The 70,221-nt window shown below is 36.3% G+C and overlaps 9 protein-coding genes and 2 long non-coding RNA genes across 15 annotated transcripts in view; 5 read left to right on the top strand and 6 right to left on the bottom strand.

Annotated features, from left to right (window-relative positions):
* LOC103337393 (transcription factor bHLH14-like) overlaps positions 1-628 on the top strand; it is a 2,620-nt gene extending 1,992 nt beyond the window's left edge. Inside the window, exon 2 of the mRNA XM_008240547.2 lies at positions 1-628. This exon is cut by the window's left edge and continues 232 nt beyond it. Coding sequence (XP_008238769.2) covers positions 1-478 — 478 coding nt within the window. The 3' untranslated portion in view covers positions 479-628.
* Positions 629-16,589: 15,961 nt separating this feature from the next.
* On the bottom strand, positions 16,590-17,739 carry LOC148915172 (uncharacterized). The gene is made up of 2 exons (XR_016122114.1): positions 17,341-17,739; positions 16,590-16,714 (listed from the first exon to the last, which is right to left on the bottom strand). It is a non-coding gene; the product is annotated as an uncharacterized LOC148915172 (long non-coding RNA).
* A 9,687-nt stretch (positions 17,740-27,426) lies between these two features.
* Positions 27,427-29,101, bottom strand: LOC148915171 (uncharacterized). The gene is made up of 3 exons (XM_089041203.1): positions 29,084-29,101; positions 28,473-28,859; positions 27,427-28,317 (listed from the first exon to the last, which is right to left on the bottom strand). The coding sequence occupies exons 1-3, from the start codon at positions 29,099-29,101 to the stop codon at positions 27,427-27,429; spliced, it is 1,296 nt and encodes a 431-aa protein (XP_088897329.1).
* Positions 29,102-30,592: 1,491 nt separating this feature from the next.
* Positions 30,593-32,495, top strand: LOC103337378 (transcription factor bHLH14-like). 2 transcript variants are annotated; one of them, XM_008240533.2, is made up of 2 exons: positions 30,593-31,541; positions 31,651-32,495. In XM_008240533.2, the coding sequence occupies exons 1-2, from the start codon at positions 30,782-30,784 to the stop codon at positions 32,340-32,342; spliced, it is 1,452 nt and encodes a 483-aa protein (XP_008238755.2). In that variant the 5' UTR covers positions 30,593-30,781; the 3' UTR covers positions 32,343-32,495. The 2 variants fall into 2 exon arrangements, with proteins under 2 accessions (XP_008238755.2, XP_008238754.2); XM_008240532.2 differs by having other exon boundaries at positions 31,648-32,495.
* Positions 32,496-36,270: 3,775 nt separating this feature from the next.
* On the top strand, positions 36,271-41,728 carry LOC103337377 (agamous-like MADS-box protein AGL19). Of its 2 annotated transcripts, NM_001319802.1 has the most exon segments (7): positions 36,635-36,816; positions 38,419-38,500; positions 39,643-39,704; positions 39,967-40,066; positions 40,708-40,749; positions 40,850-40,891; positions 41,271-41,420. In NM_001319802.1, coding segments are annotated over 7 exon segments (660 nt in total).
* On the bottom strand, positions 40,893-41,388 carry LOC148915170 (uncharacterized). The gene is made up of 2 exons (XR_016122140.1): positions 41,247-41,388; positions 40,893-41,078 (listed from the first exon to the last, which is right to left on the bottom strand). It is a non-coding gene; the product is annotated as an uncharacterized LOC148915170 (long non-coding RNA).
* Positions 41,729-44,440: 2,712 nt separating the features above from the next.
* Positions 44,441-46,285, top strand: LOC103337376 (protein STAY-GREEN homolog, chloroplastic-like). Its single transcript, XM_089041418.1, is given in 6 exon segments — positions 44,441-44,583; positions 44,696-44,882; positions 45,035-45,106; positions 45,108-45,209; positions 45,371-45,538; positions 45,632-46,285. Coding segments are annotated over 5 exon segments (834 nt in total). The 5' UTR covers positions 44,441-44,583; positions 44,696-44,750; the 3' UTR covers positions 45,992-46,285.
* A 3,730-nt stretch (positions 46,286-50,015) lies between these two features.
* LOC148915169 (B-type cell cycle switch protein ccs52A-like) lies at positions 50,016-54,684 on the bottom strand. The gene is made up of 10 exons (XM_089041661.1): positions 53,953-54,684; positions 53,734-53,856; positions 53,380-53,484; positions 52,299-52,478; positions 52,001-52,063; positions 51,707-51,901; positions 51,108-51,209; positions 50,955-51,017; positions 50,775-50,843; positions 50,016-50,494 (listed from the first exon to the last, which is right to left on the bottom strand). Exons 1-10 carry the CDS (start codon positions 54,481-54,483, stop codon positions 50,441-50,443), a joined length of 1,485 nt encoding a protein of 494 aa, XP_088897787.1. The 5' UTR covers positions 54,484-54,684; the 3' UTR covers positions 50,016-50,440.
* Positions 54,685-56,516: 1,832 nt separating this feature from the next.
* Positions 56,517-58,264, bottom strand: LOC103337390 (uncharacterized). 2 transcript variants are annotated; one of them, XR_016122149.1, is made up of 3 exons: positions 57,180-58,264; positions 56,762-56,894; positions 56,517-56,656 (listed from the first exon to the last, which is right to left on the bottom strand). XR_016122149.1 is itself a non-coding variant. In XM_008240545.2 (2 exons), the coding sequence occupies exons 1-2, from the start codon at positions 58,133-58,135 to the stop codon at positions 56,876-56,878; spliced, it is 975 nt and encodes a 324-aa protein (XP_008238767.2). In that variant the 5' UTR covers positions 58,136-58,264; the 3' UTR covers positions 56,761-56,875. The 2 variants fall into 2 exon arrangements, 1 of the variants encoding a protein (XP_008238767.2); XM_008240545.2 differs by lacking the exon at positions 56,517-56,656 and having other exon boundaries at positions 56,761-56,894.
* Positions 58,265-59,756: 1,492 nt separating this feature from the next.
* Positions 59,757-60,943, bottom strand: LOC148915168 (expansin-A7-like). The gene is made up of 3 exons (XM_089041202.1): positions 60,781-60,943; positions 60,327-60,642; positions 59,757-60,069 (listed from the first exon to the last, which is right to left on the bottom strand). The coding sequence occupies exons 1-3, from the start codon at positions 60,941-60,943 to the stop codon at positions 59,757-59,759; spliced, it is 792 nt and encodes a 263-aa protein (XP_088897328.1).
* Positions 60,944-62,843: 1,900 nt separating this feature from the next.
* Positions 62,844-67,463, top strand: LOC148915167 (uncharacterized). 2 transcript variants are annotated; one of them, XR_016128467.1, is made up of 2 exons: positions 62,844-63,329; positions 66,896-67,463. XR_016128467.1 is itself a non-coding variant. In XM_089055653.1 (2 exons), the coding sequence occupies exon 2, from the start codon at positions 65,471-65,473 to the stop codon at positions 66,404-66,406; it is 936 nt and encodes a 311-aa protein (XP_088911779.1). In that variant the 5' UTR covers positions 62,844-63,329; positions 64,590-65,470; the 3' UTR covers positions 66,407-66,870. The 2 variants fall into 2 exon arrangements, 1 of the variants encoding a protein (XP_088911779.1); XM_089055653.1 differs by lacking the exon at positions 66,896-67,463 and adding an exon at positions 64,590-66,870.
* The last annotated feature ends 2,758 nt before the right edge of the window (positions 67,464-70,221 follow it).

The following is a 70,221-nucleotide window of genomic DNA, read 5'->3' as shown; positions in this document are numbered from 1 at the left end:
TGTTCCCAATGTCTCCAAAATGGACAAGTCCTCTTTGCTTGCTGATGCTGTGTCATACATCAATCAGCTCAAAGCAAAGGTTGAGGAATTGGAGGCCAAAATCCAAGAGCAACCTGCAACTCCCAAAACGGGTAGTGTTAGCCATCTTGATCATCACCTTAGCCAAAGCAGCAGCTCCATAGTTGATAGTCATCATCATCATCATTCAAGTTATAATAATAGAACAGTTGTGCCAGTGGAAGTGGATGTGAAGATCATGGGATCAGAAGCGATAATACGAGTTCAGTGTCCGGATCAAGACTACCCGTATGCTCGATTGATGAACGCACTCAAAGGGCTAGGGTTACAAGTTTATCATGCAAGCATATCAAGTGTGAAAGAGTTGATGATTCAAGATGTTGTGGCAAGAGTGCCTTATGGGTTCAATAGTGATCAGGAGGCCATGAGAACCGCCATTATGAAAAGATGGCACAGCTAGAAATCATCAAATCAGTACATAGCTTCCCTCCCTAGCTAATGAGGAAAATGATTTCCCATTGATTTTCTCATTCTTCTTCTTTGGTAGTGCTTGTTGTAATTCAAAATGGGTGAATGTTAATTATCAAGTGAGTTTTTTTCTTTTTCCCTATCTCTATTTTATTTTCAAAATCTATCATCTATATCTCTAGGGTTTTTAAATCAGAATAAAATTTCACGATAGACCCCAGCAGCACCTTGCTGAAACATATATTCTCTCAAGCATGTTTGCGATTAGGTTGCCCCTCCTCCAACCAACATAATGTCCCTATACTCTAAAATGCATAAAGAAAATGATTTCTAGGTAAATAATTGTCACATTGCATTATTGTCTGGATTTTTCACTCTTTCCTTTACCAGGTCCTGTATGTCAGTTTGAGGCTGTGTGGCTATACATCCCAAGATTTTGAACCCTAGCCACTTAAAAAGTGTCAAGCCCATCTCACAATTGGCCTAGATGCTCATTTGTAATTAGAATGCCTTTTAAAGTTAAATAACTAGTTTCTTTTGTGTATTGTTACATTTTTTTTTTCTCAAGCTACAATGGAATTATCCTCAATCGCACATCAAAACACAACATAATTGCAACCATGGGTTTAGTAAAGTTGGCTAGAGCCGTGCTCCCCACTCTGCACCTTAGTTTGAATCCCCCTTCCCCGTAGTTTAGATTAAATTACTATAATTTACTCTCTCTTTTTTTCTCATTTTCATCAAATTACTATGATTTATTTAAAAAATAATAGGGCATAGGGTTTTTTTTTTTAAAAGAAAATATTAAAAAAAATTAACTAATTGAATAATGAAGTTGGAGAAACACTATGCTTATCAATCTCTTGAAACTAGAATGATGAATACTTGAACAAACACATTATCAAGTTCAAGAGCCTTGGCCCATGTAAGGTGACAGCCTAGGACCCAAAGGATCATGCCACTAAATTTTGAAAATTGGTGCATACATATATAGGAAAAAAAAAATTAAAAATACTATTAAAAAAACAATTCTTAGAGTCCAATTATTTTTCCTTTAAAAGGCCTAATTCATTTTTTGCTCTTCTCACTACCTTCTCTGCTCCCGAAACACAGCCCACACACTGGAAAACTTCTGAACCACTTCCTTGTACTAAATTGTCCAGTGCCGTAGAAATTGTCTAATGAATGGAGGGAGGAAAACTTGAGCTACACAATGCAGGCCTAGCCCAGATCCCTCGTTTGGTGGCTGTCATAGACGCGAGTCCAACTACATCGAAGGGGTTTGAACCCCTGTCTCTTCCAAATTCTAAAGCAACTTAACCACCATGTTAGTCATTATTTTGTGATTATTATACATGGAAACTCGAATTCATAACTCTTACGAGCTAGTTCTCAAAATAGAAATTAACATAATTACTTATTATTCTATATTGTTGATCAATTAACTAATTACTTAATCTCATTTACTTCTTTCTTATTTAATCCATTTAATGTTAGTGATGATTTTATTATTCATAATAAGTACTTACATTACTCAATTCCCCTTCAAATTATTGCTTAATTACTTAAATCTCTATATGTTATGGATTTAAGTAACAGCCAATGGCAGATCCATGAATTTTTATAGGGGTAGGCTAAATTTTATTTTTTACAGGAGATATATTATAAGCCTTTTTTCTTTTGAAACAAAAATATAAATTAAATTTTTATAAATCAAACAAGGCCACATTACGAGAAAATATAACACAAAGAAGTACAAAATATAAATAAATATCAAATCAAACAAATTGTTCAACTACTTGAGATCTGAGTTGAGTAAGTTCCTCAGGAATTGAAGTATCAACATCAGATGCAGAAGATGTATCATTGTTATCGTTACCACTTGTGTTTGAAGAATGAATAAATAATTTTTTCTCTCTTTGCCGGTCTATTATCATTATGTGACATGATATCCTAACAAGAAATACTAAACAAGAAAAATCATATATACTAATTAATAATTCAAGTTGCAAAAATAAAACATACATGCTATTTCTTCTAGGCTATGAAGTTCCACCCTTGGTAACAGCTAGTTTACACTAATTAAATGCAATGAAAAAATTAAAAATTAAAAAGTAATGTTGTCCATGTGTCAATAAGAGAGAGGTTGTAGAGTTATTATGGTGGATCAACTTATTGAAATAAATTTCATTTCAGAGTTCATTTTATTGACCTATGAAATAAACTATTAATCCCTAAAATGAAATATTAATATTTGAAATAAACTGTCCAATAAATATGATATAAATATTGTTAAATAAATATGACTAGAAGTTAGTTTTATGCAGCATATCTATTTTGATGAATTAGTTTATTTACATGTGCAACAACATACAACATAAGCATTTAATACCTTGAGGACCACGAATGACACAAAAAAAAACAATAAAAATGCAATCTGATAGTTTCGTAAATCTTAAGAATGTTTTGTGATATTAAGCCTTCTACAAAAATCCCTTAGTTTATTTTATATATGCAACAACAACATACAACATAAACATTTAATACTTTGTAATTTTCTTTATACTTCCAAAAAAAACATTTAATACTGGCACGCATGTTACCAAATCTTGACAATATGTCCTCCCTGTCATCCCCACTCAAATTATTAGCTCTCAAATAAAAATATCTGAGGGCAGAGCGAAAGGCATCTCTTTGTAATTTTGAGGGCATGTTCATATGTATTGCGACGAGTACTTTTTCAGTGGGAAGGTCATACCGTTAAAATATGTGTATTTATTCATTAATACTATACATTAATCAATAATATATCAAATATGTAGTCATTCATATTATAATTTTTGAATTAGTAAAACTACATGACAATATGATCGTCACACTCACACTCAAAAATCTTAACGTGACTTGGCTAATTAAAAATTTGTGAAATGTTGTTAAAGATCTGTGTCGACGTTTTATTTTTCCGGTGGCATACATGATAAACAAGATCATGTCAAAGCATGTGATTGTTATGCTTACTATATTCTGCAAACTTTTTCCAGTTAACAAGGTGGTGGCTGACTCCTTGCATGATTGCTCCTATCCTAATATGGCGTCTCTTCAATAATTTATTGATTCTTCTTTTGCTACTTCTTAATCGCTTTGCTCGTATATCGCTGTCATATTTTCTGTTGCTATTGCTCCTATCCTAATATATCGCTGTCATATTTTCTGTTGCTATTGCTTTAGCTGAAGGAAGATTAGAGATAGCAATAGGCCCTTCAGAAAAAGGATTGAAAGATGGTTGTCCTCTCTATAAAGAATTCAACACATTGAATTACAATATATTTTTTTAAGATCAAAAAGACAGAAGTGATCAAGTAATTAAGTAATAAAAAATTACGCATCAAACTGTGATTGGTACGACGTGAAAGAATAAGTGATCTTACATGCAAGGAGCCAACTTTTGTTATAAAAAATCTGCCTTAAGACTTGGCCCTCACAATTTGGTACGTCCTTTTCTGGTTGTCATCTGTTCTTTGTATCTGGTTTGGGTTGGATAAACAATAATGAACCAACATATGTGGAGGTGGTGATCTCAAAGGTTGATATGTTTCCTCTTTCAGAAATGTACATAATCTAAGATCACTATTCAAAGCCAAAAAAGATCATATGTCAAATGAAATGATGACGGCGGGAATCAAATTCAGGAGACATATATATCCTCTAAAGATTTGTTGAAGGTAACTTCGCTTAAAAAATGCCATGAGATCAATAATTCTTGGCTGTGACACACACACACATATATATATGACAAATAATTAGCCCCTAAAGTCTCAAAACCAGTCTTGATGCCATTTCTGCAAGTCTCTTTCTTGCCTAACTTTCAAAATCAGTGGGACGTATACAACTTTAAATCCATTTGTTGACGCTCGGCACATACCGAGCTCATCCGCCCAATAAAAATATGACACGTGGGCCTCATACACTGGGCCGGGAAAAATGAACAAATCGCCTCGGCCTCAAACTCTGAGCTGCCTTAGGAAACTCAAGAGGATGCGCATCATCCACGTCGATGACAAGACCTCCCCGCCCACAGGTTCCTCACACTTTGTAAGATGTGCCCACGTCCCTTCAAAAGCTAGGTGTAAACCGCTCGAATCACCACCTGGCCAAATGGGACTGCCGCTGCACGCAACAGGTTAGTCTACCCACGCCCGCCTCCTAGTAGAAATGTAGAGGTCATCATAGGCAGAGGACGTGGACAAACCTTGACCACCCATCATCTGACGGATCTAATGTGACATAAATGGCTCTGCTCTGAGCCGAGGTGACCGGCTTGTAAATTAATCCATTTTGTTCCCCCTATAAATAGTACATAGGTTTTGGAAGGAGAGGAGGATTTTGAGACCCCTTCCACACTAAGAGGAATAAAAGAGAAAACCCTTGTCCCTTCTTTCTGGTCCATGCCTTTTTTCTCATCAAGCTTCTCCTATCTTGAAATCATATTAGAATATATGTTAACCATTAGAATATCTGTGGGTCAAATACCATTAATCTATGAGGAAACAATCAAACGGGTCTTGATCCCATAACTGCATATTTTGTTAGGTGAGACGGTTATAACAAACGAGGTTAATGGAAGGAGCATCGGACGCGGATGAGGCAAGGGCGGAACCAAGGCAAGGGCTGCCCTTGACTGTAGTCCAGAGAAGATTTGGGAAAAAACCAATTAAATATACATATAGTCTAAGATTTTATCTACAAATAAATAATAAAAATATACAATTTCAACAACAATAGGCACTGGCAAAGCCAGTGCATGCCCAGGGTGGGCACTGGCCCCCTCTCAACTATTGTTGTACATACAATTTTATGTTAGTATATTGTACAAATATTATAAAATTCCGCACAAATTCTTAAATGGCCTCTATTTTCTTTGTTTCTCTTTCATTTTTATGTCTAAATTTCTTTTGGATTGCATGTATTTTGTTATCATAAAAGAGTGATAGGTTATTCATACAAAAAGTAAAGAAAAAAAAAAAGAGAAAAGTGATAAAATTAAGGATTTCTTAAAAACTAGGTTGATTTGTCATAAAAGAAAGTGTTTGAATTTTTAAAGGTGCCCCCTCTTACTTAAATTTCTGGCTCCGCCAAATAGGCATAGTCAGAGGTCTTCCACATTTGTATTTAGTGTCAAAGTTTGTCCCAACATCAATTTTAAAAACTTTCTATTAATTAATTTGTCTCCAAAAGAGAAGTATTTTTCTAAATGAAATTCACCCTTTCGTGAATAATATAGCTCTATTAGATCTTTGGCGTGCTCCCAAGTGGTCCTGGATTTAAACCCTCATGGTCCTTGTGTGTGAGAGAGTTTCCCCTTCCTCCCCGTTCCTAACTTTGGCAAACCAAAAACAAAAAGGTTTTTTTTTTCTCTTCAACATGTTAGATTTCTTAGCAAGAGCGCAAATCATGATTGAATTTCAGGCCGTATTGGGCCCATTAAACCCCTTCAATTGAGTTTGAGTGCCATGAGTGACAAAAATGAAAGCGAAAGCAATTATCAAAGAGATCTCTCATGCATCATTATGCTTATTTCATGAGAACAGTTTTGTCCCTTGGTACACCTTTCTTCCTTTAGAAAAGTTATTCACTTCCCACTCAACAAGTTAAGGGGTTTTTTTTTCAAAGCATGGAATGACTAAAAATGCTTTTAAATAATCAAAAGGGTTTTGACGCGGCATTTAAAATTTAAAAGTTCTTGCACTTAAATTTTTTAATTGTTTATAACAAGAACGCTTTTATAAGAAGGATTTATGAGCGTAAGTGCTTCTTATAAAAACCTATTCACAAACGAGAGGGGCTCATTTGAGAGTGATTTTGGATAGACAATCATCACTTCTCTAGATAATCAGTTTAAGTGATTTCAAGTGATTTTATGAAGAATCACATTAAAGTAATTATGTGGAAAACCACATTAAAATGATTATCCTCTCCATAAATGATGAGTTTTTCTATTTAAACTCCACTATCTTCCCCTACCCTTAAATACACCACAATTGAAAAAATAAAAAATAAAAGAGTTTTTCTATTTAAATCCCACAGTTTTCTTTGTTCACTCCAATACCTAAATCATTAAACAATATTTGTAGTATACATGAGATTTTGTCGTTTTCACAAGGTTTTTTTGGTTTTTTGTTTTTGCTTATCTTGTATGGGAAATTATAGTTTGTTTGGTTTTGTTTTTTGATGACAGTGAACTAATGACCACAACATCTTATTTTATGTTTTACCCAACAGAAAAAGGTCAATTATCTGACATTATTAAACCAACCCTTGTATCAAATACTCAACGTACAATATCAAATTATCTTCTTTGCATAACGTGGCTTATTTTAATTGCTTGTTAAAAAGGTTAACTAATCAGACAAAGAGGTATGTGGTTAGGGTTCGAACCTCAGACCACTGACATGCAAGTTAAAACCTTTTTTTACAGGACTAGAGTCCATTAGCAAAGGATACTTCATGTTTAAAACTTTATAAAAGTTTACAAAACCCAATAGGTCGGATGAAAATAAAACTACTGTGACAAAACATCTAATAGTAAGGGATCAATATACATCAAGATGTACATCAAATGAATTGATAAGCTCTTTCCCATTGTCAATGCAACAACTGAAAAGTTGGATATATGAAACAAAGGGAATAGAATAAGATTATTACAGCCAAGCAATCAACAATCCTTTCCATCAACTCTCACACAGCTTTTAAAGAGGTAGGCTCCTCAATGTTCTACGTTTTTAAACAAAAACGGTAATATGGCAATAGGATGTAGAGGAGTTTGTATTTTTCTAAAACTTAATATAAAGAGTGATGAGGTGTGTGTATAGATGTACTAGGGTTAAGTATTAAGTTGGATAACCTTTGTTGTCTTTTACAAGTAATAAAACTTAAAAGTTTAATGATTTAAGTATTGGGGTGAACAAAGAAAAGTGCGAGGTTTAAATAAAAAATCTCTAAATGATTCTCATCCTCCCATAATCACTTCCAAATCAGCCCTAAGTCATTTACTCTTCTGTAGATCTAAATATTCCTTTAGGTGCCCAATCTTGCCTCATAAAATGCAAAAGAATAAAAAAAAAAAAAAAAAAAAAAAGTATGTACCAAGCCATGTGAATATGGTGAAATCATAAAAAGGCCTAGCAATATAATAACAAGCCACATGTATTGCATGTAGTAGTAGCAAGCCACATGTATTGCATGTAGTGTCACATGTTTATTTATTGAATTTGTTCGTTAAATGCCAATTTAGGGAGGTTTCATGTTGATTCACCATGAGGCCCCTGACAAGGAGATGATTTTTGGGTGTTTCAAGGGGCTTTCGTGAAGTGGCAATCAAGTTGCTTATTAGCTCATAAGAGCATCTACTACCATAATTTTTATTCTTTAGTTGAAATTTATTTAAAAAAATTTATAAAGCTATTCTATAAGTTTTCTTTAAAATTTCAACTTCAATCACACTTTCTAATTTAGCAAATTATAAAGGTTTTAATTCTCTTTTTAGATACGTGATATTGAGAGAGGAGGAAACAAGGGCAGAGTTATGAATTTTTCAATGAGTGGGCTAGCTAAAAGATTTAGGGTTAAATCAATTTTGTTTTTTGTTTTTTGTTTTTATACTCACAACTTTCTTTAGTCTTTTTAGAAATAAAAGTATACATTAAATAATATAAATAAGCTAATTCATAGCTCCATTAATGAATTTCCATTAAGCTTTAACATAAAATAAATACATACATATCGTACTTACATATTAGATGCAACCAAAAAAAAAAACAGATATTATCAAAATGAAAATATGTTCAACAACAAAATTGAAAGTGTACCTATTTTAATATGTATTTTTATTGTTGTTATGCAACTATATTCATAAAGAATTGGAATTTGTTGGACTTAATAAATTAATACATATTGGACTATATTTAAACACACCAAATATATAGGTTTGAATTTTTTTTTTCCACCCAAAAACATCATTGGGCTACAACCCACTATAGTCATTAACTTAGTTCTAGTGGGAGGGAATTGGACATAGAAGCTCGAATGTATGGGTAAATGCTCTTAACCACTTGAGTTACAAGCCACTTGTACTTTAATTCTCATTTAGTTCAGTTGTTGATTTTACAATAAATGTAAAAACATAAAGTCATGCAAAATAAATAATAATAAACATTCTCAACATGCCACCACATGTGGCAAACTTTCAAGTCTAATATGTGGACAATACATATATGTGTGACGTGGGAGTATGTGTGACCATTGGCCTCAACACGTGGAAAGCCTTGTTTTGATACCATGAATGAAATTGAGGTTCCATCCTAAAATCAATTGGCAATACCAACTTGACTAAGCCAATGTTTGCATTCTCAACTTGGCTAAACCCTAGGTTCCTTATTTTTTAAATGTGAGACAACACTCTCAATAATGTCTCTATAAAAAGGTATTTATAGTGAGGAATCATGTAGCAATGTTTATCACGTGGCAGCACAAGTTCTACGACTTCAACAACAATTCCAAACGGAACTGCAGGGCATAGATCCCAATGATACAGGAGGTGACCCTTATGATCAAAAGACAAAAAAGAAAACAAAAATTAAAAACCGCTCTAAACAGTGGAGGCAAAGGTCTCCCTTTATTAACACCCATTTCCCATCGCAATTCACAGGTCACAGCACTGAAAGCCTCTCTCACTTAATCTCTTCTTCCATTGCTTCTCATCCTCTGTCTCTCCTTCTACTTCTTGATTCTTACTTGCTTTGTTACACTTGTTACGTAAACTCTTACATAAAACTCATTTTGTAGCAACAAAAAGAAAAAGCCATGGAAGAAGTTATATGGTCATATTCTTGACCCGATTTTGGTGAAGAAACCTCAGCTATGTTTCAACTACTGTTTTTGAGCTCCTGAAAACATCCCTTTTCTAGGAGAGGAACAAGTACTACGTTGCCCTCACGGCTGCCCTGCTGCGAGATCCTGTTGTTGTCTGATCCAAAGAGTGATTTTGATAGCTGCACAAGACCCCAATCTTCTTTGGAAATTTCCAAATAAGGTGACTAGCAGAGAAGCTCAAGAAGCTCTTTTCCATGGAGACATATGGTGGACTTGGAGATGAGGCTGGTGGATCATGGAGATGTATTTTACTTTTACAGCGTTTCTTTGACCTAGTCATTTGCTGCAAGCCATGCCACCAATAATATATATTCGGGGCCGTGCATTCTGTTTGTGGTTTTGTTTGGCTTGCAGGTGCTCATGAGCTTCAGATTTATGAGTGTGAGAGAGTAAAAGAAACCAGGATGCATGGAATTCAAAATTTGGTTTGCGTTGCAACTTCATGTGCGGTGCTTGAACTGGCTTCTTTGGATGTCATCAAAGAAGATTGGGGTCTTGTGTACCTATCAAAATCACTCTTTGGATCAGACAACAAGAGGGTCTCGCAACAGGGCAGACGTGAGGGCGATGCAGTACTTGTTCCTCTTCTCGAAAATGGGATGTTTTCCGGAGCTCAAAAAGAGTTGTTGAAATATGGCTCAGTTTTCTTGACCAAAATTGGGTCAAGAATATGACCATACATAACTTCTTCCCTGACTTTTTCTTTTTGTTGCTACAAAATCAGTTTTATGTAATTGTGTATGTAACAAGTGTAAGGAAACAAGTAAGAATTAACAAGTAGAAAGAGAGACAGAGGTTGAGAAGCAGTGGAAGAAGAAATTAAGTGAGTGAGAGGCCTTCAGTGTTGTGACTTAAGTATGCACCTATGCCTCTAATTCTTAGAGCAGCTATATATATAATAGAAAAAAAATTGTAATTCTTTGGTTGAGAAGTTAATAAGGGACACCTATCTACCTACGCATGCATCTATGCCTGCAGTGTTTTACTTTCTTAGATCTGTTGTTGCAAGCCTAGGAGTAGTACTGCCATGTCATAAACGTAGGGCATTGCAGAGACTCGCCGTCTTAGCTCTTGTCAATATTTCACCTCCGAGAATACAACGAACACTCCGATCAAAAAGAAAGGGAGATCATCAACCAATGGAAGAGATTTGGCATTGTTAAACCATGCTGAGGCAGAAAGCCTGAGGAGAGACAAACTTAATCATCGATTCTATGTCTTCTATCGTGTATGTCGTTCCCAATATGTTCAAAAAGAGCAGGTGGCTTGCTAATGTTGTGGTATACATCAATCAGCTCATAACAAGATTGACGAATTGAATGCCAAAATTCCAAAATCCAAACAAATATGGTTTAGTTGGAAATGTTCTCAGTTGTGTTAAAAGTGCCTTAATGAGGCAATAAAAATGGAGAGCACACTTTCATTGGGAAAAGTCTCGATAGTCTGGCAAGATCCTCCAGCTTAGTGATGTGAATCATGCTCTTGAGAGTAGGAGAAATTTCAATTGCTAGTCCTTGGTTAATATCGTGATATCACCTTTATAGATCGAATGGATTGTTTTGTTTGCCTTAATTTGGAAAAATTGTTGTAACTAATCATAGTGAGTTTGCAGTTAGCTTACACAAATCCATTAGCTGAGTTTTTAGGGAAGATGATTATGTATGTCCCTCTCTTAATCTCTCAACTAAATCTCTCAAAATGTCTTCTACTTTCTCAAGAAGCATATATACCACCGTGATTAAGTTGTTATTCTTCTCTCTTAATGACAATACCATGTAAAAAACACAATGATGTAATATGTGGTTTATCCGTAGCCAACCCATGGCTGCAAATACATTGTCTAGCCCTTGCTATACTAGTCTCAGATCCTCCGCGTGTTTTCTAGTAGTGAGCATTAAAAGATTTTTGTATTGACAATTATACTGTTTCTTTGATGTCTATGACATTAGTGGAATGAGTAACCAGTCATTTGTCCTTTTGCGTTCTTTTTCTGTTTGTATATATATGTATAAAAACGAGTGCGAGTGTTCGTGTGGAATTAATACAGGGTGAGTTAGGTGGTTGTGTGGTATGAGGAATCATTGCAGCAACTGCTCTTTGCTTTTTCAGGTCTGTTTTGTCTCCCAATCATGCAGAGGTGCTTGCCCTAGTTGCAGGCCCGCTCTTCGCTGTTCAGCAGAGTGTTGGGTATTTGGTCGTGGAGGGAGATGCAAGGTATATATATATCAGCTGTTCTGGACTCGCGTGGTGCAGATACCTCTGATTTGCTGTGCTTAGTAGAGGATTTGCCGGCTCCTTTTTCTCTCATGCCAAGGGTGCCTGTCGATTTGTATTTAGAGAAGCCAACTGTGGCTCATAAATTAGCTCGTTTTGCTCTCGCTGCAGCATGAAGTCGAAAACGGGAAGAACAAAGTCAGAGATTTCAATTTAGTTAAAGCAAAAGTAATGTGACATTTGGTGACATCCTTCACGCACCCGTACATGGAAGAAATAGGAAGCAACAAAAAAGAAAAGAAAAAAAGCCTTTGTATCCAGAATACAACGGCAAGAAAGTTATAGACGGAGAGAGGTCCTTTGCCCCAATCCTTTGCCCCCACAAGAAGACAAAAGAAGGACATAGTCAAGAAATTAATTCAACCAATAAGTCCAAATCCTTGGGTTTCATCAAGGCAAATAAAAACAAAACCTTGGGCTTGGCAAAACAAGTAAGGTAGATGAAAAATCCAAAAGCTGCTACCCTTTCATTCAACACAAGGATTAGGCCATGAAAGAAAGCCCATTGCAGATTTCAATTAGCAACTAATTTGTGTCGAAGTCTAATATGGACTTGTCCATTACAAAATCCACATAATTTCGGATTGTTGGGCTCAAATATGAAAATAGCAACCTGATTCTCAAATCTCCTACTCAAAAACTCAGCAGAACAAAAACCACCCACATAAGTGATCTACTCGGTTTGGTCGAGTACATAGGCAATTTAACCTCCCACTATATGTAATTGCAACTAAATTTGAATTAATGGTTCCGACCAACCAAATTCAACACTAAGATAATCTCCGTTTCATCATCTCAACCAAATTCGCCCCAAACACTACAAATTTTTATATCCATATCACTCTAAATTTATATCACCAAAATCCCAAATAAATCCAATGAACCATGAGTTCCCTTAATATTCACTCAAAATAGAACAAACACACTTTTCTCGCAAACAGTTTTCTTACTAATTTTAATCAAAGAATCTTTCCTTAAAACTTGTATAAAGTAGATATTTTAGGAATAGTGTTATTAAAAATAAAATCAACGGAGTCCTTCCTTCTTCGAGTAAAATGCAGCAAACATGAGATGTGATGTGATCCCCATCAAATTATTAGCAAGACCGACAAAATTCAACCTAAATATTTAATATACTGACATGCACATGTTACCAAACCTAATGTCCTCCCTGTGATCCCCCATCAAATTATTAGCTCTCTGCAAATAAAAAATTTGTGCTGTGGCTTTATAGACACTTGGAATTTGGAAAAAGGGTTGTCAAAGATCTGTCAAAGATTTCTTCTTAGTTTTTGGTTGAAGGGTCGTTTCCTGGTATCTGTCTCATGGTGGTTGAAGGGGGGAGATCTCAAGTTCGACTCACATAGATAACGAGAACAATATAAATTTATGATGAGTTCGATACTTAATTGTGATGCAGTTTTATTGTGGACAATATATATTTGTGATGACTTCCTATCACTTATCAACAACAACAAAAATCAAGGATTAATAAATAATATCATGTCGAAGCGGTAGCATGTGACTGTTGTACTTACTATATCCTGCACAATTTTCTCATTAAATTAACAAGCTGGTCCTGACCCCACTTAAATTATCCATGGTTGCTGTATGTTTAAGAATCACATGGGAAATGCTTGCTATATAAGAACAACATCTATATGAAAAAAAAGGGGTATATAGATATGGATCCGGATACCTGTTTGGAATATTCTATTAGAATCATTTAGATTTTAGAACACATTGGTGTCTTTACTAATTTCTTGATTATTTTTTTGCCACTTCTCTCTGTATTGAACTAAACATGTTTCAATTACTTTTCACTATAATAGCAAAAAAAAGAATATACACATAATAATTTTCGTACATAATTCTTTTTTTATTTACTTACTTGCGACATAAGTACATAGTATTCTTTAATTAGACTAAATTACATTTTATAATCCGAAACTACATGTCATGTTGTTCGACTATTAAATGTTACAATGTGCACCATCACCTTTACATCAAATTGCAATTTTAGTCCTCCTCCGTTGCCTACATTTCAACATAACAAATGTCTCCACCTGCAACTCCTTGCTCTCTCTCACCGTTCCTCCTTCCCCTTCCCCTCCATACATCATGACAGATCTTGCTTCTCTTCTCACCCAGCGAGAGTATGGGCTCCATTTATGACGTCCATCGCCTCTGGCGGAATTTCTAATGGGGGACCAAAGTGCAAAGAGGCAAAGACGAGGTGCACATTGTAAGATTTTGATAGTCGGGTACCAAATTGAAATATAATAACCTATGTTTCGAGGGTGTAAAATGTAATTTACTCTGAACAAAACCGCCGGTCGCCGCATCTTCATTAGTTTCCTCCACAGTGCCCCCACCAAGTCTAAATTCAAGCTAGAATCTCAGCGTGCAGCACGGGAACAAATAATAGCAGTTGAGAGATAGGTTCAACTAGAAATTTTGTTAGGTGGGACGGTCATACTCATAGGAAAAGAGGGGTTATGATTTTTTATGACAGCACAGCTGGGCATATGTCGTTTTCCAATAAGTAAACCATTTTTTATAAAAACATTTCATGATTGGATTTGTTAGCAAATAAAACGATGACTAGATTTCTTAGGTGAAAACATATCATAATTAGATTACAGGCGATATTGGACCCATGAATTACAAAAATAAAAGAGAAAATAATTATCAAACAGATATTTTATAAATTATTATGTTTATTTCATTAAAATAGTTGTCACTTTAGTCACCCACTGTCCATATCTTTTATGAAAATATGAAAGCAATACGATTATATATTTTTTCATATAAGAAAAAAGGCAATACAATTATGGGTGTTTTGTTTTATTTTTATTTTTTTGTATTTGAACTTTTTCATTTTCATGTGGTTTCAATTTCGGGATTTGAAGTCCTGTGGTTTTCTGACCCCAAAAAAAAGTCATGTGGTTTACTTAAATTTCATTTGTCGTCAAGTTTAATATAATCAAACACTTTAATGGGTTTTTTGCAGCAATGGTCCCTCAACTATACCCGTAGTTGCATTTGGGTCACTAAACTTAATTATTAGTTGCAAAGGTCACTCAACTGTGTGTTTTATTGCACCAGTAGTCCTTCCGTCAAGTCCGTTAGTTTTTTCCGTTTAAAATGATGACGTAGCAAGCATCTGTGAGAATCTCATAAATTCATGAGGGGCAAATATGACTTTTCAGTTAATTAAAACGAATCTTTTGGTTTTGAAGAGAACGATAGTTGCACAGAAATGGCAGTCTGAGCAAAAGGGGAAAATCGCGTCTAGGGTTTTCAAATCGAGAGGCATTGGACTTTCAATTTTTGGGGGATTTTGGAACATTATCTCAGCATTATACGTTAATGGACTAAGTAGTGAAGTATTTTGAGTTAAAAAAGTGATAAAGTACAAATATAGGATTTCAGTTTCATGGAAATCACATAGAAAAGTGTCAGGTCTACAGTGTGTGGAGGCTTCTTCAAATGGAGACAATTTTTCGGTGGTCTAGAGAACCCCCCAAGTATGGTAAGTTACTATAACCTAAATATTCCTTCTGCATTTTATATTGCAATATATTATGTTTGCAAATGTGTGGTCCTGTTGTTGACAATGAAGTTTTGGCTTTAAGGTGGGAAAAAATGTAGTTGGAGTCTTTATTATTGTATGTGGTCCCATTTCTGTCGGTTTGTCATGGAAGTGATTTCACACTTGCACATGCCTGCACTTACTTTGTCTTCCTTGTTTACTTTGTCCTCATTATCATTGAAATTGTTTGTAAGCATACCTTTGTGTAATGTGGTAGATAAAGAAGAGTTGTGTACTCTTAAACTCCACCACTTTGGTATGTTGGAGAATGGCGTGTATAAGGGAGGCAAAGTATGCTATGTTGACAACTGTATTCATGACTCTCTGTCATTATTGGATTTAAAGAAAATTGGGATAGATCTTGGATACAAACTTGATATAACACAAAGGGTTACAAGCTTAAAAGTTTACTATAAGGGGCCTGCAAAAAGATTGATATAACACAAAGGGTTACAAGCTTAAAAGTTTACTATAAGGGGCCTGCAAAAAGTGGTCAGCATGTTGTGAATGAGGTTGTGAATGAGGTTGTAAATGATAGTAGTATTCCAGGGTTGGTTGGGAGCACTTCATCAGATCACTTTCCAAAACCATTCTAAGGATTTGTTTAATTATGAAAGGACCTTCTCATGTAGGTGACCACTTTCCATAACCAGCTATGTGTGTTCCAAGGGGCAGAACTGCTTTCCAGACTATTTCTCCCTTTTCAAAACTCTTGTTTTTAACTCTTTTGTTGTAGGCCATTGACACAGCTTGTTTTCCTGCTAAAAGTTTGTTGAGGGTGTCAATTTTACTTGTATCCAATCCTTCTAGCTTTAGCAGCATGGCTTGAGAGTAGTCTTCTCCAGTAAGATTGTCCTAGTGAGCAATTCTGAGAGATTGGATTGCTATTTCCATAGGTAGAATTGCATCATGACCATAAGTTAGAGCATATGGGGTCATGTTAGTTGCCTCTCTCTTTGAAGTCATATATGCCCATAGGGTTGATGATCACATTGTTACTGGATTCTGCCTGTCCATTAGTTTGAGCGTAGTAAGGGGTGGATTGAAGTAGCTTAAATTTGAATGCTTCTGCCATATCTAGCATTTCTCCAGATATGAAAGAAGATCCTATGTCTATTGTGATTGATTCTGGAATGCCAAACCTTTGTATAATCTGTTCTTCTATGAAGGTGATGATTTCTTGAGATGTAGTGGATTTAATGGGCTTGGTGTCACGCCTGGACCCGGGGGTAGGTGGAAATCCCGTGCCCGGTGCGTGAGAAAATAAAATAAAAAGAAATAAAATAAAAAGATGTCGAAACATGAGTTTAAAATAAACTTCTCTTATAAAAATACATCCAAAATCTTACAACTTTACAATAAATAAAGCTCTAACACTCTCATCTAATTCAGCCTCAACTGGTTTATTCCTTTTCTTGCCCACTAATTCATCTGAAAATTTAAACAGGGTGAGGGATGAGCAACCACAGCTCAGTAGGGACATGAGACCTTACCACAGTAGATTGATATAACTAAATTAAGTGACAAGCAATCACACAGCCAAATATCACATTAATAATAATAATAATAATAATAATACATGAATGCTCTTCAATTCTAATCCCGTTAATTCATATAATTGGACAAGCAGACCTGCACGTCCCATACCATGCTTATACCACTTGGTCCCGAATGCCCATTTATATGAACTAACACCCATTTCAATCATCCCATAATTCCCCTTTTGTTAGTCATCTTGTCTAACTCCCTTTCGCCAGTCCCGAATCACCCAATAAAAACCATGTGCACTGTGGGATCCCTGAGACCTGGTACCTGCCAAGAGTTAGACTCAACTACACAAAAGACTATATCCATTACCCTCTTTTCCATTATTATCTTCTCCACCCAACAACTCCAACCAATTACCATGACATGATATAATTATGCCAACATTATTCAAATAGTTCACTATACATAAATATCTCATATCAAGAACATTATACAATATCACACATAATATAGAGCTCACGAAATTTAATTAAATCAATCTTATGTAAAAGCTCCCAAGAAATCCCTACCTCGATTCCAAAGCATTGCTCCAATTTAAGAAAATACAAGCTAAGCCTGATATCTCTTCCAAGAATTTCACCATCTCTCTCTCTCTCTCTCTCTCTCTATTCTTCTCTTCATACAAACTTACAAATGCTGAAATGAGAATGAAAAACAAAGGAATGGAATGGTCTATATATAGTGTGGTGAAGACGGTAGCTACAGTACATGATAATATCAAATTTATGTAAGAACTTAATCTCCAAGTAATATATCAATAAGGCCTTGCATTCCAAGTCAACAATAGATAAGAAAGAATTGCTAGGAAGACACGTTGTGGTGATTAAATCCTATTCTAATTTCTTCATGGTGAGTTGACAAGGCTACTAGCATGCCTTGTTGACACCTAACTACCCATTCAAGAATCCATTTACTAATGAAGCCACCTATTAGCAAAAGATATATATAATATACATATATATATATATATAAGTTATACACATATATATAATAGAATAGGATATTTATGTAATACACACATATACAATATAATATAATATATAAATTAAATGGCAAAATATTAATTCTTCAAATTATATATACTATTATAAATACGGGGTTTCACACTTGGCTTCCACCCATTTGGTGAAATAGTCTGTAGCTACAATGATAAAACAATGCTGCTTACTACTGGCTAGATAAATCTTGCCAATGAGATCCATTGCCCATCCTCTGAATGGCCATGACTTTACTACTAGATTCATGGGAACCGAAGGAGCCTGCTAGATTAGGCCATGCCTTTGACAAGCCTCACATCCCTTGGAATACTCAATGCAATCTTTCATCATGGTTGGCCAGAATTAGCCATACCTTATAATTAACCAGCACATTTTTCTTCCTCCTTAATGAGCTCTACAGATTCCTTCATGGGTTTCTCCCATGACCTTCATGCATTCTTTCTTCCCCAGGCACCTCAGAAGTACCTCATCTTTGCTTTTTCAGACCAAATCTCCATTCCACATAAGGTAGTTCAAAGCCATGATTCTGACTCTCTTCTTATAAGGCAAGATTGGATATTGCAAGTAATTTATGATGGGACTTCTCTAATCATCTTCAATGATTATGGCAGAATTGACATCTATCTCCATTTCTCTGGTTAGAACAGATGGTAGACTTTTCTTTCCTACCTTGATAATCTTTTGTACACAGTCCTCAGGCATTTGTATTCATGTTGCTACATGAGCCAATTCATTGGCTACAAAGTTTTCTTCTCTTGGGATGTGTTCCCAAGTAGCTTCTCAGAATTCTATTAGAAGGTTTCTGGCTGCCACTAGATAGACAGCTAAAGAAAGACTTAAACACTTGTATTCTCCAAAGCAATCTGTTTTAACACAAGCATAGAACTTCCAGAATTTCCACAGATTGGATTCCTAATTCCACCAGCATTTCTAGGCTAATGATTAAAGCCTCATATTCAGCCTTGTTGTTGGTGCACTGGAAATCTAGCTGGAAAGAATAATGTCTGATCCCTAGTGGATCTTCTAAAACAATCCCTGCCCCAGAAGCTATATCAGTCTTTGATCCATCAAAGTACAGTTTCCAATGTGTAAGGTGAACTAAATAGATGGGATTGTTAAGGCATGTATGAGCTCTAGTCAACAAATCTGCATTTAATATGTCCAAAGAGTCCATATTTTCAATTTCTTCTCCTGGATGATCTGCTAGGAAATCTGCTATGGCTTGTCATTTAACAGCTTTCTGAGAAACATATCTAAAAGCAAATTCTGTCAAAGCCAGAGTCCATTTTCCAATTCTGCCTCTCAACATTAGCCTTGTTAGCATGTATTTGATTAGGTCTGTCTTGACAATGATGTAGGTGGTGAATGGCAGCATGTAGTGTTTGAGTTTCACATCAGTGAAGTATAAGACTAGACAGTGCCTTTCAATTGCAGAATATTTCCTTTCTACTTCTGTTAGAGTTCTGCTCAGATAGTAGACTGCATGTTCCTTCCATTTCTTGTTATCTTGAACCAACAAACTCCCAATGGACACTTCTGATGCCGAAACATAGAGTTTGAGTGGTTTGCCTCTCTTTGGTGGGGACAGAACTGGTGGCTTTGAGAGGTAATGTTTGATTTCCTCAAAAACTTGTTGATGTTGTTCCTCCCATTTAAACGTATGTTCCTGTTTTAACCTTAGCAAGGAGGAGAAGGGCTGGATTTTTCCTACAGAATTGGATATGAACCTCCTTAGAAAATTAATTTTTCCTAGGAGACTCTGCAGTTCCTTCTTGTTCCAGGGTGGTAGAGCTTCTATGATGGATTTTGCTTTATTTTTGTCAATCTCTATGCCCATTTGGTGGACCAAGAAATCCAAGAAATTTCCTGCTTGAACTCCAAAAACACATTTTTGGGATTCATTTTCAACTTATGTTGTCTCATTCTTAGGAATGCTTTTATCAGGTTTGATACATGATCTCCCTCTTCTGGGATTTAATCAGCACATCATCTATGTATACTTCTAAAGAATGACCTATCATGTCATGAAAAACAGAATTCATTGCTCTTTGATAAGTGGCTCCTGCATTTCTTAAGCCAAAAGACATTACAATGTATTCAAAAGCGCCTATATGTCCTGGACACATGAAGGCCATTTTATGGATGTCTCCTTCGGCTACCATAATTTGATTATATCCTGCATTGCCATCCCTAAAAGATAACATTTGGTTATGAGCAGCTCCATTTACTAACATATCTGCCATTGGCATAGGATATTCGTCCTTGGGAAATGCTTCATTCAAATTCCTGTAATCCACACATCCTAATCCCTGTTTTCTCTTCAGCGCACAATATTGGCTAGCTTAGCATAAATGGCTGGTATGATGAATCCTGCCTTGAGCAATCTTTCTATTTCTTCCTTGACTTTCGGTTCTGTTTCCACAGACATTCTTCTTCTGGCCTGATTGACTGGAAGGTAGCCTTCTTTGATTGGCAGCTTGTGTTCTACCAGTTTTCTGTCTAATCCAGGCATCTCATGATAATGCCAAGCAAAACAGTCTCTAAAATCATTCAAAAGTGCAATGATTTCACTTTTGAGTGGTTCTTTCAACAGTGCACTAATGAAAGTAGGTCTTGGATCCTCTTCTGTCCTTAAGTTTATCTCCTATAATGGATCTTTCACTTCTGGCAAAAGGTCATCCAGTGTTGTTGGTGCAAAATCTAATACTTCCTCTTGTAAACTTTCTTCATGTTCTTCAGTGCTCTCGTGAGTGAATTTTGCCATATTAATGGCTGGATTCTACATGAAGAGCTTCATTTCTTCCCAATATATCAACAATCTTTTTGTAATGGATCGGATTGTTGCAACTCGATCCTTTTCTTATTGATTGACACTAAACATAAGAGTTCTGGAGGTTTAGAACAAAAGGTCTATTCCAGTCTTCTAGAGAACTGGCTAAATCCATCTTCAATGAGTCTTTGGGTCGTGACACCATGGGGGCGGCCGTTCTGGTTGACTCCAAGGAAGGTGAAAGGACCAAGGCCATTATGATAATACCTTGTCTCAAAACACATGGCAGAGGGCAGAAATGGCCGTGGATCGGCCTCTACTATCTCCATGAAACCTTTCTCATTCCAAAGGGCTAATTGCTGATGCAAAGTGGAAGGAACACATATTTTAAACATATTTTAATCCTTTGATTGTATTTTATTGAGGAAGTAATTTTATATTAAAAGTCAATGAAATTCTAGCAAGGGGGGATGAGAGAAACTCACACACACAGTTATTTCATAAATGGTAGTATTATTTTCTTAATCTCTTTAGGAGAGTCAAGCCAATAATGTTATGAAATAGTTCGAATAGGAGCACTCAAGCACTAATTTGTTAATAAGTTAATACAATACTAACTACTTAGTTTAGCCCGCTTCATAATATTATTTCACATTGATTAATAATTTATCCATTCATTATAATCATAATTGTCGTTAATTTCGTATTATAAAATGGTTGAATATTAATATCATCACCTACAGTATTAAAGACTCAAAAGTTAATAATTTATATTCCAACAGAGAGAAGAAATACCCCAAAAAAAAAAGTTCATAAATCCCAATATTAAAGTACCTTACTCAGACATGTGAAAAAGGAGGGGAAAAAATCACAAAGTTTAAGCTGAAGTTAAACAAAAGAGGAAGAGAAAGAGAAGGAAAAAAAGAGGAGTTTTTAGTGTAAATATCATAACCAAACCTAGTAGATTTAATTGAAAGTAGAAGAGTGATTAGGAAGTTTAATGGTCAATTTGTAGACAAAAAGAACCTAATATATTATTTATTTTAGAGTAAATATCCCAAAAATAATATATTATAATATCATATTTATATCATATATAATATATAAATGCAAGGGGTAAACAGATTGAGGGGGCCTAGGACCACACAGATCCCTACATGGCTCGGCCCTTGATGTCGATTAGTGGCTAGTTTTTGTCATTGATGTCATTGAGAAAAATTCGGGGAAATTATGGTGGTTGAAAGAGGTTATAGAAAAGTTATTTTTGACAGTGATTATATTCAGATTGTTTTAGCTTTTCGGTTGGCCAAAGTCACTAGGTAGGTTTTACCCATGTCTGCCATTATCTCCATTTACCATATGTGTCTTTTGCACTCTTTATTCCTATTGATCTAATAAAATTATATCACGTTTTTATTAAAAAAAAAATAACAGTATTATTAATGTTAAATATTTTGGATTCTAATGTCCAACAACTTACCTAATACCCACTACCGTTACTTGCGATTATCTTAAAGTAGTAATATCTTTTGAATAGAAATGTGATCTTATTTTGAATATTTTGAATGTTGATGCTTAGTTTATGCAAATTGATTAATGCATTATTGTCCCTTGCGTGGAGGACCATGAATAAAATATATCTCTTTTTGGAAAATAAAAAAAATGGTGCCATGTTAACATCTGAAATGACAAATTGTCCATATTATATTGACAATAACATATCAATAACAAAATGTATCTATATATTATCAACTTTTAATCATGCACACATTAAATTTGTGGACTATTGATTTTTTTTTTTTTTACTTTAAAAAGACAAAAAAAAAATCCTATACAGCTAGCAATATAGTAACAACCTACTCTAGCTAGGTGAATGGCGAAATCTTAAAAAGACCTAACAATATATTCCTCTCTCTGGTTCGGAAATTTTTGAAAGGTTTGCTGATGCTGTAGGTTTACTTGGGGCCGTGGTTAATCAAAACAAGCTGAGGTATGGCTAACTTAAGCTAGTTTATTAATTAACTAACATGGTTAATTAGGTTAATCAAAACTAGCTAAAATGCCTTTAGGTCTCAATTAGGAAAAATGTTTCATAATATTTTTCAAACATGTTTTCAAATGATGACGTGGTATGGTCACAACATATCTAAGGAAAAAAGGTTTAAAAAATTAGCAAAGATTATATCACCATGAAAGATGGCCTTAATTTGGTACTATTGGAGCAGGAGGTGTGATTCGCGACTCTGGAGGTGGATGGCTTGGCGGGTTTACTGTTAATTTGGGCATAGGCCAAATTTTGGATCTGAATTTTGGGGTCTGTTCTTTGGCATCGGACTTGCAATTGACAAAAGGGTCTCTAAACTCATTATTGAGACGGATTCTGCTAGTGTGGTGCAACTTATCCAAATGATTGAAGCTCTTTACTCTAATCCTCTTGCTGGGATGATCTCTAGTTGTCGAGAACTCATGAATCGGTTTGATTATTGTGTCTTGCGTCACATTTACAGAGAGACGAATGGGGTGGCTGACTGTCTCACCAAATGGAGTTACAACATGGATTTGGGTCTATATACTTTTGATCATGTGCCTACTTGAGTGGGATCCTTTCTGATGGATGATTTGTTAAGGGTGCTCAAAACCCGTTGTTCTAATTCTGTTTAGCTTTTCTTTTTTGGGCTCGGCCCCCCCATTTTACTGAAAAAAATAAAGAAAAATGGCCTTAATTTGCAAGTCAATGGTCTTATGTTCGAACCTTTATGACAACTTGACAACACACCCCCCTCCCCTTATTTCTAATTTTGGCGAAAAAACAAGAAAATAAGAAAGGAAACATAAATAAGCAAAAAAGTGTGGTGACAAATCCGAGTGTTATTCTCACGAAAGACATGAGAGGAGATACCCAAGAAGTCATCACTTACTACAAATTATAACTCGACACATACGTATGTCGTGTCACTTTAAAAACACAAAACTCATTTGGTCCTAACCCAAATTTCCCCCCTCCAAAAAATAACTATTTGGGTTTTGCCCGAATTCAAACAGTTTTTTCCCCAACCCTTGATACTCAAATTTTAAGTTCGCAATTTTATTAAATTGTTTAAGAATGTTTACGTCATTTTTTTATGGATACTTTTATTTATTTAATATTTTTAAATAACTTCATAATTTTATTTTTTGAACAATTTGACCTTAAAAAAAATTTTGAAATTCCACAAATATAATTTTATTTGAGAAATTAGTGGGTATTTCTAGAGTTTAGAGTGAGTTTTGGGGTTGGATTTGATTTTAGATTAATTTAAAAAATTAATTTGACCGTTGGTTTTAAATTTCAGGCATTGATTTTATTTTATTTTACCATTAAAATAGCTTGAATTTAATATGGATTGTTCATTTGGGTTACTATTGGAATAAAAAAATAATAATAAAAAAACCGCGACACTGGACATGACACTCGTCTACATCACAGCAGCCGCGAGGCCCAAGTTTTCGAGAAATTATACAATGGTACGGATGTACCACGTTAGCATGTGATACTTCCATTCAATTATTGCCATGTGTATTTTAAAACGGAAATTAAATATTTGTTTACAGCTGGACTTATGTTATGAAATAAAATTTTAAATTTGAAAAAAAAAATAAATAAATTTCCCCATCACGCCCCTCCCCTAAAACCCCACTGCGTTCCAAATGCCATCCTCTATGTTCCTCTTCCTCCCCGTCTCTTTTCCCCTTCACCATTGTCACCGGAGTCCAAACCCTCATCTTCCTTAATTCCCCTTTCTTTGAAATTGATCATGACAACCTTTTGTTGAATCTGTGTCTAATGTTTGAGGATTTTAGTTTTGTTATATGAGCAAGGAAAGAATCGTTTATGAAAAACGATATATGGAGAAGAGAAAAAGCAGAGGGAATGAAGAATGTTCAGTATATTTCTCTTGATGCAAATGAGCACAAACACACACTCAAATACATGACACATACTGCTAAAATAGCTCAAAGCCTAAATTTTAGGTAGCAAGGACTCATCTCCAGCCATACATAATCATTGGAGGCTACGATCCTTACACCTAGGCTAGAATTGGTTATCAAGGTACAGCTGAAAAAGATAGGAATTACAGCTGTAGGAATTTTCCCAAAAAGGAAATAAAACTAGCCATTAGACAGCTAAGCTAACAGCTAATACTAAAACTAGGAAGTTCCCAAGTTCTTCGATTTCTTCATTCTCTTCATTATCAATCTGTAGGATTGTCATCTGCAGCTTGATTTAAGCTTAATATGCAACTTAATTCTCAACAGCTCTCCTAAGCTGCTTACTGGCTTAACTCCAAGCTTCAACCTTAGTTGATTAAATTGACTTTAGGCAATGCTTTTGTAAAAATATTTGCAAGTTGTTCTTCACTTCTGCAGAATTTCATGTCAACCACCCCTTCTTGTAGAGCCTCCCTTATTAAATGATACCTTCTGTTTATGTGTCTAGTCCTTTGATGAAAAACTGGATTCTTAGCCATAGAAATTGCTGACATATTGTCACAAAATAGGGGTGTTGCCTCAGTTTGCATTTCACCAAAGTCATTAAGAACAAACCTTAACCAAATAGCATGTGTTGTTGCCTCACATGCTGAGACATACTCAGCTTTAGCTGTTGATAATGCCACTATATTTTGTTTCACAGAGGGTCAAGAGAATGCTCCACTTCCAAAGCTAAATGCATAGCCAGAAGTGCTTCTACTATCATCCTCACTATCTACCCAATCTGCATCACAGAATCCAATGAGAATTGCATACTTATCCTTCACATACTCAATGCCATGTTTAAGAGTTCCTTGCAAATATCTTAGAACCCTTCTTGCAACTCCCATATGCTTCTTTGTAGGACTAGTCATAAACATTGATAGCAAACTTGCAGCATACATTAGATCAGGTCTAGTTGCTGTTAAGTATAGTAGACTTCCTACTATTTTCCTGTAGAGTCCTTCATCAGCTAACTCACTCCCATCCACTTTCTTGAGTCTCTCACCAGTAGGCAATGGAATAGATACTGATTTGCAGTCTTCAAGCCCAAACTTCACAAGCAAGGATTTGGCATACTTACTTTGATGAATGAAAACCCTTTGATCAGTTTGTTGTATTCCCATGCCCAAGAAGTGATGAAGGAGTCCAAGATCTGACATTTGATATCTCTGCATCATCTCCCTTTTAAACTCAGTAAGCATGCTCTCACTGTTTCTAGTATAAACAATGTCATCAACATAAATTGAGACAATGATCAAACCTCCTTCATTATCAGATCTAGTGTACAGAGTAGCTTCACTAATGCTTCTTTTGAACTTGCACATAGATAAATATGCATCAATCTCACTGTACCAAGCTCTAGGAGCCTGCTTAAGTCCATACAAGGCTTTTCTCAACTTGTAAACCTTGTGACTTTCATTTTTCAGTTCAAAACCTTTAGGCTGTTCTACATATACTTCCTCATCGAGCACACCATTTAGGAATGCTGAGTTGACGTCCAGCTAAAATAGTTTCCAACCTTTCTGTGCTGCAAATGCAATAAGAGTTCGAATTGTATCTAACATTGCCACTGGTGCAAAGGTTTCGTTGTAGTCAATCCCGGGTTTCTGTGAATACCCTTTTGCTATAAGCCTAGCTTTGTGTTTCTGAATAGTTCCATCCAAGTTAAGCTTAGCCTTAAACACCCATTTCACACCTATAACAGGTTTATCAGCCGGTCTCTCAACTAATTCCCAAGTATTATTCTTCTCTATAATTTCCAACTCAGCATTCATGGCTTCTTGCCAAGCTAAATCACCAGCTGCTTCTTGATAATTCTCTGGTTCTATGATGCACATGTGACACCTTGCATATATATCTTCCAGAGTTTTTAATTTGACTGGAGTGGAACTAGGTGTGGTGTTTGGACTGCAATTACCACTAACATTCTTAACTAAATCACCAACTGTGGGGTTTAGATGAGAACTTCCACCATTATCAAATTGAGTTCCATCAGGTTGTATTTCATTGTTTTCATCTTCAATTTCATCTCCTTCAAGATTGAAAGGTATTGGAACAGATTCCCCTTGATCACTCTTCCAATTCCATGACTTGTCCTCACTGAAAATTACACTCCTTGAGAGTACAATCTTCTTAGATTGCAGATCATACACCCTATAACCCCTTTCACAGCTTCCATACCCCATAAACACTCCCTTTCTAGCCTTGTCATCAAATTTCTGCCTCAAAGGTGATGGAACATGTGTGTAACAGATTCAACCAAACACTCTCAGATGCTTGATTCCTGGCTTTCTTCCTGTGAATGCTTCAAATGGTGTTTTGCTTGACACAGACGTTGTAAAACATCTATTTTGGAGATATACTGTTGTACTTACAGCTTCTGCCCAAAAATAACAAGGATACCTTTCTCAGTCATCATGGATCTTGCCATTTCTCCAATTGTTCTATTTCTTTTCTTAGCAACTCCATTTTGCTGAGGAGACTAGGCAATGGTTAGTTGCCTCTCCATTCCCATGCTTGCACAATAATCTAGGAACTTATGTGAGGTGTGTTCACCACCTCTATCACTCCTTAGTCTTTTCAAATTGTAACCACTTTGCAGTTCGACAAACGCTTTGAATTTCTTGAACACATTGAAGGTGTCAGATTTATTTCTGAGGAAATATAACTAACACATCCTCGAGAAATCATCAATAAATGTGATGAAGTACCTATTTCCACCAATTGACTCATTTTGCATTGGTCCACATAGGTCTGTGTGCACCAACTCTAATGGACAGCTTGCTCTCCATGCTCCCTCTTTGTCAGATTTTTCTCTATGGCTTCCCTGAGACACAACCTTCACACACATCTCTTATTTCTGTTAGCTCAGGTAGTACAACCACCGTTTCCTTCTGCTGCATTTTTTTCATACTAGCAAAGTTCAAATGCCCAAGTCTTCTATGCCAGACCCAAGAGTCTTCAACCACATATGCTTTTCTTGCTGCAGGGGTCATTGACTCTAATGAAAAGGGAAAACATCTATTTCCTGCCATAGGCACTTTTGCTACCACATTGTTAAGACTGCTATCATCAAATACCACTACTTTGTTTTCTCCAAAAAGAACATAGTAACCATGCTCCATCATTTGACCTACACTCAATAAATTATCATCCAAGCCTGGCACTAGCAATACTTCATTTATGTATCTTTTCCCACATTGAGTTTCAACTACAAGAGTGCCTTTTCCAGTTGCTTGCACAAGATCTCTAGTGCCCATTTTAACTTTACAAGTCACGATTCTGTCTATATTTATCAATGCAGACTCTTGAGAAGTCATGTGATTGCTGCAGGCACTGTCCACAAACCAAACACTTCCATTTTTCACACTTGCAGAGTGACAAGCATAGAACATGGTGCCTGTGGTTACCTCTTCCTCATTTGCACAGTTGGCCACTTGCTTGTTACCTTCACAATCTTTTGCAGTATGACCAAAACGATTACATTTTCCACACTTAGGTTTCTCTTTGTATCTGCACACACCAAAGTGGTATTTCTGGCACACTTGGCACTGTGGTTTCACACCACCTTGAATGCTACTTCCATAGTTGTTTTGTGAATTGAAACTGTTGTTCCAGTTCCCCCTAGCGCCATTACTCCATTTTGAGCCGTTGTTGTTGTTAAAGTTTCCACGTTGAGGCCAATTTGAGCCCTTTTTATTTTGTCCCTACCATTTTTGATTTGGTCTACTATGTGAAATTTTATTAGTACTAGTGGCTTGGTTATTCCCAAATCTCTAGTTTCTTCAATAATAGTCACAATGGACTTGTATCTTCTACTTAGACTCATTAAAATCTTTTGCACAATTCTGTTTTTAGTCACATCTTCACCAAGTGATTTCAAGTTATTCACAGTTCCAAAAAACCTAGCCAAATAAGCATCTAGACTTTCACCATCTGTCATTCTCATATATTCAAAATCAGCTCTCATTGCCTGAAGTTTTACAGCTCTTACCTTTTTATCTCCTCTGAACTCTCTTATCAGAATATCCGAAGCTCCTTTTGCAATCTTCTCATTTCTAATGCGAGGAAAGAGCTCATCTGTTAGTGCTCCTTGAATAAGACTCAATGCCTTGGCATTTTTGATCTTATCTTCTTTGGAGATAGTAGGTGGTTCCACTGGAACTTGCTTAGCCTCACTTTCTTTATCCCCAAAGCCTTCTTCCTCCTCAAGAATCGGTTGTGGTTGTACTCCAACCTCTACTACATCCTATAGATCATATGCTATGAGAATAGTTTCCATTTTGACTGGCCAAAAATCATAGTTTGCACCATCAAACTGTGGAGTTCGTAAATCTCCACCTAAAGAACCTGACCCCACCATTTTTATGTAAGTCTCAGTGAACCACACAATAAAAGAGAAACCTTTACCCCTTTTAGGAATTTCAGGAAAGCCCTCTTTCTCACAAGTCACACCCCTTTCTGGAATCAGACCAGGAGCTCTGATACCATGTTGAATTTGTGTCTAATGTTTGAGGATTTTAGTTTTGTTATATGAGCAAGGAAAGCATCGTTTATGAAAAATGGTATATGGAGAAGAGAAAGAGCAGAGGGAATGAAGAATGTTCAGTATATTTCTCTTGATGCAAATGAGCACAAACACACACTCAAATACATGACACATACTGCCAAAATAGCTCAGAGCCTAAATTTTAGGTAGCAAGGACTCATCTCCAGCCATACATAATCATTGGAGGCTACAATCCTTACACCTAGGCTAGAATTGGTTATCAAGGTACAGATTAAAAAGATAGGAATTATAGCTGTAGGAATTTTCCCAAAAAGGAAATAAAACTAGTTGTTAGACAGCTAAGCTAACAGCTAATACTAAAACTAGGAAGTTCCCAAGTTCTTCGATTTCTTCATTCTCTTCATTATCAATCTGCAGGATTGTCATCTGCAGCTTGATTTAAGCTTAGTATGCAGCTTAATTCTCAACACCTTTGCCATCATCATACTATTTCCAAACCTAGATCCAATACTGTAACTCCTTGGTAACAATTATTTCAGTCAATACAATACAACAATTCTCTCAAAGGGTCTCTCTGTTTTGTATTCACTCTAACATTTCCCAACCATTAACACAGACACCAACGCTTCCACTATTCCATTTCATCATCGTCATCATCATAATCATCAATACTAGTTTTCTCTACCTCTCTTTAAACTCCATTACCTACAATAATTAAAGGGTTGAAAAGGAAAAGGAAAAAGGAAGAGGAAGGGAGATGGGTGGCAGTCATGGCAGGTAGTGTGGAGATGGGTGGCGATCATGGCATGTTTTTGGGATTAGAGGTGTTGGGTTTGGGAGAGGTTGCTATTGGGAATTCTCTTTTTCTTTTTCCTTTTTCTTAAGTTTTTCAATTTTCTAATTTTATTTCATAAGATAAAAATTAAGAAGTAAATCCAGCTGTAAAAAAAGTTTAATTTCTATTTTAAAATGGACACATGACAATATTTGAATGGGAATATCACATGCTGACGTGGTACATCCGTACTATTCTATAATTTCTCCAGGTTTTCCACCTTGCATATGTGTGTTTTTTTGGTTCAATTGATTGCACAAACAAAATTCCAGTCTATGCAATAATTGGACTAGTATTTCGTCCTAGATTTGGGTTTTCGAAAATTTTATCCCTAACTGTTTTTCAGTTGAAAGAGAAATTTGGTTGAAATTTAAGACTTTTTGAGTTTGACCTGCTAGGTTAGAGATGACTCACATACAAATAATAGCAAAGTATTTTCCCAAAAAATTGAGCCACGTTCATAGTCTCTACAGTATGCCAAAAAATTGTTACTATATTGCTAGCTAGTAGTCTCTATAATAGCAATGTTTATTTGTCACGTGGCAGCACTATATATAATTGCAAAAACAATTCTAAACAAAACTGATAGATCCAGGCACACGTTAGTGTTCCATTATTAACTTTTGACTGACCAAAAAGGAAAGGGAAAAAAAACAGAGTGCAGGCATAAGGTGTCCCCATTAATACCCACCCATTTCCGATCTCCGATCACAGTGCACTCAAAGCCTCACAACTTTAGTTTCTTCTTCCACTGCTTCTCATCCTCTGTCTCACTTGCTGCTAAATTTTTACATAAAAATTCATTTTGTAGCAAGAGAAGTAAGCCATGGAAGCAATTATATCCTCTTGTTCTTCACCCAATTTTTGCCAAGAAAACCTAGGCACATTTCAACAACGACTCCAATTCATATTTCAGAACAGGCCTGAATGGTGGGTGTATTCGATTTTCTGGCAACCCTCCAAAGACAGTAATGACCAAGTTTCTTTGTCATGGGCTGCTGGCGATTTCCGAGTTAATAGTGACTTGGCATCCAAGAGAAACAACAAGGTGACCAACAATCACCAACCCAAATTTGGGTTCAACAAGAAGGTGACTAGCATAGAAGCTGAAGAAGCTCTTCTCGATGAAGACATGGTGGACTTGGAGATGAGGCTGGTGGATCATGGAGATGTCACTGGCTCTGAGTGGTTTTACTTTTACAGTGTTTCTTTAACCCAGTCGTTTGCTGCAGGCCATGCCACCAATAATATTCTGGGCCGAGCATTCTGTTCTGGTGGTTTTGTTTGGCTTGCAGGTGCTCATGAGCTTCAATTCTATGAGTGTGAGAGAGTGAAAGAAGCTAGAATGCATGGAATTCAAACTTTGGTTTGCATTGCAACTCCGTATGGGGTGCTTGAATTGGCTTCTTTGGATGTGATCAAAGAAGATTGGGGCTTTGTGCATCTATCAAAATCACTCTTTGTATCAGATAACGACAACAACAACAGGGTCTCGCAGCAGAACGGCAGCCGTAAGGGCAATGTGCTTGCTCCTCTTCTAGAAAATCGGATCTTCTCAGGATCTCAGAAGAAACTGACCAGACAAGGTAAACAGGAAACTTGTTAATTAGTCCTTTATATCGGACATTCTTTGCGAAATTTTTTGATTGAGTTTGTCCTTGACATTGATACTTTTGTCTATATTTTTACCAGCAGCTGGTACAAAGGAAGCTGCACCATTCAATATAGGTGGATCATCACCAGAATCACTCTCTGGCTCTGTTGGAAACTTCACATGTGAGAATACAGAAAACACTCGATCGAAGAAGAGAAGCAGATCATCGAACAATGGAGCTAGTAGAGAATCATCATTGTTAAACCATGTTGAGGCAGAGAGACAGAGGAGGGAGAAGCTTAACCATCGATTCTATCTCCTCCGGTCTGTTGTTCCCAATGTCTCCAAAATGGACAGGTCCTCTTTACTTGCTGATGCTGTGGCATACATCAATCAGCTCAAAGCAAAAGTTGAGGAATTGGAGCTCAAAACACAAGCACAACCTCAAAATCCTCAAAGGGTTAGTGTTAATAATCTTGACAATCAGTGCAGCCAGAGCACCAACTCCATAGTTGATCATCATTCAAGTTATAATAATACAAAAGTTGTGCCAGTGGAAGTGGATGTGAAGATCATGGGCTCAGAAGCCATAATACGAGTTCAGTGTCCGGATCAAGACTACCCGTATGCTCGATTGATGAACGCCCTCAAAGGACTAGGCTTACAAGTTTATCATGCAAGCATATCTAGTGTGAAAGAGTTGATGATTCAAGATGTTGTGGCAAGAGTGCCTTATGGGTTCACCAGTGAGGAGGCCATGAGAATTGGTATTATAAAAAGATGGCACAACTAGAAAATAGCTTCCATAGGTAATGATGATTTTCCATTCTTGTTTAGTAGTCTTTGTTGTAATAGATGTACACATGACCGTATTACCGTAGTAATCACTCGTTGTAATAACTCAAAATGGGTGTAAGTCAATAATCAAGCGAGACTTGTTTTCCAATGTTCATTTTTTCATATCTCTGCAACCCAAACAAATCAATTTACAAGGACCTAAAAGTCATCAATTAGGTTAGTTGGGGGTTTTCACTCCAAATAATCATTTGATGAAGAATCTGTGGATGTTATCATCAACTTTGAGATATTGAAGAATCAAAAGTTGATATAGATCTGTGGTCCCAATCTGATATGGATCCAAAAAACAAAAAGTTGAATTAGAATCTAAAGTTAATCTCATTATTTCCCTATACTATATGTAAGATAATGATTTGCAGACCAATAAATATCACATATTATTATGATTTGAATTGTTTACTTGAGTTCTTTATTTGTATGTGAAACTGGCTTTGGTGGTATCATGATTCAAGTTTCTGTATTGACACACTGCTGGCACCAAATCATTGTCTTGTGTATATAGTATAGTAGTAGGATATAGCCATTCAAACCAAAGCCAATAAAATTCAAACCTAACAAGAACTATTTGAATCCAATCGAACGTACAGAGCCATATTGGGAAAGTTTCTATCTTTGCAATAGTTAATAAGGTAACCTACCTACACTATGTACTGAAATTCTTTAAATTCAATTCTTCTATGTGTTTACGAACACAAGTTATGAAATCTGTAATTCAATATCCACAAATTCAAAACTTAGATAAACTAAAAAAGTAGTTGATCCGTTTTCAATTTATTAATTCCCTTATTCCTAAATTCTTCGTTTCATTACTTCCCTAATTCCTTGTAAGTACTGCCTGCTCCCAGGCATATGATGGAGAAAAACTGAAGTAACTTTTTGGTTTTTTTTGTCAAAGAAGTAAAGTTGTGAGTTGTGTTGTGACCAGGCTCTGTAAAATTGTACCTTTGCATTGCTGACAACAAGCTTGTTGTATCATGTATGTGCTGGCAAATTGTTCTTGAGGCAGGCGAATCATGTATGTGCTGGCAAATCAAGTACAAAAATGCCAGTGGGCTGAAAAGTTGGCATGGAGAGAATGAGGGTTTAATTGTACTTTTGATATATAAGGTTTACTTATTCTTTTATCATTTTAAATTTATGGGATTATTTTCACTTTTATTTAGGGATTGAGGATTTTGATTTGGGATATCTTAGTTGTAGAAACATATTAATAGACAAATATAGTTGATACATTTTTTTTTAATCGCATATCAATCAAGAAGTTTATTGATCATGTGCTCAGGGTGTGGCGACATGTAGACTCTGTTAGTTGATGTATTATAGAATTATTTCATGAAAAATTATGCTTGTCGGATGTAGTGAGTGAAAACCCTAGAGATCTCTCACACCTCGATCACATACAATAAACCACATGTGCATAGAGTGTTGTTGCCCGCATCCTCCATAACTTGCTGATTACTCAACGAATTGCACCGAAGTTATCTCCAACTTAACAACTAGGTTCAATATACAAGGTTCGATTGGTACCGATGTGGGGTTTAAAATATCGCAAAAGGTCTCGATACAATTTAAAGTAAATTATCACTTAATTATATACCTTTTAATTAATTCACATCTTCTATTTATATACAATGCCCTAGCTAAGATTAGAGGTGTCAAATGGGCCATGTTGGTTAGGCCCGGTGTGTTTAAAGTCAGCCCATTTAATAAATAGATCAGGTTGGGCTTGTTTATTTATAAAAATCATCAATCCCCACTCGAGCCTATACTCGGTTTGTGTTCGTGCCGGGCCACTAAACGTGCTCATTTGATTTATGTATTACTTTTAAAAATAAATTAAAAATTATAACTTCATTTAAATATTTTTTATAATTATATATATACTAACAAGATTTATTATTTATTGAAAAAAGTGGCTAATAATTTTCTTTAAATTACATTTAAATAGAAAATGACTAGATTATTGTTTCGATTTTAAAATTTGAAACTTGAAAAACAAAATCATTATTTTATATAGAAAGAAAACATTAAATTTTAACACACATTATTAGAGAAAAGAAATAGACTTGAATTTAAGATATAAATGTAATAATATTATGTATTATTTTTCTCTAAAGCAAATATAATTTAATAAATGGACTTTAAACAGGCCAGTCCATTGGGTTTCGGCCCAGCACAGCCCTCGATGGGCCACAGATTGACCCGGCCCTTTAGGACTAATTACCTTGTCCCAGCACAGCCCAAAGATACAAACAGCACAATACCGAGCCTTGTTTAAGAGGGCCGTGCTCGTGTCGTGCCAAGCCTATCCAGTCCGTTTGACACCTCTGGCCAAGATGCACGTAACAAAGGCTTGCCTATCTTGGGTTTCTCTCATATATGGTATATCCAGAATTTGCATACGGAAGCCATGGCCCAATAGCATGCCACCAACCATAAGGCTGTTTGGAACAATTTTAGGACCATTGGGCCAATACATGTGCTGGGCCAGGCTTCTAGGTCTAGCCTTCTAGGTTTTGGTAGAATAGTAGACCTACCAGGTCCTACTAGTTAGGCCTCAAGTCTGAAGCACCCTGTAATTCATATGACCCCACCATTCCACCGACTTCATCCCAATGGGCCCAGCCCAATCCATCCTTTTTTCCTCCCTTATACTCGCTGCCTTTGCGTACTTCACAAGTTCGGTTTGCGATTTTCAATTTCTGGTTTGGGGAATTTACATTTTGACGAATTTTGACGAAGTCTTCTAAGAGAGAGATCCCCCAGAGTATACTAGACTTTTATTGGCTTTTCAAAAGTTGATGGAAATTCCATACAAATTTCATAGGGTAATATAGACTTTTACAAAATTCAGTAGAGCTAACTGGAGGACTTTTGCAAAAAATTAAACTTTTGTAGAATTGAAACTTGAGAGTTGGGAATACCTAATTCATCCAATAGAGTACGTTGCGCGTTGATTAAGACGATAAATATTGATTTGACAGAACTCATTTCGATTGTTTTATCTATTAATATGCGCTTCATCTATAATAAAAATTATACTAAAAAATTTTAATGGGTCCAACCATTATCAATCAATACCAACTCGTCACAATCCAAAATGGAAAATTTTCATATGAATTAGTTTCGTTTGCAATTTTGCCAAGTCCACTACTTTCCTCAAATGTTTTGAAATAGAAAAAGCAAAGAGAAGAGGAGAGTGCGGTTGCTCGTCACATTCACACGTAGTTCCATTGTGGTCCCAGGTGGTCCTCCCTCTTTGCAGCTGAAAAAAAGTTTGAAACAAAACCACATGAAATATCAAAAGAGGGAAAAATAATCCTGACATTACACCCACTCACAAGCAGAGCCACGTGACAAACCGTGATGTGTTGAGTTCTGGCGGCATGTGGCATCACCCCATTAGCCCATCTCTTCTATCAATCGTACGGAAAATTGCCTTGTCATTTTTTTTTGCTAGGAGATCTCAACCATTGTACGGACAAGTCATTATTTACAGAATTTTTTTACTGTGCCCATCCGATGCCCCAAATTTTACCTGCAACTTTGGGGTTATATCGACTGTCTGAATTTAACTGGCAACCGACAGGAATGTTCGCTGTTTTAGCTTTCAAGCGCCTCTCTGCCCGCTCAAACAGTCACCGGCCACAGAGGGTTGTCAGTCACTTTACACACGTGTCACCAAAAGACTTGATAGCACAGAGTTTGTGTGCCTCCAATAAAGGTTTTTAATATATTTATTTTTACCATTGGGTGGAGGAATAGTAAGTGGCTTCGCATGTGTAAGCTAAGCTCAGCCTTAGGCATTTATTCTCTTGTTTTTTTTCTTTATGGGGAGGTGTCCATTAATTGCCAAAAAAAGAAAGGGGTTGTAGATTGGGTTGATGTCCTCCTTTCCTTTTTCATTTTATTCCATCTTTTTATATTACCTCAAATATACCTCATAGGGTTCTCTCTTGTAGACTTTGAAACCTAAAAAGGGAAAGAAGCAAGTAGGGCAAATCCATCAATTTTTTGTTGATCTTCCTCCTCCCCCTTCTTCATCTCTCTCCTCAAATTTTCCCCTAGGGTTTCTGGGATTTCTCCGTTTCACATATATCTATCTTGGATTTTGGTCTGCCCCCTTTCTATTTTTGGAAACCTTTCTTCATCCTTTTTTCTTTTCTTTTCTGGGTTTTGGAAACCATTTGATTTTCTGGGGCTTTTCTTTGTTTGGAAGCGGAGAATATGGTTAGGGGGAAGACTCAGATGAAGCGCATAGAGAATGCAGCCAGCAGACAAGTGACCTTCTCCAAGAGAAGGAATGGGCTGCTGAAGAAAGCCTTTGAGCTCTCAGTTCTATGTGATGCTGAAGTTGCACTTATTATTTTTTCCACAAGAGGGAAGCTCTATGAGTTTTCGAGCTCAAGGTACGTTTGAGAAAATGAAAAGAAAACAAGGAACAATTATATATAATTTTAGATTCATCTTCAGATGGTTTTCTTCTTCATTTAATTAAATTTGAGCTCAACTCTTTAATGATTTAATAAAAGCTGCTCTCACTATTTGCATAGTACAGACACCAGTCAATAGATATAGGCCAAGTACCAACAGTTTCTCAGGCTTTGTACATGTCTATGGGGTATCTTTATATAGTATGTTTCTGGATCAAATCTTTTGGTGTAGATTTTGTTGCGTTGGATTGTGTTTTGGTTGAAAGCTTCTGGGTTTTAATTGGGTGTTTTTTTAGACAGAGAAATAAGAGAGAGAGAGAGAGAGAGATCAGAAAGAGACTTCTAACAACCATTTCGGTTAGGTTTATTGAGCAGGAACTATATAAGCTAGATTTCTTTCTTTACCGTATGATCTAAAGGTTGAGATAGCAGAGACTGAACTACCTGCACCAAGCGTTTTTTAAGTCGACTATAGTAAGTTGGCCTGCCAATTATATGACTCTTTATTTCTATTGATCTAATAAAATTCTATCGCTTCTTTTTATAATCAATTTTATTACCTCTAAGTCATATATATACTGATGTAACTAAGGTTAAATAACTACTGATAAACATGGAATCTTTTTTTTTCTTTCCCCACTGTATCTGAGTGGCCTTTTGAGGAAGAGGTTGTATCCAACCTTAATTTCCTTTCATGGAAAAAAGAAAAAGAAAAAAAAAAAGTCAGTGTAAATTAGCTTTAGTTTCTGGCCTCTCCATTTTAATATGTGTTATTAGGTACTTAAATATATGGGCCTCTTTCCAAGGTCTCCACTATTTATGTATGTAGCTATTTGATAAAGTAAGCTTAACAATCTTGTTATAAGTGTAGGATTTGATTGATTTGTGGCCAAATGGTTTCTTTAATTCTCATAATTAAGGAGATGGATGCTCAATCAAATAAAGCTTAATAGAGGGACCGCTAAGTATATCATTTATTGTGTTTGCTTGATGATATTTCTTTTTCGACCCCGAAGAAAAAAAGATCATATTTCTTTGTTTCATTTTCACATGACTTTTTTTTTCCACAATATCTTCAGATTAAAATGAGTACAAGATGCTATTTGGTCAATAAAATTAAGATCGTTATTCGAAAGTGATCAAAATTTCATGACAAAAAGAGAAAGAAGAAGAAAGGTCGATCAAGATTCGAATGATAAAATGTAAAATGTAAGCTCACGCTTGGTGTAGAACAATCGTTCTACCTGAGCTAAAACTTTCTTTCGCACAACTAGTTTGATCACCAAACGCAAACGGGTTGTTACAACTCAGACAGCAACTGTAATAACTATAAAGTCCATCTCCTTTTAGGTGGTGACACTTGTCAGGATCTGGAGGCTCTCTCTTCACATCTGATGCTTTATATCAGATCATGATCTTATGGGAAAAGGCTAAAAACTTCATTCATGCGTAATTCATAAATGGTTTTTTCTATTGCTTCATGCATGCATTCGATATTTTCGCTGCGTGTGTGGTGCTTGTCAAATCTTCAGTTTTAGTGGTATTTCTTATGTATTGTTGTGGTTGGAGACGCTTCAGTATCGGCAACACACTAGACCGTTATCAAAAGAGAGTGAAGGATCAAGGCCTTGGCAGTAAAGCAGTTCAAGTTGATATGGAGGTAAGCCAGCTGCCATAATTCTCACATTGCTTTTATCAAACCTTTCAGAAAATTTTGAAGTATAAGTTGAAGGTATCATTCCAGTATCATCCCATACAATCAATTGGTCACTCAATGGAATCTAAAACAAAGAGGATATTAAACCGGTGGGAATTGTGTTTATGGTTGCTTCTTTCGTTCATAAGATAATTATATTTGGATAAATTATCAGATGGTTGAGAGCATCTCCAATCATGCTCCTTATTTTCAAATTAAATTTTATCTAAAATGACTAGATAGTTACTTTAAGAGCTCTGTATAAAGTTTCGACTCCAACCATGCTCTTTGTGTCTATGTTTCTTTTGTTGAAAGAGAACGATATATATAAACTAAAATTGAATTTCATTAGGCTTCAAACAGGAGTCACTAGGAATAAAAATATTGGTTTAAAATAATATTTTGAATGAAAATTACTAATGACATGGAGCAACTACTTTCTCTGTCCTTAGATTTAGGAGCTCCTAAAGAAGTTAGGAGTTGGATAGGGGGAAAGGGTTAAAGGTGAGTATTTTTTAACTTCTCTCCAAATTTGAACTTAGAAGCTTTTTAGGAAACCCATTAAAGATACTCTAGAAGTTAACTATCTATTATTTGACTAAACGTGCATGATTCTAATTCACAGTTCAACAACATAAGTTTCTCTGCTAAGATTTTTTATTTTTTAGAGGAAGCGATGAATCTACTGAGAGAATATTAAACATATGTGAGTGTGTGGCGTTTCACTAGTCTGTCCGTCAATATGACCTACACTGCCTCGCCATACAATCAATGGAAGACAATAATTAATGAAATTTACATGTCTATGATATACAAATTTAAATATATAATATGTTGACATAAACATAAATCTACAAATTGTTTCCGGATGAATACATACAAGTGCGGATATTCGTAGTTAAATATATATGCTTATATTGCAAGACTGTGAATATGAATTTTGCTTCAATGATTCATTCTCGCAGTTCAGCTAACGCATTGGAAGAATAATATTTCCTTATATATTTATGTTTGGAATATATTCTCTTATCAAAAGCCTTCTCTTTTAAAGAAATACACGATAATCTTGTTACTGAGTTTTTGGTAATTATTGGATTTGCATGCAGCATGGGAAGGATGACACTTCTAGCATGGCGAAGAAGATTGATTTTATTGAAGCTTCTAAACAGTTAATTCAATGCTCAACTTGAAATTTGTATTCTGAAGTTTATTCTAGTTTTATATAATAATATATATATATATATATATATATATATTGGCTTAATTAGAAATATTTAGAAGTAAGTATTGAATATTTAAGTGTTTTATATACTTATTCTAGTTTTACAATTCTAGTATACTTATTCTAGCTGCAATCAGAGTTTCGTTTTGGTCCGAGGTTTAAATATTAGTATGTAAAATATCCATATAATTTAATGCGTATGGTGTAGGAAGCTCTTAGGTAATTGTTTGGAATCATGTTCGATAGAGGAACTGCAGCAGACAGAGAACCAATTGGAGCGAAGCTTAAGCAAAATTAGGGCTAGAAAGGTACATTTTTTTTATCATATGAAGGCTTATGCATTCTTTTTCATTCTTTTGGTCTGCACATAATTGGTTTTCTTTATGTATTGCATACAATTTGCAGCAAAGATAGCATTAATTGTGTGAATATTACTTTGTGTGGATCTCTACTGTGGACCTCCTCTTGCCTAATTTGGGAGAAAGACTTATATGAAACGGAAATAACACTTTTGCTATCTCTGGTCAATAATGCTGTGATGCGTGATATTGGGAATAGCAGCAACTAAGTTTTTCTCCTCCTTTGGGTGGTTTGTTAACAAATATCTCACTCTTTTAATTGACACATGGTGGTTATGACATTGATATCACATTGGCGAATCAAATCCAAAATTTATAACTGTTAAGTGGAGAAACTAAATAGTTATAATATATGGATGTGAATGTTGTAGTGTAAGACAACAAACCATGTGACAACTTAAGGATGCTTATATTGCTAGACTGTGAATTTTGATCGCATACATTGAGGCAAAAACGAACTTAATTAGTGGTCCAAATTTATAGTATGATAGCAAAACATGCTTATGGTCCTAAAATGTTACATATGTGTGTGTAGTATGTACTTTGATTCCTGACCATAAGCTAATGCACTTTGTTTTGCCTATTATCAGACTCAGTTATTGAGGGAGCAGATAGAGAACCTGAAGGAAGAGGTAATTAAATATAAGTGCTGTATTAGAACTTATAAGTATTCTTTTTATCAGAAAGGGCTGATATAGATTAATGCCATTTTCTTAATTTTGACATGATCAGGAGAAAAACCTATTTGAACAAAATGCTAAGCTACGGGAAAAGGTAATCAAATCTTCTTTCTATAAACAACTTTCAACTTCAACATGGTATACACACCCTATGTAATTCTTTGCCGCATTCAATCTGGGTTCATGATGATCTCCAATACAGCATAAGTGATTAAATGGATATATATATATATATGACAAGTAACGATGTCTTGTCAAACTTTTGTTGTTGAGCTGTGAATCTGAATCATACATGCACTGAAGTAAGAATTTAACGTGATCAATAATTCTAATTGAAATGAATCATATTCACAATTTGACAACATAAATACCAGAAAGTCTAAGAGAGAACCTTTCTCGATGCATAAACTGATCATAAATTACCAAAATAAGCCAATTGATTTACTTACTAATTGTATGACGGATTGATCCAGTGTGGCATGCAACCCCTTGGTCCTCCAAGCGCAAGAAAAGATGAAGAGAATTGTGCAGTACGCCAGCCCCGGACACCAGATATGGAGGATGTGGAGACTGACTTGGTGATTGGGCCACCTGAAAGACGAAGAAGTAGCCAAAACCCATAGGATCATCTCAATACCAGTATTGGTGATAATAAAAGTTTACAGCTTCAAAAACCTGCAACTGCAGCTGCAAATCTTCCCGATGGTCGCACAAGATTTTGGTGTGCACCTGAAATAATTGTGAAGCTAAACAGTTCAATATATAATGTATAGATCTTAATATTTAAAGCTAAATGCAGAATAAAGTTAAATGTGTGATTATTACTTTTCTTGAAGTTCTGCTTGTAGTTAAATTGGAACAACATATGACTCTGATTGTATTTCATGGAAGTTAAATTGATCTTCTATAAAGTTAATTTTTATTCCTAGCATTGGATCAGTGCATGTATATATAGGCTTTTAGTAATTATTATTCTTTGTCTAATGTATTCGCGTTCTCTTGGTTAATGCGTTAAATGCATATTGATCGAGTATGGTTGGAGTTGAGATATCTTAGAAAGAAATTGACTCTTTCTTGAAAAATTCCCTTGAAAAGTAGTAGCTCAGCTTCCACGCGTGGCATCTGAAATTCTAGAACATGGTATAAAATGTCATTTTGGAGAAAAAGTTCACCGCAACAAAAAGGCTATCATGTCTATATGCTTTCATGAATACAAGACAAGGAGCTTCTGCCATTGGTGGTAAAGGGTGTGAAAACCTGTGTTTCTGAACTTCCCATCCCAGATTGACAAATCGGACCCTTCTGATAGTTATTGAAACTGGGTAATTAGATGTTCTACTTATAATTCTAAACAAACAGAATAGTATCTGTAAGGAGTGGGTGATTTGGACGAGTAATGGAAGCGCCGGCAGCTTACCAAACGCAAGGACTTCTGGTGTATGGTTATTGAAACGTTCCCAACTCATAGGAGTGGGTGATTTGGACGAGTAATGGAAGCGCCGGCAGCTTACCAAACGTAAGGACTTCTGGTGTATGGTTCTTGAAACTTGGTGAATTAGATGTCCCACTTATAATTAGGGAAAATAAAAAGCACTTGCAATCTAGTTACAAATTATAAACACTGAAATAACAGAAAAAATATATCAGTTTTGGTCGGCAACTCTTTTGTTTTTATTTGGACTAACATGTATCCAAGTCCTGATGAGTGAACAGAAAGCCTCCAACGCGTAGAATACAAGAAAGAAGCACTTGATACACAAAGACTAAATTATGAAAACGACAACGGATGACTAGTCACACTCCTAAACTAACACTAACACAACAAGATTTATTGGCAAGTTAAGATTACACGTCTTCAAATAGGACCTTGAAAAATTAAATAAATACTATTCTTTAATAGAAAATAATGGTTGCCTTAAAAATATATTAACATTCTTGAGATTTTTGGGTTCAAAAGAAAGCAATTTTCCTTCCATTTTTTATACCACTCACTGGTCGCCAAAATGGGCTGGAAGGCATGTTCATACCTACTTATTATGACTTCGATTGAGGGGCCACATTGTTGATTGAGAAATTAGGTCACATTTATCATTTTGAAGAACAAAATTGGTCCTAAAGGTGAATAAGAAAGTCTTTTTTGTTTGTTTCTCGGGAGAAATTATAGAATGGTATCGTATCACCACGTCAGCTGGTGATACTCTCTCTCAAAATTTGACATGTGTACAACTTTTCAATGAAAAATTAAAATTTTACACTAACACCTCATAAGGTTTCAGTTTGTTTTCACAAAATCCTTTTTCTTTGATTGTTTGTCCCAAAATTGATGATTTCATTGAAAAAAAAACCTTATGCAAATGACAAAATTAATCTCAATGAAGTATATGCAATGTAATCTCAAAGGCCCACTTTTTCATACGGAGATTTTTTTTGGATATAAAATCATCAATCTTTGGATGAAAAATCAATGAAAATGAGTTTTGTGAAAATAATTTAAAACCTCAAGCGGTGGCACTAAGTCACTCATATATCTTATCATGCAATGTATAAAGTGTAAAATATTGTAGTAAATCATTATAAATAAATGATTATGGTGTGCTTAATCTTATTTCATTAATTACTACATATTTTCTACACTCGCAGTGTTTGTCAACTCACTATAATCAACTTAAATAAGTTAAACCCATCATGCAATGCATTTCCTTCCATTTTCTGTGATAATTGACTAAATAAACATCATCCTAAGTTTCAAGAAAAATTTTCAAATTTTTCTTACAATTTTCATGATTTTTATTTAATTTTTATCGATATCGATAATATCATGATATTTCCATACAAATTTCCATTCGACCAAATAATTTGGTGAAAACCTAAACTTGGAGCAGCTCACCAAATAATTTGGTGAACACCATTCGACCAGACTTCCTAGAGTAAGGATCGGCTGTATATATGTATATAATAAGGCTTGCAAATCCTTTGAGTGCCAACACACCACTGGCACTACTAGGATTCCCAACTCCACTACTAGGATTCAAGTCCCCTCTTCCCATCCCCATCCCCATCCCCAGCCCCAGCATTTTCCCTGAAAACCTTAATTAGCCATCATTTTAGCCTACGTATTTTGCCAAAATGATTTTCATATTTTGATTTGGTGAATTTGATTTTCCAAATGGGTACCTATTCATTGTAAACTGTAGGAGTAATATAAAAATAAATAAAAGTAAGGACGACCTTAAATGTTGAAAATGGAAATAAGGTATAGAGAAAAAAATAAATAAAAGTAATTTTTGGTATTTTTTCAATTTTTATTACAAAATATTGGCCTGGTGTTATGAAGAGTAAAATTTCCCCCCGCAAGCCTGGAGAGAGAGAGAGAGCTTCAATTTTCTGTTTTTTAATTTTACTTTTCATTATTTATTTATTTTTAATATACAAAATGACCATTTTGCCTTCATTTTTAACGGTAAATTAGATGAAATGTTATGAATTTAGATGGAAGGAAAATTGCAAAAAAAAAGTTTGGGTCCTTAATTTTCTTTAAAAAAAAAAGATAAAGGTGAATTGAAACTAAAGTACAAATTCATGAGCAACTCACTAATATACCAAAAAAAACAAAAAACTGACACGTCTCAAACTCATTTTCCGTGATGTGTGGCAAAACTTCATAAACGGACACGTCTCAAACTCAAATGGGCAAATCTTCGAAGTTTCAAACGCTGGGCTCACAAGTTAACCCAAGAATCATCCTCAAAGCAAAAGCAAAAGCAAAAGCAAAGCACGCAATTTTCAGTAAGGACTTCTCCTTTTCTGTGCTTCTTTTATAATCTTATTAATTAAGATAAGCAGCACTGCCGCAGCTCCATAGACTTCATTGTGTTTTCTTTATTTGGATGCCAAAAAGATTGGAGCCAAGAGAGTGGGTGTCTAAAGAAAACCCAAGTCCCTTGACTACGGAGATGGGTACTTTGACTGCTGCTTCCTCTGTGCTTCCTTCGGATTTCAAACCTTCACTCTCTCTATCTGATCACAGAGGCTCTCTCCTGCACTGTACAAAAATACCCAAGAAAAGAAACAGGGCCATGGTTCCTGTAAGCTTCTTTTTCTTTTATTTATTTTTATTTATAAAAAAAAAGATTCACAAAATTGTTTCTTGGGTTTATTATTATTATTATTATTATTTTGTGTGTGGGTTATTTTGGACAAGAAAGGTTGAAATGGATTTGTGGGTTTGTTTGATTAGGTTGCAAGGCTGTTTGGGCCAGCCATATTTGAAGCGTCAAAGCTGAAGGTTCTGTTTTTAGGAGTGGATGAGAAAGAAGCACCCAGGGAACCTTCCAAGAACTTACACCCTTACTCACAGTGATATCACCTCAAAACTCACTCTGGCAGTTTCACAGACAATAGACAACTCTCAGGTTTGTGCCCTTACTTGTGTGTTGTGTCTGTTTTTCTTGTGGCTCAAGTAAAAAATTTAACAGAGGAAATCAAACAGAGGATTGTTGTTTATGTTATTAGCTATTGGTGTAGATAAAAAAGAAATTTTTTGGATTGATAATTGGGGAAATTGACTTTGCAGTTGCAAGGGTGGTACAACAAGTTACAGAGAGATGAAGTTGTGGCTGAGTGGAAGAAAGTTAAGGACAAGATGTCTCTTCATGTTCACTGCCACATAAGTGGAGGTCATTTCCTTCTAGATCTGTTTGCAAGGCTGAGATTCTTCATCTTCTGCAAAGAACTTCCTGTTGTAAGTCATTAATTGATAATTAATTAATTAATTAATTACTCTTAATTTTGTCCTTTTGATCTTTATTAATATTTAAAACCAATATCTAAATAGGTTTTGAAGGCCTTTGTTCATGGGGATGGCAATCTGTTCAGCAAGTTCCCAGAATTGCAGGAGGCTTCGGTTTGGGTTTACTTCCACTCAAGCATTCCAGAATTCAACAAGGTGGAATGTTGGGGTCCACTCAGTGATGCAGCAGCACCTTGTAGAAGTGGGCGAGGTGGGGTCCACCAGGAAAACAGGGAGGAAACTTCTCCAAGTAACTGGGACTTGCCAGAGCCATGCCAAGAAAAGTGTAGCTGTTGCTTCCCACCATTGAGTTTGGTTCCGTGGCCCCAAGAGCTTCCCCATGTAAATGAAACTAGATATGGTCCCCAGCAGCGATTTGAGGGCCAAACCCAAGAAACAAACTAAAACAATTTCCTTAGTTTGTTTGATTTGATGTAAATAGAAACATATTTGTTCCTTTTGGCTTTCTGAAAGGTCTTTTGTTCTAGGAAGTCAGACTTATTCATGGTCAGACCAAATCCCATTCAAGCACTATGAATCAGTGTTCTTGAACGGGGCTGTGCTATCTATCATCAGTATGTTCCAGTTCTGGTTGCCAAGTTACTGTAAATGTAGTTGGGGCGTTATTTGCATCAACTATTAAATTGTAAAACTAGATGAATATTTAAATAGATAGATTCGATATATGTTTTTCTATTATGGTTTTTTGTTCTTTAATATAAGTGATAGTCTATAATATTCTAAACTATGAAAGAATGGTGTGAGAAAGTGGGCACATGATCTTGAACGACTGACCTAATTCACATATGCTTTTCTACAACGAATATGAGAAATATTATTGTTGCGTCGAAAAGATCATCATGCACTCTTCTCTTTATTATTGGAGTGTATGAACATTTTTAAAATGACAATAATAGCGACCGGTGGATGGGAATTAAAAGTGTTGTATATAAGTCATTTTACTCTCGTATCTTCTCATAAATTGAACATGCAAATTGCAATGGGAAATTGGGCAAAATATCACTCATTTACAAACTTATTGGTCATATACCGTCCACCTAAAGCCCAGTAACCCGTGTGGCTATACTTTTTTTTAAATTAAAAAAAATCACATATAGCTGAGCGGCTATACTATTTTTGAGAATAGTATACTATTTAAAAAAATTACAAAAACTGGTATAGCCATAGCCGGCGGCTATACTATTTATATATATTAAAAAATGGAAAAGAAACTATTGTAGCAAATTCAGAGTCAGACCATTCAAACCAATAGGAAGAGAAACTAAAAAGAAAATCATTCCAATTATGGTAGCAAAACTCACAAGACAGAAAATAATCCCCAAGTTACTGATCATCTAGCAATCATGTAGCTTGCCAAACCCACATCTAATACTAACAAAGCTTTTGCTTCTGCTTTCCATTTCGTTAACAAAAATAGAAATAACCAAACCAACTTAAATGTCTAAGCATCACCCAACAGAAGAATTCAGCATAACACAATTATTGGATTAGTATAAGGTGATTTTAGCAAAACTACATAAACCCACATAAATCAGGCAAAAAGGTTCGAGCTTTTCTCGTTCATTTTCACTTTCCAGAAAATTTTCTCAGTAACCAAACAAGGGAACTAGATGAAAAACAAAGAAGACAGATGCCAAAGGCCACACCCCACTCGTCTTCTTCATCAAGAGGTTGAGTGGTTCGCACTGGAGAGGGGTTCACGGGACGCTGATGATCATGGATTTGACCAGCCACAGGGCGCAAAAGCCCAGATCAAGATAAATCCAACAGCTCAAATCCAAACACAGCAAGTGAGATAGAGCGACCCAGAGAGAGAGAGATGAGAGAAAAAAGAAAAAGTTTAAGTGGCCAGTAAGTATATATTTAAAAGTTATATTTGCAAAACGTGTGCGTACACGGTACATGGGGTATTTGCATACTAAATTCGGATTGCAGTTTTAATCAACCGAGTATAGCCGGGCGGCTATACTATTTGAAAATAAAAAATAAAAACTGGATATTGCTGGGCGGCTATACTAATTATATATATATATATATATATATATATTGAAAAGACCTGCTTAGCGACTATGCACGACTTTTCAAAACAGTAAAGCCACGAGTCTATACTATTTTTTTTTTTTAAAATCAAGTATAGCCGCGCGTCTATACATTCATTCATAGTTAGTAAAATACGGAACTTTTGGCAAATTACAACTTAAATGTTTGGCCACAATATTATATTTTAATATAAGTTATCTATATTTTTCAATATATATTCTTTTTATTCAATAATATGTTAGAATTATGTTTATAAGGCCATCCCCAATGGTTGGGGCTCTAAAAAGGATTTATAGAGCCCCATTTAGAGTTCTGATGGAATCTTTGGGGCACTAAAGGAATCTCTCCCACAATGGGACGCTCTATATTCGGGGATCCATTTATGATGTAATTTGATTTATGTGCCATTTTTTATTTTTGTTAACTTATTATGTTTTAATGAATGTTTATGTTATGTTAGTTTTTTTTTTTTGAACATTTCAACCCAAAAAAATCAAAAATTTGGACAAGATTTAAAAAAAAGTGATTAGAGTAAAGAAAAAAAAACTAGCCATTTATTTCTATATAAAAAATGAGGACATTCTTTTGAAAAGAAAAAGAAATGGTAGAAAAAGAGGAGAGTACAAAAATAAGTTTTTTTTATGTGCTAGCGAGCCCCATGCATGTGGTTTGGTAGAAGAGTATGAGGGCAGTTGTGCGTCTTGGGCGATTGAGGAGATTAAAAAGTGATTCATGTGGGAACACTCGGGCTGAAGGGGCTGCATCCGTGTCCACAGATTTGAGGACAGCTCCGGCGAGTCTTTAACATTTAGAGCCCAAAATCTCTCCCATTGGGGATGCCTTTTTTGCATTGGGCTGCATATATGAAGAGATCTGTGGTGGTTGAGCCCCAAATAAAGTCCCATTGGGGATGACCTAATACTTGAATTTTGTGTTTTATTGAAATTTTTATAAAAATACGTGCATTAAACATGAAAAATACCTACAAACCTATATAATATGAGTATTGTCCGTTTGCTTTTAAAAAATGTGAACTTTATTGAGTCTTTAAGACGTGTGCAGAATACGAATGTATTATTAAAAAATATATGTGAGAATTATGTGTATAATACTTGAATAATATATAAAGAGTCTAGCCGTTCGGCTATACTATTTATTTAAAAAATATTTAAACAAAAAACCCAGTAACGCCGGATGGCTGTACTATTTTTAATTTTATTTAAAAAATTGACTAAAGCACGGCTATATTATATATATATATATATATATACACATATAAAAGGAACGAGCCCAGCGATTAGGCTTTCACGTGGCAAAATAGGTAAAGCCGGTATAGCCGCCCGGCTATACGATTTGTAAGAAACATTAAAAATCGAGTATAGCCGCCGGGCCATACTAAAAAACAATTAAAAACCGGGTATAGCCGGACGGTTATACTATTGATATACATTTAAAAAGACCCGTTAGCGCCTATGCTCCATGTGTCAAAACAGTAAAGCCGGTCGGCTATACTATTTTTTTAAAAAAATCGAGTATGGCGCGCGGCTATAATATTTATACGTGCGGGCGATAAAAAAATAGGTATAGCTTGGCGATATTATTTTTAAAAAACATTAATAAACCCGAGTATAGCCGGTCGGCTAAACGATTTTAAAAGTTAAAAATTATAGAACCTGGTGTAGCCGGTCGGCTATACTATTTATATATATTGAAAAGGACGTGTCAAAACAGGAAAGCCGCACGGCTATACCATGTTTTGAAAAAAAAAATTTGAAAAATCCGAGTATAATATGATATAATACGGAGGCAATACAATGTTCTGGGCGAGTTCCATACAAATTGATTTTCTCATTCTTTACACCAAGCCGATCACGACATACTTGAGGAAAATCCTTCTCTTAAGCAAATCCAAGTGGCAGAAAAGGCTCTCAAAAGTGTTGGAAGTTGAACATTAGGATGATCCAAATGAGAGAGAGAGAGAGAGAATAATAAGGGGGAAGAAGAAGAGAGAGAGAGAAGAGAAGTGAAACCCACAAGATGCAGAAAAAGGAGAGGAGATGCATGATTGGGGTTTCATCTCTGAGAGAGCAGAGCAAAGATTCGAAGAATAAACCAAAATTTTCAGAGAGGAGAAGAGAGGAGAGAGAGAGAGAGAGAGAGAGAGAGAGAGAGTAAAGAGAGTGTTCCGAGAGAGCAACTGAAAAAGTATGCAAAGGGAATAAGTATGCAAATATAAGTATTTATAGATAATATCTCATCAATGAATATATGCTGGATAATATATGACCAATAAGTTTTAAAATAGTTTAAAAGAGTTGAGTATAAATTTGAGCTTAACCATTGTCCTTGACGTCGCCAACTTCTATAGTTTTGGAGCAAAAAATGTGAAATAATTGTGATCCATTTACAAAGAATGTGAAGATACTACACCACAATGACCAACTTATCTTTCAGTATTCTCTCTTTAAATATACAAGGGAGCACTGAGAAGGTGAAAATAATTGATAACAACCCCCCTCTCGATCTATACATATTTCGACTACTGAAGTGGGAAAAAGAGAATAAATAAACATTTGAAAAAGATTAAACCAATCATCGCTTCAACTCTTGTCTTAGCCTTTGGGGTCCCAGTAAAATATCCGTTCCTTTGTGGGTTGATTTAAGTTTACCATCCGATCAGCTCTTTTATCATGTCAAAAAGAAATGACATATCATCCTCATTGGATTCCCATTCCTCGGCCAATACGAGCAATTGTGAAGGTTGCTAAGTTGGTATCGAAGTCCTGCAGGAGGTCACCGGATCACAGTTCGTCCAAGTGATGATGCTCCAATTTCACTTTCTGTGTTCTGCAATAATAATTTGATTTACATGAGTAAGGGAAAAACACAGGGAACAAGTAAATGCAATATAGAGCACTTGCATAAACCAATTTTAATTCACGTTCTCAGTAGAATGTCAAGGATATGGAACACAATTAGTTCCTCACCACAAAAGCAGAATAATCAATGCCACTCATTATATATACATTATACCCTAGTCAAGTTACTAAGAAATAAGGAATAACTATTAACCAAATTGATGGCATGTAGTATGCATTAATTTCCGTCAACTATTGAGTCTTTTTACCTGGGATTTAGGGGAAGGAAATACATTCCAAAATCTAAGTGTTTCATCTCCTGCTCCAGTGACAATCGTCTGAAACAACAATAATCAATGTAATAGATCAGAATATGCATAAAGGAACGTCAATTAATTTGCATAACCATAAAAATGGCAGGTAATTAGAAGGAATTGGGGGTACATTACCTGTCCATCGGGTGAGATAGCAAGATAAAGAACTCTGTATGTATGGCCAGTAAGAGTTGCCAGCTGCATCAGCAGAAGAAAATTGAAAATTAGAAATGGAAGTAAAGACATTTATTGGTTACAGGAATTCTCAAGACTTTGGCACTTTGGTACCTTGGACATGGTGGGATATCTCCAAACTATTATCTGATTTTGGGAGTACCCGTGGGTGCTGACGAGTTCATTGACATTTTTAGACCACACAAGATTGCATACCTGCATATATACAATGGATGGAAGCACAGTCCATGTTAGAAAGAGGGAGGGGGAGGGATTTCAGTCACCAACTAATTTCATTTCTATGAACAGAAATATATCAGCATTTAGCATCACGAATGAGATAAATCCATGTTTTTCTGAGTAACATATTTCTTCCTTTCATCCAGCATCAAGATGCAAAACACAGCAAAATTAATCAGATTCAAGTTGCAAATGTGTTAACCCCAGTTTTCTCCCTTTACCAATATATGGAAAAGTTCAAAGTAAAAAATTGAAGTTACACCATTCTATATTGGGTGGAATGATCTACTCAATAGAAAAAGCACAATGTTAAGAAACAAGAAGTTTGGGAACTATTGAAATAATGGCACCCAGTGCAATCAGTTTAGGTTCACTAAATATTCCCCACAGGGCAAAGCTTCCTTTCCGCATGAATATTTAAAGCAAACCAAGAGGAAAAGTAAGCATATTAAGCAAACCAACAAGTTTTTCACCTGACTTCCAGTGTCCATGCAGCTCAAGTGTGAGTTAGTGGTTGTATTCCAGAAACGAATACACCGGTCTGCAGTTCCTCCCCCAGATGCAAGAAGTCCATGAAGATGGGGAGACCATGCAATAGCTTTCACAGCTGCAGTATGCTCACAGTATTTCAGCACCGGTTGAGTTGAATGTTGATTCCAAACAAAAAGCTGTATATACAAGGGACAAATTATCAGTTATGAATAGGAAGCATGACCAAATTACAATGCACATAGCGTAAGTCAGGCTGAAAGGAAAATGTAGCATACCCTATTATCATTCCCGCCTGATGCCAACTCACGGTTATCGTAAGACCACTTTAGTCCACAAACCTAAAGAACAATAAAATTATTTTCAGACTGAGAAAATATAAATTAAACAGAATATCGCATGCAGCATATATGATAATAACATAACAACTGGTATACTACCCAAAGTATAAATTAGAAAACCGAAGGATTAGAATGAGTAACATTCATGAAAGCACACTCGAGTCCAAAAAGTTTAGCAGTCTTTTATTCAACTCGCAAGTTCAATCAAACTGAACATGAAATAAAGGATTCTGACCTCTGACTTGTGTCCAGAAAGTTTGCTAACAAAATCTTCTTGAGCACGAATATCACGTTGAAGAATACTCTTATCCCGACTACCAGAGGACAACATAGACGAACTCCAGGCTAAGGCTCCAATGCGCAGCCGATGGCCCTCCATAGTTCTTATCCTCCTACAACGAGATGCATCCCAAATCTACAGAGTAGGTAATGAGTGCATCAGCTAATCATTCAGCAGCATATATGCAAATGCACAAGTTTAACAGTAAAACTAATATGCCAAGAATTAGATATAAGAGGTTGGTAGATATGAAGTTCATGTTGTAATGCTGCACAAAACTTAACCCACAAACTGCTCACGTGCAACTGTCTTGAATATCAAATTATCACATAAATTTACAATCATAACCTGATTATTGTACACAATGTAATCTGGTTCCAACAAAGGCAGGATACAGAAGTGGCATGTTCCAAATAACCAGACCACAAGTCAAAAGTTTATCAATGTGTGAATGTGCACAAAAAGATCAAATAAAAAAAGTCACCAAAATTAGAATCCAATTCTGTTTGGACACTGTCACAATGTAAAGAGCAGGAGATGGAGGTTCCCAGTTAACCTATTCATAATCATATCTAAAAACCAGTAACATAGATTATCTACAGCTCTGAACACCTAGTAAGGAATCTTAAGATTAAAACAATACTTGGAGATTCTAGAATGATAAAGTACTACCGATAATGTCTAATTATGCACCAAAAATATTTGAGGGAGTGGCTCTGCTAAGGAGACCAGACAGGGGCTTGTTTATGCTGTTACACCATTATTGAGCTAGACAGGACATTGTTGTTTGTCATAATATCAAAACTTTTCCACAACTTTCGTAGTTCAGATAAAAGTTTTCAAGCATTATGTTGTTCGATGATCATATCCCACATGATAAAGTCACAAACTTGTTGCTTAAAACACCTACTGTTTAGATGTTGTTGCAAGTCCACCTTTAATTCCAATTTGCAATATTAAAATATTAAAAATAGCATCTCAATTTTAAACCTATAAGAATGCAACATGTCTGATATCATGTACAAGTATCTCTTACTTGGACTTTCCCATTGCTAGTTCCAACAGCAAGATGAGTCCCACGCTGAGCCCAGCCTACGGAACAGACACTGTCATCAATCCCCAAGTCGCATAACTTAGTTACCTGGAAGTAACATACAATGATCAAGTTAAAAAAAATTATACAGGCAAAAGACTCAAATTAGCAAAATTTCATACTAACACCAAGAAAAGAACACACTAGATGATCAGAACAGTCATAAAAAACTACAAGGTTGTGACTTGTGACATTGGAGAACGTACATTTGCCTCAAGTAATACTCAACAAAACAAAATTACAACAATAATGTAAGAATTAGAAAACAGAAGCAAAGTCAGTGAAGCTAGAGCTCACCTTACTACTACAAGCATTCCACAAATAAACACAATTGCCCAACCCAACAGCCAGCACATTATGCGAAGACCAATCCACAAGATTCAAATAAAAGTCGTCTTGCAAAGCAGGTGCATCCAAAACCTGAACAAGAAACAAAACTCCTTATACCCAACTGACAAAATTCAAACACCAACCGAACCTAAATCGCCAAAAAGACCAGAAATTGATAAAATTTACCTTATAAGGCGACCTGGGAACCTTCCTAGGAGCCTTGACCGGGCTATGGTGAACCCCAGTGACCACATCATCAAACCCAAACGGCGAGAGCGAGTGCATGGACCGGCGAGTCTCGGTCTTGAACCGGAAGATGTTGGGGCTGGGCGGGTTCATCTGAATCAAGTTCCGCTTCTCTGGCGTCGCCGGAGGAACGACACCGGCGGCGTCGGAGCCGAAGAGGGCGGCGCGTAAGAGCGTGGCGTAAGCGCTAGAGGAGTCATCGCGGCCCTCGGCCGGAGTATTCGAGATGTCGAAGAGGGCAAAGTTGGAGCCGGATCTGCTGGGGATGAACCTATCGGAGTAGATGGTCCTCGACGGAGATTGGTGGTGGTTGGAGTTGATCATTCGGTCGATGTGCCGAGATGGCGCTAGGGATTGCAGAGCCTGAGGGGTGCGCGGCACAGCCGGAGGCGGATTGAGCTGCGACGAAGACGAAGATGGGGTTCTCGGAGCTGGTTGGTTGTTCGACAGTGGTGCCGCAGGATCGTCCATGGAAGATCACTGTGTATGTGCGCGTCTCTGTCTCTCTGTGTGTATTAGAGAGAGAGAGAGAATGGTTTGGGATGGCGATGGAGAGAGAGAGAGAGAGAGAGAGAGAGAGAGAGAGAGGAGAGGGGTTGATGCGTTTGATGGCTAGAGACTTCACTAGTAATTTTCCCGGGAAAACTAGGTAAGAAAGTAGTTAATTATCCCGGGAAAATCATAAGGGGGTTATATTGCGGTAAGGGGCTTTGGGTAAACAGTTAAAGGCTGGAGCTTTAGGCTTCACACTTTAAACAACTAACTCTTCTTCCTTTTTTCTCAAGGAAAATTTATAGAAACCTACCAAAACTAGGGGATTGAGTTTCCCTTTTATTTATTTACCAAGTTTCAAAATAATAATAAATTGGGACTTGGTGTACAAAATTTTTGCTATAGAATAAAATAGAAAGTTTTGCTTGTAAGTTTATATATGTGGTGGTGAAAGTTTTTCAGATTTTCAGATTGAATAGATTACCCATGTTGCATATTTTGTGTAGTTATTATGCTATGATCATGTCTGCTTTAAAATCAAGGGGATGCATGTGGATTTCCATTAAAAAAAACATAAGGCATGCTGGATTTAAGTACTGGAGTGGGTTTTTAGGATTTGGGTTATAATATATTCAATTTTGTTATGGAAATTTTTTTTTTGCCTCCTTAAAATTAAGGAGGAGCTCATTCTTACAATAAATATGGTTTCGAAAAGTGTCAAATTTTTGTAATATTCTTTTTTCTTTTTTTTAAATTGAAACTTTGTTAATATTGCTGGAATTTGACCGGTGTCAAAACTCCATTGGTTTTAAGAAGGAGATCATCCTCAATTTTAAGGAGTCAAGCCATGCTTAATAGGAAATTGTATGAATTTGTTGATAAAATAAACTTATCTACAATTTATTTGTAAAGTTAATTGCTTATAAGGAATGTTGGTTGCGTGAAGATGCATGCATGTAAAATATAAATCATAAAAGGGTAACAAAATGTAATATATGGCATATGTTACAGAAAGAAAACAGCTAGGATATCATTCCGAGCATAAAAAGAACAGCTAGGATATGATTTAAAAAAACAACTTAGAACCTTTATATCATATTATACTTTCCGGAAGACAAACTTCTCAAAATCTCAAGAGGTGTTGCATGTGCTTACAGTTAAGAGTGGTTATCTTGATATCTTGTTGGAATTCTGATCTAATAAGGAGACTGCCTTCTCACTAACTCATCCTTCTTTCCTTTTTCTTTTTTTACAAAGTGAATTAGTAGAATTTATAGGTAGGTGGATTCAATCACGGATGCAAGAGCGCGAACACAGTACCATATTCAACTAGCCTTAATCTTAAAAGTATTGAGTAATGTTTAGTTTACTTAGGGATGCACGCGCAACATTTGAAATACAAGCTTTTAGGCATAGTAACAATCTCTTGATGACCGATCATTACTAATATATTCAAATGCGTTCTTATAATTAGACCTGACAAAATTATGAACACACGAAAGCACCATATGAAGAAGTAAAATTAAGTGTTTGGGTCAAGCCGTATTAACTGGGTTGAGATTTCTCCCATAACAGATTAAACAATAATAACACGATTTTTAATAGGTCGGATCAGTGTTTATTGGCAAAACACGACAGTGACATGGGTATCTTTATTCAATATGCTTTTAGTTCTTATTTTTTGTGAAAATTCTCTTAGCCTATAATTTATTTATTTCTTACGTATGGTTTTTGGTACTTTGGTTCAACATTTGTATGTAATGTGTTTGACATAAGTTTCTGTCGTATTGTAAGATGCTTTCTTTATGTTATACTATTACTTGGTATCAAATGGTCTTATATTTTGGTCATATGTATGTATGGGCTTCAAAAGCTATCACATAAAATAGGTAATGAATTCATGGCAGGCCTGTAGCATTGTTTCACCGACAGTTTCAATGTAAATGGTGGGTTAAGAGCGTTTTGAAATTTGAAGCATCAATGGAATTGCCTTTGACACAATAAAGAAAGGTAAAGGTGAGAATCATTGTGTTAAGGGATGAGGGATGACTTTGCCTTTATCTCAGAAGTGACTAGAAATCAAATTATTCTTTTTCTAAAGGTTGCATGCATCTGATCAAAGTGGAGATCCAAAGCTCTGCTACTTTTTGTCCTGTGGGATAGGAGTACCACCAGCAGCAGCACAATAAAATTTCAGAAAATTCTGCATTCTATTTCCATATCTGAATGAAATTTTGTGTGTTCTCTGTTCTCTTACCTTAATCTGCACTAATCCAGATTGAAGACCTTTTTTCAGCCAGATTTCGGAATTTCTTAGATAGTGTAGCTTTCCCATGTTTACCAGATTCTCTGTTCTTGTTGGCCAGTATACTTATGGTGTGCCATTGAAACTGAAAAAAAAAAAATTTGATGAAAAAATGCAACTTTATTTTCAGGTTGAAATATGTTATATTTTTCCCAGTTAAATATACATTTTAAGGTAAAAAGAACAAGGGATTGCCACAGCTCAGAAAGTAGAATTCCCTTGTTCCACTCACTGGAACCTTTGTAAAAATTGGTTAAATTCAAATTTATCTCAAAATAAACATTGAATACTTTTTCATTTCAAGCTAATGTTACAAAAAGAATAAGTTTGAACAAAAATGAATGCAACTCAATGAGGAGGAGGTATGTACTCATGCTCAAGTGCTGGCGTTGTTCGAGTGCCCGATGCGGTAGGAGCTCTAACATGTCCAACCATTGATACCTGCAAAGCTTCCTCTTCATAAGCCCTTCTCTCCATTTCCTCCATCCTTGACCTCTTCTTCACCCTCACAAACATTGCCACCAGAAGCAGCCCCAAGAGAAAAACACCTAAAGCAGATCCAACTGAGCTACCTACTGCCACTTTCCACGGGCTCACTCTCTTGCTCTTGTTCAACTCCACTGGTGATGGCTTCTCAATGACCAACCCAAAATGGCCATGCCTTTTTGCAATACAAATGTAAGGTGAAGCCTCCTTTGCTAAAGCCACTTTGCCGGCACCTTCAAAACTAGCACATAATGGCCTTGTACCCAATTCGTTGTTCACCCTTGTGATATTTCTGAAGTCTATTCTGATGGGTTTTTCCGCAGCTTCAATTCCAAGCTCAAAAGGGTTGCTGAAGTTCACTTCAGTACCGGCATTATAAGCTAAGAGGCCTAGTATAGGGGAAACAAGCTGATAGCCAGATAAGTCATAATTGGCATAATATATAGAAGACCAATTGTAACCCAAGTTTTGTGTAACTATCATGACCCTCTCAGCACATGGATGCACAGATACACCAAGGTCTAGATGAAATTCCTTTACCTGCGCACCGTACCTTCGGAGACTACCACATCTGAATCTTGCTGTGTCAACTTTGATGCCAGAGAAGTTTGCTGGTAAATTTACAGTGTGTAGAACTCCTGTCCTGAAGTGTGTGTCATAGGCCTTGAAGGTGTAGTCCCGGATGAGCAGGTCTAGTAGGCGAGCTGACTTGATCTTCTGAGCTTCAGTTTTTATTAATGCTATGGATATGCATGAGAGAATTACCAATGTGAGGGAGAAGAGAGAGCCCATGTGAGAAAATGAGCTTGATTTTGAAGGATGAAGGTGGTAATAAATCATAAATGTACAATGGTTTTGTACACTAAAAGAATGGCTATGGCTTGAATTCTATGAAAACTAGATCTAAATGAGTTTCTTTTTTTCCAGAGGATATAAACAGGTACAAGGTTGCAAAGAGTTAAGCTTATCACACTGTTTGAAGACTTTATAGCTCAGAAAAAGCTCTGGTGGATTAAAAGGTAAGCAAGTAAAAGGGAAAAGAAAGTTCTTACTTTGTTTCCCTTTATGTAGGTCTTGGAGAGAATACAAGTTAGGTTTTGACATTTTTGATCCAAAACTAAAAGGTTGCCTGCTGTTTTCTGTAGGAGGGTTGGTCAATGCAAGACCTCACAAAATCGAGTTTGGACAACAGCAAAATATACATACTTGTTTGTTTCCTTTAGAAACTAAAATTGGGCTCCCAAGAAAAAGAAAGTAAAATATGGAGGTGGGAAGGTTGAAGAAATGATGTTAAAGCCTTGGTGATGATGACATTTTGTGGAAAAAGGAAGAGAAAAAGGGAAGCTTGGCGTGCTTAGGCAATGAAATGAGAGGCCCTCTTTAGGGAGAAAGACTTTCATGAAACGGGGATAACATTAGTTTGCTATCTCTGGTCAATAACGTTATGACATGCGTGATAACACTTTCACGTGACATAGCATTATTGGCCGAGGTGAGAGGAGAGAAACTTTCATGCAACAGAAATAGCATTTTTTACTATCCTCAACCAATAACGCAATGACACGTGGGATACCTTTCACAGTACAAGAAATTTTTTTGCTTTGGGAGGGCATAATATTGCTCCTAATTGTTCGTTTGATTTGATAACATGTTCCCCACTTTAAACCCCTTTGTGGGGGTCACGTTTTAGCAAGCATGGCATTCCATTTTATTCCCCCTCTAAATGGGCCCACGGTTCACATGGGATCAAACAAATTAAAAAAACATGACATGGTAGCAATGATCATGGTCTTGTGGGTGTTTTTAGTGATGCAATTATACTTGAGTGTTTTCTCTGTTTCTAATTTTTTGACCCAGTTTGAGATTTAGGATTGCAAACATATTTCTTCTCTTCTTTGATGACTTCCCAATATGGCATTGAATCTTTAGAATAAATTATTATGCTTTTGATCTACTGTTAGATCACAGGATTGAAAACCAGAGAGTCTTTGACAATTTCGTTTTTGTTTCTGCAGGATAACAACATATAGTGTTTGATGAAACATTAGACTTTTCATCCTTTGATACAAGAAAAGCCACACATAAACTTTGTCATGGCTCTGAAATGCTTCTCAAATATATTCTTGGGACAAAAGCACTTTTCAGATTAGTATATAGATGATATTTGCGGAGGCAGAGCACTTGTTTTTCAACCAAATAATGAAAACAAGCAGTTGTACTCTTAGCATGTGAACATTCTGCTGTCATTTTAGTGAGTAGAAGTCACTTTAGTAAGCATATATATCAGATGCAAATTAACCAGAGGAAAATTTGCCCTGCATTAAAAAAAAAAAAAAAAGGAAAGGAAAATTTGCCAAGCCAAAGCAACAGAGACTTGGGGGGCTTCATAAAAAGTAGGAAATTAAGAAAGCAAAAAAAGAGTCATAAATGGCATAATCTCTCATATTCTGCTTGTTGGGCATCAATGGAAGTTGACATTTGCCTTGTAAGTCAAACCCACATTCCAGTTTGAAGGAGCAACATTCCATGCTATTATAGTCTCCTTGGATGTGTAGGAAGTGATCCTGAAAGAGAGAGCTTGGCCTCCCAAGGTTGCAAAGGCCTGGTATGAAGCTCCCCAGTTATGGCTCATTTCGATCCACCCTGATCTGCTTCCCTTCACCCACATGTTTGCAATGTCACCCCCTCCTGCTACGTTCATCACATACACCAACAACCAGTACCCATTTCCTTGGAAAGAGAATCGAAGTCCCCCGGCCCTTATGCATGGTACTCTGCAAGGAAATAGCATAGATGATTGAGAACTCCAAGATAAAAATTGATTTTTAACATGATCTTATAACCATATGTTTGAAATCTGTGTGTAGTTTAGGTTTGGGGAGGCTTAGGTGCAACGGTTATACCATATCATCATATTGATGTGATTTTTTTCTTTATTATAGGTATACTAAGTCAGTTAACAAGAGAGGTAAGGAAAAGTAATAATACATCAATGAAATGTTGTATGAAGCTTTAAGGGCTTATGTCGTACCTGCGGTACATAACTGGGACAATGCCAGCCTTCCACTGAGCAATTTTCATGAAGGCTGGCTTGGACATGTCAAAATGGGTCCGAGGTGGGTTGCACCAGCCTCCAGCGTTGGAGTCTTGGGACCAGTTTGGCGGACAAAGGTTGGTAGCAGTCACGGTGGTGAATTGAACATTTCTAAAGCATGCACTAGCCCCATAACATTTTATCTGGTAACAAGTTCCACAAGCATATCCATTGTTGAATAGTGTTGAGCTCAATGCTGCTGTGTCTGTGCCATACCCATTAACGAACAAGTTTCCATACCCACATGCTCCACCTATAACCCCCCCAAAAAAAGTAGCATTAAGGATTTAGTAATAATTAAAGCATAAACTTCTTATGGGACATCTCCAATAATGGTAACGTAGTTATAGTATGACAAGAGATCATTTAAGTATATGAACAACATACATACCCATAGTCTCGGAGGCAGTCTCGTCACCATAGAAAGTAGCATGGGCAAGGTGCCACGGGCTAGGTCGGTAAACGACCTTTGCAACCACTGTTCTGCTTAGGGTTACCAGCATCCATGATGTGAAGAGGAAGCTAAAGCTCCATGAAGGAAGGAAAGAAGCCATGGCTGTGTTGGTAGAGGTTTCTTTGAGACCCTTTAGGATAAAAAGTACAAGTTTAATGCCCTTTGGTACGTATTGTATGCCTTATATAATGTTCAACTACATGACACAGCAGGTAGCTAGAAACGACTTCGTGGCCCCAACGAAGGTTATGCCCTTCAATTAGTCAAAGCAAGAGTTTTTTTTTAATTGCTCACACAATGAATATATTTTGAGGGCTTCAATTTATGAAATATTTTTATGGTGCCAAACGTGCTGGCAGGTATTGTTATTTGCATTTTAGTTGTTGATAAATAATTAAACATTATTAACGAATATTGAATTATTTTTATAATATATTTCAAATTCTTATTCTCTTGGGGTTTTTTTTTGAGTTTGTTGATGGAATTTTAGGTTGGTGCCCAATTGTATGAAAAAGGATACATTGTGTTTGGCTACATTAGCTAGTGTCCCTTTTTCTCAAATGTTTTTTAAGTCAAAGTTTAAAAAATCATATATCACATTTAATCAGTTGGATGCTATGCACAAATGACAAATACTGATTTAACTTTTAATATTATAGATTATATGTTAATTTGGGGAGGTTATCTAGACACAAGTGATATTTATCTAGCAAAAAAGAATTAGTTTTTTTTTATATTTTTAATTTTTTATACAAGTGATATTTGGAAAGAGGAGGAATCGAATCTAGGATTACGAATACAAGAGTAAAAATACTCTGACTTGAACTACATGTCCCTCGCAAAGAATAGGTTTTTTTTTATAAATTTATTTATAGTACAAGCGATAATCTAAACTAGAGGGGAGGGGAGTATCTCATACACACATACAACTAAGACGTCATGGGAGTTCGAACATAAAACCTCTTGTCTGCAAATCAAGACCCTTTTTCACTAAGCGCAAAGAATAGTTTTCTTAACTTTGGAAGAAACACTACTATATTTTACTATTTGCGCGACGATATTTTGCGTGACGCAAACTTTGTCGCAAGATAAGTTTGCGTGACGGAAAACAATATTCGTCGCAAGAACTTTTGAAAACTTGCGAGACGAAAAGTTTGGTCGCACAAGAAACCATAGCGCGACAAAAAACAAAGTTGTCGCACAAAGTGAGGAAGAAAAACGCGGGTGTTTTTCTTTGGCGTAAACACTTGCGCAACGACAAGTTTCGTCATGCTAGGTATTCTTGCGCGACGATTGTTATTTTCGTCACGTAAAGTTAGATAGAAAATAGTGGATTTTTTTCTTTGGCGGCAAAAAGTTACACGACGACAAAATTCGTCGCAGAAGACAACTTAGCGCGATGACAAGCTTTATCGTCGCGTAAGAAAAAACTGGGATATTTTATTTTTGGCGGCAAAAACTTGCGTGACGGAAATAACATTTTTCGCGACGGAATTTTGTGCAACGAAACAAAATATTTGTCGTGCAAAAATAGGTGTCGACACGTACTTGCGCTACTGAAATGGATCAATTTTGCGACGAAAATGTAGTTTTGAGCGATGAATTTTTTTGCGCAACAAAAATAAGTTTGTCGCGCAAAATCCTTCTTCTTCATATTTGCATTCGCCATTGCAGAGAATGCAAAAAAAAAAAAAACTTTGCTACCTCTGCCTCTTTCTCTGCTGGGAATTCAGTACGTTCATTGTGTAAGTATTTTTTGTCGTTAGTTTAAAAGTATTAATGTAAATTCATACTAACATTATTATTTTCGTTCTCATTAGGGATATTTGTAATTAGCGATTTGTGGAGAAAAATTGAGAAGGTATTTTATTCGTTTTATATTTTAAAAATATTAAATTAATTACGTTATGTTAAATTTAGTTTGTTACGTTTGTATTTTTTTTTTGTGAAATTATATTTATATTGTAACAACCAAAACCTAAAATTAATATTTAACTATTAATTTATTTGAAAAAAAGACTAAAATACCCCTAGAATATTTTATTAGTTTAAAAGTTGACTTTTTGATCGGGAAGGAATTTGGGGATTTTAGTTGTACCGTTGCGTAGAGCGCGACGAAACGAGTTCGTAGACTTGTAGTGGACTCAAATCGGAATTGTAACGAAGGAGTTACGATCAAAAGAAGTTCAGTGGCATAACCGTAAATATTTCGAAGTTCAGTTTTATAAACCCAGATTTTTCTGGGTTTCGGGCAGAGGAGGAGCCGACTTTCTGAGCTGATTCCTCTCAGCTCCGACCCCCGATTCAGGCAATACCAGTGCCAAATGAACCACGAAACTTCCCTCTTCCAACCCCAGCCCTTCGCCGCCATGATCCGCCGCCATAGTCGCCGGAAACAGCCACGAAACAGGCGGCGCTGGACAGTTTTTGACAGAACTTCCAAGCGTTCGTTCTCCGTCGTCCGGCCACCAAATCGGACGAGTGAGGTATGGTTTTCTAGCTATTTTTCATGCTCTAGCTGCTGGTTGGGTAGGATTTCAGAAATTTCTAGCGTAAATAGCTCGATTTACGAGTTAGGTTTCAGCCGGTTTTCGAGTCACTGTTCCGGCCATTTCCGGCCACTTTTTGGGGTTGGTCCAAGAACAAAAGTGGCTCCAAATAGGGTGTTTTACCTAGGATAGGAGTCTTGAGCCGAGATGTTGAGATTTTTCCGGCGAAGCGTTATCGCTTTAGGCACCACGCGCTGCCAGCGCGTGTGGCGGCGCGTGGGCAGTAAGATGGGGACCACAGTCAGTCCTAGAATGATCTCCTAGTCCTCACGAGCGCGTAGGATTTCGCGGATCTTAATTCGGATATCGTTTGAACCCCGAACGGATCTCGCCTCTGTGCGATTTCCGGGTTCACTTTGTTTGAACCGTTTGATCGTAGTTATTTTCAAGTATGTTAATCTAGACTTTCCCAGGATCGTATCGTATTTGACGGATCGTAAACGGAGTCGGATACTCAGAAATGTCAGCCTAGAGTGGGGTTTCTGATAAAACAAACCAGATTATAGGTCCTAGGAGGAAAGAACTACGTGTGGCGATCCTCGAAAAGTGCGTAGGCAGCCTGATTACGAGCGCACGAGATAGGGCCCCGAGTTTGTGTTATCGCTTCGGGCATTTTGGTCATTTACGACCCACGGCACTAGGTGTCGATTTTACGAGATTCCGGATTTCAAAGTGGAATTTGGTCAGTCGTTTCATATATTATGTTGTTAAATTGTGCGTGACGTAGTACAATGTGTTGTGATGTACGAAGTTAATTGAAATTAATTTCGTACTTTTATTTTTATTTTTAGTAACACTTAGTTTCCCGTTCGAGATTAGTTGGTTTTCGTGCATGGATGCATAAAGCATGACTGCGGTCTAATTAATTCTTGAATTGTCTCATTATTTGGACAGTTTGAGAATGCATAGTTATGTCACGTAATGTACGGCTATAGGATTAGGTTTCGATTGTGAAGATTTCGGTGTTATCTCTGTATGTTCTTCGAGTGGTACGTAGGTATTTATACCTACGATACACCTCAAGAACTGTATTGAAATGTTGCCGAAATTCATCCACGTCGAAATCTAATGTAGCCGTACATTACGTGACGTTACTATGCATTCCTGAATGGGATAGGGCCCTTACCAGAGGTATAAGGTGACATTATAACTTCGTATGAAGTTGTTGTGATTGTTTTGTTGTGATTGCGGTTACAGGAATTATGAGCAGGAGGTGGATACAGAACATGAATAGATGCTCAGACGAAGGAATCGAGGATTTTATTGAGTTTGCACATACACACAACCCGGGTGCAACTAAAATTCGTTGTCCTTGTAAGAGGTGTAACAACACGTTGTGGGAGACAATTAAAAATGTTGGATTTCATTTAGTAAGGAATGGAATGATTGAGACATATAGCATTTGGAACCTTCACGGGGAACAATTAGACCATGCTTCGTCTTCAAATGCCACAAAAGTGGATAATGTTGAACCTATTATGGATCCTAATAATCAAGTCATGGATATTATACAAGATGTTTTTCCATTGGCATCGACCCAACATCAATCAGGAAGGGGAAGATGACGTGCCTACACCAATAGACAGTGCAGAGTTTAAACAATATGAAAAACTGTTAAAAAAATGTCAACTAAGAGTTATACCCAGGGTGCGAGAGTTTTTCCATTCTCAAGGCCATTGTGGAGCTAATGCACGGAAAAAATAAAGTATCGTATGTCGAAACTGTGTTTTGATTACTTTTTGGGGGTTTTAAGGAGAATGCTTCCAATGGACAATTGTTTGCCGAAAGACCATAAACACTCGCAGAAGGTGTTGAATGGTCTTGAATTGAGTTATGAAAAAATTCACGCTTGCAAAAACAATTGCATGTTATTCTACAAATAGCATGAAACGTTGGATAAATGCCCTATATGCAATGAGTCGAGGTTCAAAATGACATCGCATAATATAACGACTAAGATCCCACAAAAAGTAATGCGTTATCTGCCCTTGAAACCTAGGTTGCAGTGATTGCATATGTCGACGCATACTGCCACATACATGAGATAACATAAGGAAAAACGGGTAGACGACGATGTGATGCGGCATCCTGCAGATGGGGAGGCATGGAAAGAGTTCGATCGAACGTTCCCCAAGTTTGCTGCTAATCCCGAAAATGTTAGATTGGGACTTGCCACTGACGGATTTAATCCGTATGAGGTTCTAAACCAACACCACATCACTTGGCCGGTTTTCGTATTCTTATATAATTTGCCGCCTTGGAAATGCATGAAAGAAGAATACATGATGATGATTGTTTTGATAACTGAGGATCCTGGCAGGTCAATCGATGTTTACTTAAGGCCGTTGGTTGATGAGCTGAAGGATTTATGGACAAACGGTGTGCAGACATACGATAAATCAACTGGGAAGATGTTCACTTTGCGAGCAGTAGTTATGTGGACTGTGAATGATTTTCCTGCATATGCAATGGTTTCTGGGTGGAGCACAAAGGGTTATATGGCATGTCCTCTATTTAAGGAAGATGTCACTTCTGGTTGGCATGCTGGAAAAGTTTGTTACCTTGGTCATCGGAGATGGTTGCCATGGGACCACGAGTGGCGGAAAAAAGATAAAGAGTTCGACGGGAACACAGAGCATTGCCTCAGACCTAGAGAATGGTCCGGTGATGAGATCTTGGAACAGCTTAACCATTTGGATTTTGCTCTGTTCGGGAAAATAGTTAGTCGAACCAGACCTTCTACACATATGAACTGGACGCATAAGTCTATGTTTTTTGAGCTCCCATATTGGTCGAAACTAAAATTGAGGCACAATCTAGACGTGATGCATGTTGAGAAAAATGTATTTGACACATTGGTGTGCACAATTCTAGATATCGAGGGCAAGACAAAGGACACGATCAAAGCTCGTCTTGATTTGGAAAGAATGGGCATACGAAGGGGCTTATGGATGAATAGGGACAGTGATAAAGCTAGAAGGGATCTTGCATTTTTTTTCTATGAAACCAAATGACAAAAAAGAGTTTCTAAAGTTTGTATTGTCTGTAAAGTTTCCCGATAGGTATGCTTCTAATATCGCGCATTGTGTGAATGTTGACGGGGGTAAATTTACTGGGCTTAAGAGCAGTGACTGCCATGTGTTTATGCAATACATACTTCCTGTGGGTGTTCGACACCTATTGCCGGAAGATGTAGTGAAGCAAATCCTGTTGTTGTCCAGATTTTTTTCCCAACTGACGGCAAAAACATTGCGAAAGACAGACATGTTTCAGTTGCGCCATGACATTGTCCAAGTCCTATGCAAGTTTGAGATGATATTCCCTCCAGCTTTCTTCACAAGTATGATCCACGTGATGGTTCACTTGCCAGAAGAGGCATTGCTTGCTGGTCCTGTCAACTATCGCTGGATGTATCCAATAGAAATGTATATAATCCTTATCATTTGTGTATGTATCATTATTACATGCTTGCTAATTTATATCATATCGTTTTATTTTGGCAGGCTTATTGAAGAGCTGAAAAAAAGTGTATGCAATAGGGCGAAGCCGGAAGGATCAATTATAGAGGCTTGGGTTCAATATGAGTCGCTTACTTTCTATGGAAAATATTTAAAAGATGTGGAGACGGATTTTAATCGTCCTCAACGCAATAATGACGGAGGTATGAGAAATGAAAAACTTTCTATTTTTGCCCAAAGCGCACGACCCTTTGGAGATCCTGGACTAGGAGAGTCGTTTTCTGGAAATGACATGGAGGTAGCGCATTGGTTCGTACTGAACAATTGTGATGAGATAATGGCATACTTAGATGAGCATGAAGAGATGATGAAGCGAGAACATCCTTCACATTTGTATGCCAACAAACACCGTGAATTGTTTCCACAATGGTTTTTGGATTCTGTAAGTTATAAGTGTTTTGTATTTGACAAATATATATTGTAGTATTTGAATTTGTCAAACTAACATGTGAATGGTTTTGTATAATATTAGGTGAATAAGTTGAAATCATCGAATTCCCCCACTTATAGTCATGAGTTATATAACTTGGCATTCAGCCCGATTTGAGTTAAATTGTTCTCTAGTTGTCATGTTAACAGCGTCAAGTTTTTGGGGACTGCACGAGATGACAAGTTGTGTACGCAAAACAGCGGAGTCCATGTCCTAGGTGGAGGCAAAAGTACGGACATTGATTTCTATGGTAAACTCACAACTGTCGTGCAATTGCTTTACAAAGATCGATACCAAGTGATCATGTTTAAGTATCGATGGTTTGATACCAACCCAAATAGGCCGGAAAGTGTTAAAAGCGACCATGGCTTACTATCTGTGAATATTAACAGAACTTCGTATGATGACGACCCTTACATTTTGGCAAACATGGCAACATAGATTGTGTATCTAGATGACCCTAAAGCCGGGAGCGGTTGGAAAGTTGTTCAGAAGATGGATCATAGGAACGCGTATGCTATACCAGAACTAGACCCAACTGACAACGACGTCGACAACGTGGCTGACCAACGTTTAGAATCTTCAATGGAAAATGATGCGGAAACACTTCGAGATACAAATGTTATACAAGAACTGTTTCAAATACAAGGAATGTCTTCAATCGAAATACCGATTCAGTCAATTACAATTGACCTCGGTGATGTTCCGCAATACGATGTTGCAGTAGGCCCGAGCAACGACGATGACATAGTTATAGAGGAGGAGGAGGAGGATTGAGAGACCGAAAGTGATGATAGCGACGATAACGAAAGTTATTATAGTTCAGATGATGAATAATTAATTTTTTTGTAATTTTATTATGTTAGTGTATAGATTTTGTGTAATACAAATATTTGAATATAGGTAGTTGTTATATCCAAACCTTATATATATGGAGAAATGAAACATTGTTAAATAAATTGAGCTATACAAGAAAATGAGAAATGAAAATAAATTTAGTTACAAAACATTGGTAAATAAATATATCCAAACCCTTTTGATAATAATTTTGAAAATTATTTTGACAAAACATTTTAAAAAATGAAAATGAGAACCAATATGACCTAAGGGGGTTGTATCCAATTCTAACTTTTATTGACTTTCCATGAGTTAATGAAAATTTATCACTTCACTTTACAAAAGAAAAATGACAAGTGAGTTAGCTCAACGCAAAAAAAACTGCGTGAGACGTGGAAGAATAATGATGAATAAATTGAGCTATACAAGAAAATGAAAAATGAAAATACATTTAGTTATAAAACATTGGTAAATAAATATATCCAAACCCTTTTGATACAAATTTTCAAATTTATTTTTACAAAACATTTTTAAATAATGAAAATGAGACACAATTTTACCTTGTTGAAGGAAAATGTGAATCTCCCAACATAATTTCAGCACCACTAATTAATTAATGGGGTTTTATTATTTTAGGTTCGACCCATTTGAGACGCAAGTCTCTTAATTACAATCCCTTGCTACAAGGGAAAACCCTTTGATTCCATCATAAAGAAACAGAACGTGTGTGTTTGATTTTGCGGTTGCTCCCAAGTCCAACCTCAGGGTGCTTACTTATCCCCTGTGGGAATCAAGCCACTCATATTTCAAAGATTCGCAATGAATATATGACTCATTGCAAAAGGAGGAATTTGAATGAATTTGATTGAGAAGTGTTTGAATGAATTTAGCTGAATAAACCAGGGATTCGATATGGAATTGTGTTTGGGATGGTTGCATCTGGATTGAATCTCTAGACTGCATACGTACCCTTTCAAAGGGATCAAACCAACGTAGTTCGGATATTTGGAAATTAATGGGTAAGTGCGGCCTAATAATTTAGAATTGGAGTCTTTGAGACGATTTGAAGATTTTCATAGGTAGATGACCTATGGGAACAATTAGAAATTAATGGATAAGTGTGGCCCAATAATTTAGAATTTGTGTCTTTGAGACAATTTAGGGATTTTCATAGGTAGATGACCTATGGGAAAAAAATTGGAAATTAATGTGTAAGTGTAGCTCACTAATTGAGAATTTGTGTTTGAGACATTTGAATTTAATCTCATTAGAATTTTCATGGGTAGATGACCCATGAGGGAAATTGGAAATTAATGGGTGAGTGTAGCCCACTAATTAAGAATTTGTGTTTGAGATATTTGAATTGAAATTTGCATGGGTAGATAACCCATGAAAAATTGGATGGTTTTGTACCACTTTTCTTATTGCCAATATCTAAGAAAAATAATGAGTAATTTCAATTATCCCATTAATTTTTCCTAAAGATTGACAATTGCACTTGGGAAGGTGTTTTGGTAAAATTTGGTTAAGATAAACCAGGGATTTAAATTGGTTGCGGTTGCGTCTATTGGGATGTTGGACTACCTACGTACCCTTGACGGGATCAAACCGACGTAGTTCCAAAATTTAGAAATTAATGGGTAAGTGCAGCCCAATAATTTAGAATTGGTATCTATGAGACGATTTGAAGATTTTCATAGGTAGATAACCTATGGGAAAAATTAAAATTAATGGCTAAGTGTGGCCCAATAATTTAGAATTGGTGTCTTTGAGACGATTTGAAGATTTTCATAGGTAGGTGACCTATGAGAAAAATTAGAAATTAATGGGTACTTTGGAAAAATTCATTATTTTTGAATTTAAGAACTCAGACAAATTGTTTGCCAATCGGATTTTTAATGGACAATTCCATTGGGCTGGAGATTTGTAACAGAATGAGCCCACTGAATCTTAAGAGGCGAGATTGCAAACGTCGGGTCTCGAGACATTTGTTTTCACTTGTTAGCCCAATATTTTACAAGGCATAACTTAGACTTTATGTTGA

The sequence above is a fragment of the Prunus mume genome, linkage group LG7 (assembly GCF_029339155.1).
Source record: "Prunus mume cultivar Tortuosa linkage group LG7, ASM2933915v1, whole genome shotgun sequence".
Taxonomy (NCBI): Eukaryota; Viridiplantae; Streptophyta; class Magnoliopsida; order Rosales; family Rosaceae; genus Prunus; species Prunus mume.
Note: the sequence above shows the minus strand (reverse complement) of the source record. Positions and strands in the feature narration are given on the sequence as shown.

Bases quoted from the DNA above. Each gene is read 5' to 3' on its own strand.
- LOC103337377 (XM_089055595.1), top strand. From the start codon at position 36,635: ATGGTTAGGGGGAAGACTCAGATGAAGCGCATAGAGAATGCAGCCAGC. The intron at 39,705-39,966 runs GTTAATTCAATG...CGTATGGTGTAG, and splicing joins TTTATTGAAGCTTCTAAACA to GAAGCTCTTAGGTAATTGTT. The intron at 40,067-40,707 runs GTACATTTTTTT...GCCTATTATCAG, and splicing joins GCAAAATTAGGGCTAGAAAG to ACTCAGTTATTGAGGGAGCA.
- LOC148915168 (XM_089041202.1), bottom strand. From the start codon at position 60,943: ATGGCTTCTTTCCTTCCTTCATGGAGCTTTAGCTTCCTCTTCACATCA. The intron at 60,643-60,780 runs GTATGTATGTTG...GGGGGGTTATAG, and splicing joins GACTGCCTCCGAGACTATGG to GTGGAGCATGTGGGTATGGA. The intron at 60,070-60,326 runs GTACGACATAAG...ATTTCCTTGCAG, and splicing joins GTCCCAGTTATGTACCGCAG to AGTACCATGCATAAGGGCCG.
- LOC148915169 (XM_089041661.1), bottom strand. From the start codon at position 54,483: ATGGACGATCCTGCGGCACCACTGTCGAACAACCAACCAGCTCCGAGA. The intron at 53,485-53,733 runs GTGAGCTCTAGC...TGTTACTTCCAG, and splicing joins GGAATGCTTGTAGTAGTAAG to GTAACTAAGTTATGCGACTT. The intron at 51,902-52,000 runs GTATGCTACATT...TTGTATATACAG, and splicing joins CAGGCGGGAATGATAATAGG to CTTTTTGTTTGGAATCAACA.
- LOC148915171 (XM_089041203.1), bottom strand. The intron at 28,318-28,472 runs GTGACTAAAAAC...CAAAAATGGTAG, and splicing joins TGAAATCACTTGGTGAAGAT to GGACAAAATAAAAAGGGCTC.
- LOC148915167 (XM_089055653.1), top strand. From the start codon at position 65,471: ATGCGGCATCCTGCAGATGGGGAGGCATGGAAAGAGTTCGATCGAACG.
- LOC103337390 (XM_008240545.2), bottom strand. From the start codon at position 58,135: ATGATTTATTACCACCTTCATCCTTCAAAATCAAGCTCATTTTCTCAC.
- LOC103337378 (XM_008240532.2), top strand. From the start codon at position 30,782: ATGGAAGCAATTATATCCTCTTGTTCTTCACCCAATTTTTGCCAAGAA. The intron at 31,542-31,647 runs GTAAACAGGAAA...TATTTTTACCAG, and splicing joins GAAGAAACTGACCAGACAAG to CAGCTGGTACAAAGGAAGCT.